Source organism: Copadichromis virginalis, linkage group LG5, assembly GCF_057382275.1.
Source record: "Copadichromis virginalis isolate Kocher_CV1m ecotype Utaka linkage group LG5, C_Virginalis_male_GT1.1, whole genome shotgun sequence".
In the NCBI taxonomy this organism is placed as follows: Eukaryota; Metazoa; Chordata; class Actinopteri; order Cichliformes; family Cichlidae; genus Copadichromis; species Copadichromis virginalis.
The window spans coordinates 36,158,274-36,219,221 of NC_140622.1; the positions used below are offsets into that span (position 1 = coordinate 36,158,274).

At 39.3% G+C, this 60,948-nt stretch overlaps 1 protein-coding gene and 2 long non-coding RNA genes across 3 annotated transcripts; all 3 read right to left on the bottom strand.

The window, feature by feature from the left end:
* Positions 1-30,632: 30,632 nt before the first annotated feature.
* Positions 30,633-31,183, bottom strand: LOC146710242 (uncharacterized). Its single transcript, XR_014920662.1, has 2 exons — positions 30,875-31,183; positions 30,633-30,787 (listed from the first exon to the last, which is right to left on the bottom strand). It is a non-coding gene; the product is annotated as an uncharacterized LOC146710242 (long non-coding RNA).
* A 7,074-nt stretch (positions 31,184-38,257) lies between these two features.
* On the bottom strand, positions 38,258-40,025 carry LOC146710243 (paraneoplastic antigen Ma3 homolog). Its single transcript, XM_085457985.1, has one exon. It carries the CDS (start codon positions 40,023-40,025, stop codon positions 38,442-38,444), a length of 1,584 nt encoding a protein of 527 aa, XP_085314111.1. The 3' UTR covers positions 38,258-38,441.
* A 213-nt stretch (positions 40,026-40,238) lies between these two features.
* LOC146710244 (uncharacterized) lies at positions 40,239-41,274 on the bottom strand. The gene is made up of 3 exons (XR_014920569.1): positions 41,076-41,274; positions 40,940-41,001; positions 40,239-40,671 (listed from the first exon to the last, which is right to left on the bottom strand). It is a non-coding gene; the product is annotated as an uncharacterized LOC146710244 (long non-coding RNA).
* Between the last annotated feature and the right edge of the window lie 19,674 nt (positions 41,275-60,948).

Genomic DNA, 60,948 nt, shown 5'->3' on the forward strand with positions numbered 1-60,948 from the left:
ATACCCCTGTGTCTTTTGATGTTAAGTGAAGAGGACCTAAAAGTTAATGGGATGAATTATATTTTTTTCACCTGCTGTCTACCAGCATATAACATCTAAGATTATTAATTAAAATGAACTTCTGAATAGATTCCGTAGATATTTTCCTGTTCCTGGTGAGAAATGATGTTATCAAAACACAAAAGCAAGAGTGCATCATTTACAAGTGAAAGATGTAAACATCTCACTTTCATCTCAGTCTGAATTATGCATTGGACCACACAGAAACTACTGCTGAGATGGGATTTCTTCCGTAGCAACAATATCACAAATTGAGCTCGTTTCAGTTGATTCAGGCAAGTTATTGAAGGTCATCACTTCTCATTTCCATTTTGATTCAAATGCAAGAAAAAAAAAGTAACACTCATCCTGCAATTGCGTTTGTCACGGTGAAATCCATTTCTAATAGCTTTTTGGTTCAAAAGATGTTGTTTTCGGCAATGACAATAAAAATCATTGTCTCCCAGGAGTTACTCCGGGAGTTACTTCAGCAGAGGTATAGAAGTGGCAATTCTAAGCCAGGACATATGAATTATAGCTGTTTACAATTTTGAAACAGTCATCATACAAAACACATGACTTGCTATTCCTTAGCCACTCACACTCAAATGTCGAGCTGTAGATTATGCAAAGCTATCATAAAGCTGCGATGCTGGCACCGTAGGTTGATAGGTGAGCTGAATGACAAATGAAAAATAGTTCCGTGTTCATGGAAAAGAATGCAAATTTGTTTGATCCAAAACACTACTAGAACTTCCTCCACAAGCCAGATACAGCACATTGTTCCAAATGGACATTTAGTCCATCAATCATGTTTGGAAACAAATTTATTTAGTCTCTGCATGAAGACAGCATTGTGCCTAGTAATGTTGTGGCTCGCTATGTCTCCAAGTCCTCCTATACACTGTCCATTGAGCATGGAAGTGGCATGGGGACAAAATGAATAAAAATAAGCATATAACCATAAGCAATAACCTACATTAAAGATTAACTTAATGTTTCAAAGGAACCACAAAGGTCTTTAAATAAGCTTTGAAGTTGAAATCCACCATTTCAGGAAAAGCAAGAATAAAATTAAGAATCAAATTTATCATTGTAAATTCTTCTGACTTTTACTTGCAAAACGTGTGACTAAATAAATAAATAAACATGGGAGAATATGCCATGTTGTGTGATATCCATATCCCTTTTCTTAAGATGTGGATACTGTCATATTAGCTTATTTATATTCTTCTCAGTCAGAGTTCTCTGATATGTCTAATTTGATGTCTTTGAATTAAACATTCATTTATCCACATGTATTGTGTTTGTAGTTAACAACAGAGTAACGTGCAATCTGAGATGTAAGTGATACTTTTGCTATCAAAAGAGTCTGTAAGGACCTGTGTAACAGTGGAAGTTTTTAACTCGGGTATGTGAGATGCAGTTTCGCTAGCAGCCACAGCCACTGTGATTAAATTAGAGTAATTAGTGATAAAGTACCTAGACATAGCTCAGTTTCAAAGTGGCAATGGTCCAGATGTTGTATATTTAGCGGTGCCTCTCTCCCCACCATTGCAGTTGTTACAAAAAGTCAAGATTACAAGCTCACGGCCAGGTTAAAGTAACAGCTGTATTTTTACTTTTACATGGCAAACTGCTTAAATGAGTGAGTGACATAGAGATGTGTCTGTTATTTAACATGAGGCCTGTGTACCTCATGTGAAATCCATAGGATGGTCTCCAGACAAAAGAGAAAAAAATACCTTTTGTATTTTGTATTTTATTGCTGAATATTTTTAGAGTAAGAATAATTCTGATTTGGGGTTCACCCTGCTAAGACTCCTCTTCTTTCATGTTATTAGATCTTAGCTTCCAATTTTGGGGGGTCGGTGTCAAGGAACAAATGCCATCATGCACATTTGTGATGCCAGTGTCTTTGAAAAGAAAAAAACTGCAGAATTTGACTCTGGGATAAGACTTTGAAACTTTATTCAGTCTCTTAGCATCAGATGAGGTGCATCTAGCACCCTGGTGAAAACAGACCTTACTAACATTTTTAATAACCACAAACCTTGTGTTTGCATACAGTTTCACCAAGCTTACCAAAACCTAGATCTACAATAAAATAAATCAAATCTTAGTGTATTCCTCTCTCTACTGCTCCCACTTTAATGTGGACTTTTCTTTTAATCTTTAAAAAAATATAAACCTTCTACCTGCATGGCTTGTGTTAGACAGTTACAACAAGTGACCAAAATGATGGATTAGTAAGAGAACTTGTTGGATGTGGGTGATCAGTTTGAATGGTGTAATACTATAGATCAAAGCCTTGTGCTAAACAGCTAAGTTTTCAGCTAGGCTGATTAAATAGGCACTTCATGCAAGCACATCAGTTCATAATATTTTATTTATTGACTGTTTAATGTTTTTGTTTTTTTTTATTTGCCATTCATATAGTTGTTTCCATGTTTATTCCTATATAATGTATTTAAAAAAAATGTTTTCATCACTCTGTATAGGTCTCTTTTGTTATGTATATGTGGATTTTTTTATGGTATGACAGTAGAGGGTGTTATATATTGTTGGTCCATTACAAAATTGCGTAGTTTATTATTATTCACTTATATTTAATTAGATATAATCCTACATGAAATGAAAGCAATCTCCATAAATTGCAAGTACACATATTATTTATACAGTTTGTACAACTTAGACAATGACAATTAAAAAAGTGAACATGCTTACAATTTCTCCTTTTGCTGTTTTTCTTCTGAGCCTTTGATCGACACACTCTATTAGAACTATTAGAACTATGAATTCATCAATACCACTTCAGCATTAAATTCTTTCAAACTGAGTATTAATGTAGAGTAATTGGCAATAGATGTTTCCATAACACTGCTAACTTAAACGGTTGACTCTGAATGTAATTCGTCTGAGACAACAATGAAAACGTTCTACAATGAAGCAAGAAAGTTGTGTACTTGTCAAGACTGTCCTACAGAAAGAATCAGTAATCATAAGCTCCTGGCTGATATGACATTTAGATGAAACAGAGTTAGTGTTTTTTAAAAGAAAAACAATTTGTTTTTATGTATCTACTGAGGAAAGGAAAAAGCACTCTCGGCAAGGACAGCATCATTGTTAGATTTCCATAACGCTCAAGACAGGCTTTGTGTAGTAACACAAAGGTTGATTGATTACCTCTAAATTTGTGTCGTCACGGCAGTACCAGTATTCCAGGCGATATCGCAGGTAACCTTCACTAGACAGGGAGCAACAATAAACAGTTGTCAAGCGAGACAAAAATAATGAAGTGCCCTTTGCAGCAAAAGTCTTCAAAAATCTAATTTGCGATTTGTTCAGACCTTATTTACACTCTTGAAACATTTGACTGTGAGTTCAAAATTTCTTCAGAAATCATCAAAGATTTCTGTCTTCTTTAACCTCCTAAGACCCGAACTCTTCCACAGCATGCATTTTTAATTTCTCTTTGATATTTGGGCATATTGGGACCCGATGAATGTAAAAACAAAGAATCACCAGATTTTCTTTTTTTACCTAATTTTTGTTTCTAAGAAAAATGAGAGCCACATATGAGGATAATCATTTAAAATTTCGATAGAACACTAGCAGTATAATGTCCTCGTAAGTGGATATCAGGCCCTTGTAGAGCAAAATTGAGTATTTTGGTCTAAATATCCCAAAATGTGATGTCCACATATGTGGACGCCAGGTCCTAGGAGGTTAAAGCATGTTTTATTTTCCTACATATACAATGACTATATATGATGTTTCTGGTTCTAACAGTTTTACTGTGACTGTGTAATGCATATTGTACTTGTGTGTGTACTGTTATATTCTGGGGCAACAGTATAATTTGTCATTTTTGTTATCGAAATGTTTCTAATTAGTAGTAGTAAAGGGCGGCCTCTCCATGGTCCCCGGTACTTGTAGCTGTCCTCATTGTCTGTAATGTTGCCTTCTGGTAGTACAACTTTCTGGCTGAGCTGCTGTCATTGCCAGTCGCTTCCACTTTGTTATAATGTCACTAATAGTTTAGCTTAGACTATTTAGTAGTGAAAAAAATTCATCACGGGACTTGTTGCACAGGTGGCATCCTATCACGGTACCATGCTGGTTTAGTGTGCTCCTAAGAGCAACCCATTCTTTCTTAAATGTTTGTAGAAGCCCCAAGAACAACTGGTACATTGAATGCTAGGGCAGTTAACCTAAAAGAGAAGAGAAAGCTAAGCTGGAAACCTGGAGTCATATAACAGTTAAAAGTATGAGAAATTATATTGCAGTCAACATGCAAACAACAGTTAATGTGAAAATCTTCAGTGAAAATCCATAAAAAAAACATGTCCAGATAACTCTGAAAAAGAAGAAAACAATAAATATAGATCTGTTTATTGTTTGATTTCTTTTATCCTCCTTGTATAACTATAACATGCAGAACGATTCTCCAGCTCTCAGCTGCTCCTTTTATTCTCTATTGCTTGTTTTAAAACCCACTTTAAAAAAAAAAAAAAAAAGATATGGCTAAAATGACCTTTACTTACATTCCTGCCAGAACACTCTAAGCAAACTGCTTTGCAGATGTGAAGAAAAAGCTTTCACTAAATCATTTAGGAATAGTAGGTCTCTCGTGGAAGAATCTTTCTTTTGCCAAGGGAGAACAACAGCAGTTATCAAAGTGCTCAAACAACTCGCCTTCCTATACACAAGTCAAAAATGGCTTTTTTTCCATTTGGGAAAGCTGCCAAGGCCTTTGGCACATTCAGTTGATGCTCCAGGGTCACATTTGTAGCGTACAACTAAAACAGATACATAGACCTCCATTTTCATGGGTCACATTTTAATCATTTTAGTTTAGCAAATTTACTTACATTTTTGTTATTGTAGTAGTTGTAGGGAGTTTGGGAGTTTGAAGCTTATGTGTCAGTTCAATAAGGAACATTTGCCTGTTTTCCAGGTGTTTGGTGGGTAACCTGTACTTTACATAACTTCCACTTTCCCACGTTGTAAAGCTCAATGCTGACATCACTGGTCTAGTCCAATCATCTTTCTTCTTGCTTTCTTCAGGCCAATTAATCTCCACTCCACGTATTTTAAATCTCGCTGCTCCTTTGTCATTCTCCCTTGCAGATGCCTTCGTGCAGCCCACCTGCTCCCCATCTCCACTTCTCATATGTTACTAAGGCTCCATCCAAGCCTACAGATTTATCTCCACCACCAGCATCAAAATTCTGAGGGGTCCTGTCCTAATTCCTATCACTGCTGGGAATCCATTCTACTCTGATGGGCCATCAGTCTAATTGCCAAATAGCTTAATTGAATTCTGTATATCAATAAATCATGTTCAATTTCTTCTCATGATCTCTCCTTATTGAACTATAATTAGGAGATGAGCTGATGACCCTAAACCACCTGTTCTTTATGCAATTAGAGACTGCTAAACAACCTCTCTTCTTCTCCCCAGCATTACAAACTAATAATTTTGTGATCCATCTATTGTGTAGTTTGTGCTTTGACCTTTGTGTTGTCTTTCTTTTTCCATTCACCCAAGCACATAGCAACCCATCCCTAAGCCTGGCTCTTGTTAATAGTTTGGGGTTTTTTGTCCACTTTTGCCACATGCTTCCTCATACGGGATTGTTAGATGAGTTTCTATTTTAATGTTGTAGCTTTTTTACTATTTAAAGCATCCTGTAAAATCAATTTTCACATTTAATTGAATTGAACAGAACTGAAGGCATCTAATCTTGAAAGTTGGCATGGAAGTGGTTATTGATCTAAACATATTTGCTTTGGTTCCTCATTTTTAACATGTCTTCTGCAATTTGTGCTATTGCTATGACAAAAGATAGTTTTATACATTGCTAAAGGTATTCTCAATCTTACTGTATTGGAAAAGTCAGAATCCTTCCCTCTGTTCACACTCTCAGCATGGCCTTAGTTCTTTTTTTCCAAAACCGCTAGTTTCCTTGGGCAACCTCTACATATAATGAAAGATGAAAGAATAGAGAAATTGCTTCTTTTTTTTTTTTTTTATAACTGCAGGGGTGTTGAAAGACTCTACTGTTTGTGTATGCAACTTGCAAAGTTATCAAAATCTGTCAGCTCGGGAGAAAGAGCAGAGAAGTCAGTCTACAAATCTTAGAACCTTTGTATGAACAATCTAAAGTTTGCAAAATGTATTGTACTTTTGTAAACAGAGCAATTAAGGCAAGCTGTCATCATCTCAGGGCGGAGATATTTCATTTCAGCACCAGTCTAACTGCAAAAGCAGTCAAGCACACCTTAATATCTATCCGCCCTCACAGCTAATCACACAAAACCACAAGGAAGGAGAGAGAGGAAGGGATGAGATGAACTGAGATAGTGAGAATGTGTCACCTCTCCATTTTTTCACACTTTTCTGAAATAGGGGTGACAAACAGGCGAGTGCCATTTGTGAGCAGGCGGATTGTGACAAGATTTCCGTCAGGGCTGGCAACTCTAATTAGAGGACTAGAGCAGGCAGGCTGCAAGAGCGCATCACTTAAGCTAGAAGGGTCAAAGGTTCAGTGACACATTCTCTAGCATACAATACAGTACAGTGCATATTATACACACACACACACACACACACACACACACACACACACACACACTAACTATATAACTCTAGATGACAGTACTAATGCAAGTGGAAAGGCTAAATACAGTTTATGACCTTCAAGAGACTTTTTTGGAGCTTTAGCTTCTGTGATAGTAGTTATCCTAAAAATAGAAATTGTTTCATGTCTGTTGATGTGAATTGCTGCTATATATAGAACTTGAGACACTTGTAATTTCTTTAAATGCTGCTAAAAATGTAATGTGCTAACAATCATCATATGTGAAATATCATCTTGTTAGTAAAGATGATGTTTGGGGTTTGATAATGTACTGAAGTAGTGTCACCATCTTTTTATTACATTACATGTGTTTACTGAAGCTGTTGCAAATCGGATTTTTCCAAATGGTATTGGATAGTTGATTAAAAATTTGAAATGTAACGCTACTTTTCTATGCTCATAATTCCATCAATTTTGACAAAATCTTCAACATCAATGTCTGAAATTTAGCCTTAAACAATCACGTTTTATCTCTCTCCTCACCTCCAAAATTTGATTCCAAAATTTCTAATTTGTCTAATTTCACCAGCTTAGTCTACCCCTTATATAATTACCCTTGAGAATGTGACAATCACCCTTACATTTTGCTGGCTTTGACGAACAGTAAATTGGTTAGCTGTTACAATTCACTTTGCATAATCCTTGTACTCCTCTGTGTGCAATTATACTCAGTTGTCTGTTCTTACCTGTCTGTTCTCAGCTACATTTTTCTATTTTTTTATGTTGAATAAGACTAATGGTGATGTTGTGATTGAAAGTTGCACTGGGTTGTTCCACATCCCAAGCAATACATCACAACACACACAAAACCCACTTCACATGTCCCCACCTACAGGAAAACAGCAAATGGAAACGATCCACACGAGTCAACTGGCACATATAACATTTGAACCTGGGGAATTTTGCTCAAACTGGAGAGCATAATATCCCTCCCCCCGCCCGGACACACACACGCGCACACACACACACACACACACAGAAAACTGCTTGCTCAGTTGGGGCTGCACACTGCAAGCCCGCAGTCTTCAACAAACTGATATCCTTTAAAGACTGCCACAGGCAAGGCCAGTTTACATATATACAACTCGACAGCCGAGCCAGGAGGAAACAAGACCAATGACCCGGATAGATCCATTCACATGCAAAGACTGAAGAAAGCGAGACATGAAAAGTCTCTTTCTCTCTTTGTCATTTTGTCTTTTATGAATAAATCTTTTACAATTACTTGTTTATTTAAAAAAACAAAAACGTCAATAGTATTAAATAAAATATATTTTTCTTCATAACCTTTATTTATTTTATTTTTTTTTATTTGTAATAAGTGTAGGATGGGACCCTTTTTTGTCACTTTGTCGTGGGGTATGCAAAAGAAAGTTTGAGAAACAAACCAAACTTAAAAAAAAAAAAAAAAAAAAAAGGTTAATACTTCAAATGTTCTGAAGTAGACCTTTTCATGTTTTGGCAAGGTTAGGTCAGTTTTTTCAAGAAATGGCCAACTGACATTTTAATAAAAAAAATCTGTTAAATAAATGTTAAATCTAATAATCCCACTTCGGCAAAGAAATAAGCCATGGTTTTGGTTAAATCAAAATTAAGATGTTGCATCTCAAGTCACTATTATTAAGAAGAATACAATTGTTCAGTAGCCTTAACAATGTGCTGTGAGTGGCTAACCAAAACATTAGAAAACATGTTATTATAATGCAGTCATTAGAAGTCTTTACTACGTTGTAAGGGTTAGGGTATTTTAGTTAAAAACACATCAAATTAAAACTGGGGGAATGTACTTTGGTCAGTTACATTTTCTTTTAATAATACTTGCATTTTCATAGGGTAAGAGGCTAATTTAGGGTAGGAAAGCTGGAGCATATATTTAGCAGTGGCACTAACCACTCAGTTGTCTGTAACAGTAGCACAGAATTTATAGCTCCAAAGCTGCAGTGGGAGGATAATGATACACTCTGAGACTCAGTTTTTGTGCTTGTTGAAGCCAGTAACAGAGTTCATAAAAGAAATAAAACAAATTCGCCAATACAAAATTTAATAATTTTTGAATAAAGACAGAAACAAAATCAAGCATATATTACAAGAGATAAACTAGCAATCATTCACATAAAAAACTCCACTGTTTTTATTCAACAAGTCATGCCATTCACACTTTCTTTATCAGAATTCAAGGTTTGTTATCTCACAGATGTTAAGTTAACTTTGCTAACCAGTATGAATGAGCATATTTGCAAATAAAATACTCCTCTTTTTTTTCCATTGTCAGGCTAAAAAGCCAGCAACCACAACTCTGAAAATGCAACGGTTACAGAAGAGTAAAAAATGGCTTCCTCATTAGAGGGTTACATCTGTTCTATAGTCTGTCTAGTGTACATTTCAGGCAGCAATTTCACCAGCTAACTGTTTTCACACAGTTAAAACAAAAGTGCAAACAGTATTTGGTGACCAGAAAATGTGTTACGTAAGGAAAGCTAGAAAAACTCCATCTGTAAACTTTTATTGTTATGAATATAATTTATTTTAATTGAATAGCACGGGACAAAGAAAGACTGCTAGGACCAACAAAGCAAATGTTTTTCTCAAAATCTCGTCGGTGGCAGTCTATTAAGCACTTCCATCTATCGAACATGGACCTTATTCCACCAGAACATGGTGATGTTTGTAAATGATAATCTAACAGTGTAACCCAGGGTTATGCTTCCAAGATGCTATCTTAATTACATAAGTTAAAGCTTTTTGCCACTATCAGGTAGACCAGGCTTCCTGACCATGAGTTGACTGGAGAGAGTTGATTTGATAGACAGTTTATCTTTTGCTTTAATTAAGGGCAGATATGGAGGGAGTCATTACAGGTTAATTACAGTCACATTAATTAAGATGCAGACATTCATAATAATTCTTGTTCATTGTTGTTATCTACACCAATATACAGTAATTAATTGCATTTCACCTTTGACTCTACCTGTCTACAAAAGATTTTACTTGAGTTTGCATCTCCAGACACTGCTGTCTGGTTGCAGTCGATTTCCTATTAATGCTTTTGCTTTGTCACTGTGATAATTGGCAATAGTCTACCTACAGCACACAAACACCTATCTAATTAGGAGAGCTACCCACAGCTTGGAGACACATCTGAGAGAATCTTAAATGTGATTCTGTACTCCTTTAAAGCTTAGAAAAATCATTAAACCTTATTCATTTAATATTAAAAAATGGTTGTCTTAATGTCAGATTTATAATCCAAACGGTGGCTGTATATTCATTTTAATTATGTTACCAGTCGAATGGTCTGTAGTTGAGGCTTACCTGCATGTGTGAATTGCTGCTCTACAGGTGATGCACAGCTATTAAACAAGTCCTTTAAACAAGTAAGATTTTTTTTTTTTTATCTCCATGTTGTTGATCATTTACTTTTTTGGTTTATGCTTTATACTTTTAAAGATCTTTCACAAATAACATTCCCAAAATGTTTTTTTACTCCAATCACATATTAGACATTTGTAATTATAGTATCAAATGTTTGTAGGCTTGTATCTAAGTAATTCTCACCGCTTGATCCTATACAAAGGATGACAAACGTTACAGCAAATTCCAGTAAGTTGTGTTCAAGATGAGGTTTAAAGAAGAGTGGAAAAGCTGAGAGATTAATTCATCACACTTCTCACTGTGTGTTTACACAGTTAGCTTTATTTTTCTAGGTGATAGTGAGTAGTGTGCATGTAAACGTGTAAAGTGAAATTTAATTTTTGTGGTGAAAAGAAAAATATGTATTGCTATATATGTATTATAGTTAACTGTATTGATTATTAAAAGTGAATTGCAATTATCTTGCCAATCAATGCATTAATCTTAAAAAAAAAACATAAAATAACAACTATAGACTAACAGAAGATATCCATCTGCCATTCAGTGCTGCATCATTGTTTTTCCTTCAACATCGGCAACACAGTATTAGCCTATAATTAAACGAATCTGTGTATTATATTAAACATTTTACCATGATGTACAATGCAATATGTGAGAGTCACATCTATTTTATTATTTATGTCTTAAGGTTTGCATTTGAAATCAGTGCTACTCAGTCAATTATATGTATAATACATGGCAAAGAACTGATGATGGCAAACAGGCCTGAACTAAAACTTTTTCAATTCAATTCAATTCAATTCAATTTTATTTATATAGCGCCAAATCACAACATAAGTCACCTCAAGGCGAAAGATAAAATGACTCAGTCTAAAGGCCTATAGTAAAGTGGGGATTTTTGAGATGTTGTCAGACATTATTAGTAATCTGGAGAGAAATCTATGTGCACATGAATACACAGATAACACTGACCTGTGTTAGTGCCTTGATACAAACTAAAATCCTTTCCATTAAAAGCAATGCAGAACTATTAGAAATAATATGAGTGATCTGAGTGAGGAAATGATATATTTGCAGCACAACCAGTTGAAAGCCAACTACAACTGCAAGTGAGACTCCCTGCACAGTTAACACTGTTATATTGTATATTATTCATGCAAACCATAGGTTACATAGACAGTTATGTAACCTTGATTAAACAAAAGAGACAAAACTCACATCAATAATTGATGAGTTTCTTTGTCGTTGCACAAACAGGGACGAGACTGGAGATTGCAGTTACACTTATCCTGCTTTTAATGATATGATATACCATGATATAGCCTAAAATTATATTTCATGTCTAAGTCATATTTAGAACTATAAGTAGAAAATAAATACTGAACAACATTTTATGTGTTAGTAGCTTGTAAGCAGCGGTTTTTTATTAGTGCAAACTAAATGAAGGGAATTATCTTTCCTTTCTAATGAGCTGCTGTCATTGATGACAGACTACCTAATTCAAAGTATGAATCTATTGCAAGAAGGTGCCAGCTGCAACAGCATTATAGTGCAATGGTAATGACTTGACATTAATCAAATTTAAGCCTTGTTAGTGTTTTCCTTGGAAAATTTTAAGTTAAAGTAACATGACTGCTTAACACTTCAGTTTAACAAAATAAGTAACTGCACACTATTCTCACAAAATAAAATTATGTTGTAACTTACCATGCATCTTTTGCTCTTCCTGTCAGTCCTGTAGGGAGTGTAACTAGTGAGTTGCTAGTTACAGTACGGAAGGAGTTGTTGAAGTAGCTCTCTTTTTAGGTAAATTGCTCTGAATTATGTCTGAACTTATTTTACTTTTGTGTGCACTAGGGAGGGTAAACACACGGTGTCACTATATCACTGATATTGTGATATGACATTTATATTACGCATAAATATCAGTATTTTCATGGATGGTATGGTATGGAACAGCCCTAGGGGCAACTTAGGATAATGAGCCCTGGCAAGATTTCTCTTTATGTGGGTTTAATGCAGTTAGTATTTGCTTATATATTTCAATGTTGAATGAGCCCATTGCTACAAATAATCCCAAATGATGCAGCTGAGGATAGGGACATCGTTGATAAAGGTTTTTATATGCCGAAAGGTATTCCTTACAAATAAAAATAACTACAACTGAAATGCTAACAATGTAATCATATTTTGTAGGGTCTTGTGTATGTAATCATTGAATTAATATGATTAACAAAAGTCCTTTGTACTGATTTGATCTCATCTTTTTATCCTTATCAGTGTTACGGGGGGAAAGGGGATCTGGAGCCTATCCCAGCTACCATAGGGCGAGAAGCGGTATACACTATGTACAGGTCACCAGCCTAATGCAGGGCTAACACAGAGAGACAGACAAACATTCGCACTCACATTCACACCTATAGGCAATTTAGAATTACTAATTAACCTAACCCCACTAACTACATGTCCTTGGACTTTAAGAGGAAGCCCAAGTACCCAGAGAGAACGCGTGTTATCCACGGGAATAACATACACCATTTTTTTCAATAACATAGTGAGTTTATTTACAAGTGAATAGCGCAACAATTGTCCAACACAATGATGATCCCACTTCCCTAGTGCCTGTGATTCTTCTTGCTCAGTCTCTCCATAGAAACTCTTGCAGGCTCAGCTTGCTCACAGCTTTTAGGGAGGGATTTCTCCACGGGTATGAGCAATCAGAAGAGAAGGGGAAATTCCAAACAGGTTACAAAGCAAGACAATATGCATGGAATGGGGAACAGGTATGTGATGTTCAGCAGGTGTGCAGAAACCTGAAAGTGCTAACTTGAGTCCTACCAAGACACAAAAACCAGCACAGAGGTATACACAAGCACCCACACATGAACACACAAACTGGGATAGAGGAAACATAAGCCAGAGCAAGAACAGGAGAGAAATGTCAGACAGCAAGGACAGAGAAACCATGACAAATAAACAGTATAAATACTATAAATTCATTCTCTCAAGTTATATATGTAACTGTGACTTCTTTACATTGACAAAAAATGAGTAAAGTAACTCTTGCAGTAAGCTGTATGTAGCATAGAAATTATTATTCTAGTTTTAGTTTTGATTTATAATTTTACGTGTAAAAAAGTATTGAAATCCTAAACATCTCTTTACTGTTATATTATGTAACATTAGGAGAAATATGAAAACAAAAAATGAAAACAAAAGGAGATCCCTGAATTGGATAAGGTGTTAACAAAATGGTTGGGTGTTTTAGTGGTTGCATTTCTACTCATCTCTGCCTATATTCAACCAAGGAATCTCTTCATATTTAGTGTGCAAATATCATCTACCTTTTGTCAAGAGCAGAAAATTCTGACCTTTGGACAAGGATGAGTGAATGAACGAAAGATGATGAGTCATCACACTCATGCTCTTTAATCATGAGTTGTGTGACGCGTGGAAATTTTAACTCGAGTTTTAGAGTAAAGTTTGATAAACTCACATTTCAAATCCTAAGAAGAAAGAAAGTAAAATATAAAACAAACTAATGTTAAGGGCTTAATCATTGCAAGATTGAAATTTACCCAAGGGGGCAGCCTGAAGCTCTCCTGCATCAAGAAAACAGCAAGGCAAGCCACTGATTTTCGTAAAATGGTTCTAATCCTTCTGCAAATCTGAAATATAAAGACTTTTAAGGCTGTTTCAAATGAAATACATAAAAGGCACTAATATATATAACCGTCAATCGGCTCGACAGATAGACAAAAAATGGTCAAGGATCTGTGTCAGTTGAATTAAACTGATTTGCATTTAGATAAAATGGACTTGTGATCTGCTTGATGGTGTTTATTCTATGTAGGAAAGGCAGAACATCCCTGCCTGTTACTGCTTATGCTCAGCAATATAACTGAACAGTCAAAAATCCATTATGCACACCAAAATAATGTGCAATTATGAAACAAGACTGGGATGTTAATCTGCCCCATATTATGACCTGTGCCACTAGGAAAAGTTGGGGAAATATTTCCTCATTTTAAGCTAAAAATCAAGAAATAATTACATAGCATAACATGCTTTTTACTTTTTCTTGCAAAACGGACTAATTACTTAAAATTGCAGTATAATTAATCCTTCTAACCTGTAAAAAAAAAAGAATTTTTACCCCATTAGATGGCCGTAATACAAAATACAGGAATATAAGATAAGATAAGATAAGATAACCTTTATTAGTCCCACACGTGGGAAATTTGTTTTGTCACAGCAGGAAGTGGATAGTGCAAAAGTTATGACGCAAAAATTAGAATACAATAAGAATAAATACAGTACACAGCTGTACAGAATAGAATAAAATAATATACTATATACAGTAGAATAAAATAGAATAAAAATATACAATATGGATTTTAATATATCTACTTGTAAGTTTTTGTAGGTAAATATAATTACATCATAATTTCAGTTAAATACACTGATATTCACTTAACTTTAAGGCAATTACACCCTTATTTGCAGGGTGTATTGTAAGTGGTATTATAAAATGCTACTCAAAAAGTAAAATATTGGTGACATAATGCACATGATGAAACAAAAAAAGTAACAGTCATATTTTAACATTGTTTCTTTAGCTATTGGATAAAATCTATACAGTCAACTATATGAGTGGAGTTGGTATAAAAAATCTAATGTTAATGACTAGCTGTTGCTAGAACCACACTCTTCTGGACAGAAATCTCTGATGTTGTTCTTGGGATCTGCTGGTGCCACTTGCCTAGCTTGAGAGTCTAGGTGCACTGCCTCCCAATAAATATATATAGTTTTTTGATACGGTAATCCCTAAACAGTTAAAGCTATATGTTTTTAAACTCTGTGATCAGAAGAAAGGGAGCTTCACCGACTCATATTAGACTGCTTTCACCAAATTTTACTGCCTCCTTCAGAGCAAATCTTACACACATATTGACAACTGTGGTTATCTGTGGATTGACAGCTTAAACTCACTAAGGTGCCCACAGTTATTTGTCCTACAGCAGCAATTATAGCTAAGATCATGCACTCAGATTGGGAAGAGTATATTGCCCACAATCCAGTAACGTAAAATATTTATTATAATTTTTTAAGTATAATTTTTCAATACACCTAGTGCTATTAGTGTAAGCAAACGAAGAAGCATTTTGATCAAAATCATCTGGTTTAACAAAAGTTGTAAAGATGGCATTTTTACAATTTCTTATAGCACTGCTATACGCTGTAAAGCAGCTGACATGCATCTCACCAGTGTAGAACAGATAAAGCTCCCGATCTTTGTACTACTGGCCTTTGATTGGGTGTGGTTACAAAAGATGAAAATTTCTAACAGTGTGGGTAGACAGACTTCAAAGCTTATGAAGACACGGTTACCACGGTTACCGTGAAAGTGAAAAGGTGACCAATTCTGAGTGCCTAAGGACACATCTCATCTACAGACAGACTTGATAACTTCTTCTTTAATGATCCTTTCAGAGTCATTTAAGTTAGAGACCCACAGGAAGGTAAATGAGAATGAATCGAGATATAATCCCCAAACACTACAGACCTCATCAGTATGAGGCCACAGATACAGTATATCTCTTAAAGGTTCTTTATGTGGAAAGGTGGAAGCTCTCCAATGACAAACCTATTATCTGTCACTGCTCAAGGTTAAAGTCACTAGATCCATAGAAATCAGAATTGGAAAATAGGTTACTTCTACATGAGCTTGGGTTTTTATCATATCTGAAACTGTTATAGATGATCAGTGTCATTATGAATGATGAGGTCTCACTCTCGTTATTTAAAATGCTAGTGAAAGGTGAAGATGACTTTCATTTCCTCTTAAGATACCATCTTTTCTGTAGCTTGCACATGTAAATGAGTAGAATAGAAAACCTTAGGTAGTAGGTGATACGCCTTCAGGTTCAGTATGTTTAGCTACAATGTTTCATCTAGGAACTCAGATTATTCATGCATTGACTGGAGAATGCTGGAGCTGACAGTGGTACTTAATTATTATTTTTTTAAATCAGTTTTTATGTCCATTTTATTTTGACTTAATGTATGACAGCATTTGAATTTGGTTATGGCTATGTTTTTAAATAAAAACAAATGTTGCCAAATAATACTAAGTTTGAAGAAACAGCAATGAAGACAAAATTGCATTTTTCAGTAGTATAGAATGAAATAGAGGATTACTTTTGTCAATTTACAAATTATGCAAGGCAATTAGAAATTTCTTCTATTTAGCACGCAGATTTTCAAAAGGGCAATTTATGATACTTGTATCCCAAAGACATTCTAATTATTATCCCATGTGATGTTACCAGATAAATTCTTTTGAAAAGAAAAAAAATCAGGTCCTTATTAGTTCAATGCAATCGTCTGAAATTTGAGAATCAAGGCTATCAGCCCAATGAATATCTGTCGTTAATTATCTTTAGTCTCACATGTATCACTGGTAGTAACCCTCCTTTACCTATTAGCAAAAATAACTGGATTATTATCATTCACTGTAATCAGTGATAGTAGAGAGCAATGCACATTTTTAATCCACATGCACTGGTTAAGTGAGTATGTTTATTTCTTGTTTTTGCCTAAACTTAAGCAAACACCATAAAATACAATTCAGTTCAATGTAATTTACATAGTGCCAAATCATAACAACAGTTATTTCAAGGTGTTTTATATTGCAAAGACCCTAGAATAATACAGCAAAGCCCCCAACAATATAAAAGTAAATAAGTGTAAAAGCCAAGGGTAAAATGAATAGTAATTAAGTTAGATAAAGAAAAGGAGTCTTAAATTCAACTGTCACCGCTGAATGCCAATTCATAGTGTCTCAAGCCAAGACTACTTGGATCATTTATTAATGGAAAAATAACAAAGATCTGATAAGAAACTATTCTGACCCGGTAGTATTATTTAAATCCCTGAAAATAGAGAAAGCTCCAGTTCGTTGACATCTACAGCACGTGTATCTTGTAGAGGAGTTTATCCCAAACTTTTGGAGCCCCGGCACATATTTTACATTAAAAAAAAAAAAAATCACACACCACCAAACAAAAATGTCACAAAAAGCGGAATGGGTTCGATTTGTCCCCAGCAGGGTTTTAATAGTTTTGCAATTTTCATTAGTTTTTATTTTTATTTAGTTTTGTCTTCAGATTTTCAATTTTATATCAGTTTTAATTAGTTTTTACCAATTGTTTGCTAGTTTAGTTTTTATTTTTTTGAAAATCCTTAGTTTCAGTTTAGTTTTGATTAGTTTCAGTTATAGTTTTAGTTGTGTTTGCAATAATTAAGTGTAGCAAAATCCCAGTTTCATCATATCAGTCATTCTCTTCTGCTTATCCTTGGGTATGTTCTTCTTGTGTGAGCTTTTCAAGTGCACTTTAAGGTTTGTGGGATTTTTTTCCCTTTAGAAATGTCCCTCATAATTTGTCTCTTTCCACTACAAGACACTTCCTTTATCCAAAACACAGTCATATTCAAAGTAATCCCAAATTGGACTCTGGCGCTTTCTCCCGACTTTTCCTGACATGATTCTGCGCGTGGACGGAGCAGCAACACAGACGACTCGACTAACGTACTGCCACCTGCTGGCAGAATGAGACAGCAAGAAATAAATCTGGAAACTAAACTTCATTTTCACCCTTGACTATTGTAGGACATGCACACATCAATGAAAACTAAACACATTTTTGCTATAAATTCAGTTCATTTTAGTTAGTTTTGTGAACACTCATTACAGTTTTAGTTAGTTTTCCTTTTTGTTTTTATTTTTATTTCCGTTAACGAAAATGTTTTTTCACTTCTAGTTTTCGTTATTTCGTTAGTTTTCGTTAACGATAATAACCCTGGTCCCCAGTATATCTTCTTTGCTGTCTACTCATCTGGGTCAGAATTTTCTCCAGGACCCAGGTATGATTGACTACTTTTTCTTATCAAATATTTATCTATTGCTATTATGTGCTGCCTATCTCACTCACAGCATGACGTTAACGTAATTTCTTCTTCGTCTTCTTCTGTTTTACTGGCAGTTGGCAACCCATATAATTAGCTCTAATTATATGACTTGCCAGCTGCCAGTAGTATTTGTAGTGTGTAGTAGGTAGTTGTAATGCCCTCTAGTGGAAGAGAATGTAATTGTTCTCACGCCAATTGCTTAGAGTACTAATCAGGTGGAACCAGTGATTGGGAAACACTGTTTCAAAGAATCCATCCCTTACACTGCTGCCAAGATGAAAGTATACATCTGTAGACAGCTACATCTATTTTTGCTGGATGGGTTAATAATGAGGTAGTGTCGGAGGTGAAGTGCAAAAAATTGTTTATTGTTAAAGCCGAGGTAAGCGTGACATAAATCTTACATTTTGTTGACTTGGATATTTACAACATTGGGCCAAAAAAGTTCAGGTAGTATGAATTTTACATAATGTTGTGTTATAACAGTAAAGTTGACCGAGTGTTTTCCCGGTATCAGATAAACCATTCCTACAGTTTAAATAAGCCACCACTGACAGCCTACGTTTCTGTGGAGAAGCAGATTGGTGTAATTTGGCTACTGAACCTGAAAGAAAAGGTTACATGTTGCTCACATGTTGGTGCCAAACTCTATCATCTCTGACAACTCTGTCTCTGACATCACATGAAAACTATGAATTGTATAACTCTTCAAACACTCCCTCAGCCTCCATATGTGGAATGTTGTTTTAACCTGGAAACATGCTGTCTATACAGAAGAATCAGTACTGAATGAGGCAGAGAAAGTCATAAACTAGAAATATGTATGGTAGTGATAAGACCCATTCTATGGACTGATAACATCAGAATCAGATACTGCAACACAGTCTGATGGCAGTTTGTGAGGTAATCACATTTTGTCTACTGATTTGACCCTATAAGCAAGAAAAAAGGCAAGAGGTTGCTGGTAGTGGTGACATACGTAATGGGATTTTTTAGAAACTGAAGGCAGTTCTGAGGCAGCCTAAACCTGCTTGTTTGAATGAAACGATCCCTGTAGGAACCTTGCATGGCCATTTCTGGGGGAAATATGCCCTCAGGAAAACAACAAAACAAAGGAAAAAACGAAACTTGTGAAAAACTGCTGGCAGTGTTTATTGCCAATTGGTTAAAGTCAAAACACAAGACATTGGTGAAAAAAATCGTGAAAAAAGAAAGAAGGAAAAGAAAACAAGCAAATGGTTAGGCAGCTGGGTGATTTTGCTGTTGCAAAATTATTACATCACCTCCAGTCTGACAGATCCTATGCCACAGCGGTAACAAAAAAGGCTGAACTAGTGAAGTGGCCATTTCTGAAAACTGGCTTGTATTCCTCACCCTTGTTCCAAAGGGTTGAACAGCAGCTTAAATAACCAACAGTTCAATTTCCCCACGGGGCCATATATTCTTCCACATTATTTTTACTTTAAGGTTTTGTTTTCACTTGATGTTTAATTTCATTTTCAATAAATGTTTGGTTATGTTTAGTCAACAAAACTGCTTGGTTAGGCTCAGGAAAGGTTCGTTTTCTAGGTTGCCTGGGTTACAAGCCTCCTTAGAAGCAGTCTATAAAAACATTTTGTCACTGACCTGAAAAAAATAAAAATCTAATAAATCTTGTCCATGAATGCAAGCAACAGACCACATTTTATCACAATTTCACACATTGCCATGTTGATCAATTTCATTATATATATTTATTTCTTTTGCAACACCTGCTTATTTCCGGCAGTGCAGTTGCACTAAGACATTTGAAAGACAGAGGAACTAGATAAAATCTAACGGTATGCCTTTTTGTAAATGGAAACAGAAAATGAACATTAAATCAAAACTAATAAGCAGTGAACAACAAAAAAAGGAAGCGAATTGAATTTGTAGAGGGTACTTGACCCCCCCCCCCGCCCCCCACCCCCTTTTTCTACTTTATTATCACAACATCTTAATGTTTTCAGGTGTGTACAAGTCCAACCAGTTTTACAAGTTTAACTAATTTTACAATCACATGAGAAAGTATTAAAAACCATACTTCAATGCATAATTTGCATGAGCTTTTTCACAGTTATTACATCATCTGTTTTACTTGTGTACATTTCTGCACATCTGGACACATGAAACTGAGCGCGACTGCTTATTCTTCCTGGCAGATCTTTTCTAGACACATCAAATTAGATGGGTAACATCTGTCAGCTGTCATTACAGATCTCTGTACAGATGTTCGTTGAGGTTTAAATGAATAAATATTAATGTATATTATGCATTACATAGTGTTTGAACACATAAAAAATTCCACTTTTCAGTAGAATTTTCAGGGATGTGTGGGGAGTGTTAATGTGTTTACTGGATACAGTTCTTTGTGTCCATGTTGGCTGAGTGCTGAGTATTTGTAAATGTATGCATGAGGGTTAGAAAGTTTGTCTTTGTGTGCCTGTTTGACTACGTCTATGTGTCAAGTCTGGTCTTAGACTCCACCTCTCTAGGAATATCTGCCTATTAATATATCATGCATTATTGTATCCTGCTTTTCAAGAGGTGATCAAGCAGATTTTCAGTGTCCTTTCTCTCTCTCTTCTCTCCTCTATTTTTCTTCCCCTCTTCTTCTTTCTCTTTCCCATCCCCCAGATGATCCTCCCTTGTTCTCACTAAGGGAGGTATGAGTATAGGCAATAAGTGTGGGCTGCTGTGGGATTCCCATGATGCACTGAGTGTTTGTTCTTCAGTCACCTTTTTCAATCACTATGTGTTTATACACCTCTCTGCATTTAATTATTTGTTATTATTAATCTCTGGTTCTCTTCCATAGCATTGTCTTTGTCCTGTCCCCCCCCAGACTGATGGCAGATGGCTGCCCTTTGCTGAGCCTGGTTCTGTTGGAGTTTTCTTCCTGTTAAAAGGGATTGTTTCCTTCCTGCTGTCACCAAACCATTTCTTTACCTACAAATTGGCGCTATATAAATAAAATTCAGATATTCTATTGAATATCTGAAGTTAATTAGTTAATTAGTGTGGATGACAACGCCTGGTTGCCTATCTCTTTGTGTAATAGACTGCGATGGACTGGTGGGATTGGCTCTCACTCTAACAGTTAAGAAAATGGACAGTTATATCAAATGGCAAGTCATAAACTGTATAAATTATTTTCTTTATATGTTCACAATTTTTATTATTAATACAATATGAGGGGAATTGTACAAACACAGTGGAATCTATGTGTTGTGTTCAAACATATTTATTAGACTGCATTTTGTGTTTACTTTGAAAGGAAAGTTTTAAATTGACATACAAAAAAGAAAACTGGGAGTGATGTTGTAGTTTTAAACAAGGTTGAAGAAACATATTGGCACAGCTCCCCATATAGAGCTCTAACCATAACAGTAATGGCAATGAACACCTTCAGCACATAGACGTTGCTGGTAATCAAGGACAAACAAGATGTTTGTCAGTGTTCTGTCTCACAGTGTCTTGTTTGTCCCAACAACAAATGATCTCATACACTAAACAATGGCCATGTTACATGCCGGTGAATGGTAATTGTCAATTATGCCAATCAAAATCCAATTGTCCAACCACAAATCTGGCATTATTGAATTTGTATCTAATGTTCTCACCCAGGCCTGCAAACCTATTATCAGATTACATTATCCTATGTCGCTACATTTCCTGCTCCCAGTGGAAAGCAGAAAATCACAATTACACAATTAAGACAGTTTCATTAATTAGATAAAATAACAAAACTGATTTAGAATTACAAGTCTCAGTTATGACACAGATGATCCTATCTGATAAGTGAGCATTTCTACAGAGGTCATTTCAAGCAGCTTGGTAAACACTTTTCAGGGATGCATGGCCATGCTTATGTGCGCTGTGTCCCAATAAAAACACTTTATTTTCCTTGGCCAACTGGAAAGAAAGTGTTTTGATGTCAGTGGCAATGTCAAATGCTTGGATGAAATTATATTTGCAAAAATCTTTATTTATAAACAAGACATTCAGCACCCAGAAGCTGACAAGGCACTAGGGCCAGCAGGTTGTGGCCTAATCAGCCAAGCAGAAAAGGCATTCTTCTCTCTTGCCTACAGATTAAGCTTCTGCCCAGGAGTCACATTTTCTAACATCATGGAAAGTTCCAGCAGCTTTATATCTATAGACTGCACATTATAACCTTAGCTCAGTGACTAGAAGGCCTTGAATTAGGCTATCTACCCAATTTACTTCGGGGTTAACCTTCAGGATCAATAAAGTTTTATTGAATTCAATTGAATTCAATTGAATTGAATCAAGGTTTATAACATTCTACATAACATAATGCTATCTTCAAATGTACTTGTCAGCTGTTTAAAACCAAGACTGTTGCACCCTGAAAACCTAACAGTGTATCCATTAATCTTCAGCAACAATATATTGACAAGTCAAGATGGACACACAAGACATTTCTGCAAATGCCACAAAACAATATAATCGTGTTTATGTATGACAAAGCCCTGCAGTAGGCAAAAGTGGAGCTCTTGAGCTTTGGAAGCAAAGGGGGAAGTTAGTGTATTATGTGTTGGTCTCAATTCTGACAGTGCAGCTTCAGCTGAATCCTTAAATGACCATTCTCTACATATACTTTGAAGAGTCCCCTCTATTACTTCAACTGTTCACTTCCAATTTAAGATTTGCCCGTCAGGGAATAACTGTGATTCTCATTTAAACTCTGTTGAGACTAGCAGCATAAAAAGATCAGCAGTATATCCAAGCTTATTACAACACCAATGTCACGCACGGCTTCTGTCACAAACATTCTTTTATTTATGGCAAACAGAAATATTTTAATAAAAAACAAAAACAAATGAATAAAAAAAAATCCACAGTGCATTTTTAACTAAGGCCTGGCCTGGTGCAAATAGGATGACATTGTTTATTATTTACAGTCAAGCATCAAACAAAAGCCCACCAACAGGGGTTCTGTGCTCATGCACTTGGCAGAGGAAGGGAAGATGGGGAAAGCGGGTAGTGAAAAGTGAAAAAATAACCCTGGTACCGAGCTCACATACAATACCTGCAGACATATTCCTCTTTAGAAGAAAGAGATAGAGGAGAAGCTCAAGTAGAAGAAGGGGTGTTTGGTCTGGTGTTAGAGCATTATTATTTATTATATGTACTTCTGCTATCACTTACTGTTTGGTTAGAACAAGACAACAACAATACTAGAATGGATTTAGGTTCCCTGACTTCACCAGGAAAGTGACACTGGTAATCACTTCTTTAAGAGGGCTTATTTTTACATACACAATGTGTTGCACTTCTATGCATAACTGCATACACAGCTTACAGTCTTTTGTTAGGGTGCAACACATATCCCTGGTTAAAAGGCCAACAAAAGAGAAGCTTGATGTTTTTCTTGGTGCCTGCATATAAATGTATAATCAAATGTCAGGCTTGTTTGTAGAAAGTTTTACTCTAAACATCCTGAGCTACACACACATACACACATTCAGTTCAATTCTCAGTAGAATTCAGTTTTATTATAAAAGAGTTGCCTCAAGGTGCTTTATATTGTAAGGTAAAGACCCTACAATAACTCAGAGAGAAAAGCAAAAAAAGCTTATCCATTTTTGTGATTGGTCAGATGCTGTTCCACTTTGGGTGAACTTAGCCAGTTCATAACCAGCTGTGATTGTTTATCCAGACTGCCAATGTTAGGGTAAATGAATCCAGATTGCAGAAAGAAAGCCAGGGCATGCTGAACTCCTGTACAAAAGCTTTTTAACAAGCCTATTCACAGTTTCAATTTTAAAGCGCTTACAGCAGTAGCACACATTAATTAACATGGTAATTTGCCCATCCACAACACTCTATATGTGCCAACAATGCAAGTGGGCTAATATTCTAACCCTCCATTAGGTCTATGCAGGTTCTCAGCCATCCAGGCCATTGTAGTCTACGAAGTTTCTTTCCTGGCTCCTTAGATAACCACCATTAGCATCTAAATGTTAACTGAATTGAAATGAAAACCTCCAAAAGAAATCACACAGATGCATTTACCTCCTGTGAACCTGTTAATGTCCTTTACCCATCAGCAGCTATAGATACATAATGATAAGAGGCATTCCAATTCCAATTTCCAATTATTTTGATGATGGTCAACAATGTATATTTTGTGCACAAGTTTTACATCAATCATATGTTTCACTTTCTCCTACTTTGCTGCTTTCAATGTGGTCAGCTCCACATGCTACCCCCACAATGTTTTCAGTAATCTAAAACTCAAAAACAACTAACACAAACAAATGCAATGACTAACAGTCATGCTGTATCTGTATTAAACTGCACACTGCAAAAAAATATTTTTTTAAATGTAACATGCATACCTTAAATTTTATTGGTTGCTGTTGTTTTGCTGTTTGTCATTTACATACTAATGGTAGTAAAGTACTGCAAATGAATTTGTAACTATTTAAAGATTTTACAATTATTCATGAATATTAGTATTCAACTATTTTTTGTTTCTCTTTCATGGCTAGGAAATTCAATACATGCCTTTTCAGTCATCTGAACAGGTTAGTTGAGAAACACAAATAAAATATTCTTTCTAGCTACTTTTCACCTCATGGTCATAGGCCCAGATTTTTTGGGGGAAGCAAACCATTTCACAAATGCTAGACTGCAAGCTGCCCTTTCCCTTTGACTCCTTAGCTACTGAGCTTTGCATAAAAGAACAGTGCTTTCTGCCAGCCGCTCCTTATAGGTTAACCTATTAAGCATGTTGCAACAAAGCAGTTTAAGTTTTCCACTGAAAGAGCTCATGAGGAACAGGAGGAAAAAACATCAGCATAATCTCAACCTCCGTTAGTCTCATCCCACATTGTTCTCTAGTGTCACAAGTAGTAATAACATGTACAAGGTTGCTCAGCTGCTAAATGAGCCCCTTATTTGCAACCATCCATTTAGAAACAAATAATAAGCAATAATAAGGCTCCAGGTCCAGACGGCTTCCCTGCAGAATTCTACAAAGAATTCTGGACAATTTTGGCACCAGTATTCCACAGCATGTTGCAGGAAATCGGGGAAAAGGGCAGACTACCACCAAATATGAATTCTGCCAACATTAGTCTCCTGCTAAAACCAGGCAAAGACCCTTTATTTCCCTCAAGCTATCGTCCAATTTCTCTTTTAAATGTAGACCTTAAAATAATCTGCAAAGCTCTCTCAAAGAGATTAGAGAAAATGACCCCCCTCTTAATTCATCCTGACCAAACTGGTTTCATAAAAGGTCGGCACTCCTCAACAAACACTCGTAGATTACTTAATTTAATAGACTACTCATACGATAAAAACATCGAAACCATAATATTATCTCTAGATGCAGAAAAAGCATTTGACAGAGTTAATTGGAAATTTTTATTCGCAACTTTACACAAATTTGGTTTTGGAAACTCTTTCATAAACTGGATAAGAATATTATACAATTCCCCAACGGCTCGTATCAGAACAAATGACCAGACATCCTCCAGCTTCTGTCTCCTGAGGGGCACCAGACAGGGATGCCCACTCTCCCCTTCACTTTTTGCAATTTTTATCGAACCTCTAGCAGCAGCATTTAGACAGGCTACAACAATTAAGGGCATAAAATGTAAGAACATAGAACATAAAATCAGTCTCTATGCGGATGATGTGTTGCTTTTTCTGCAAAACACACAAACCAACCTCTCTGAGGTAATTACTTTAATAAACTGGTTTTCAAGAGTTTCAGATTATTCAATTAACTGGCCAAAATCTACAGTTCTCCCCATTAACTGCTCCTTCCATAATTCTTCCTCTGCCCCACTGCAATCCGGAAATATTAAATATTTAGGTATTAATGTCTCTCCTAAGCTTTCAGACTTAACTAAACTAAACCACATCCCACTTCTAAAGAAAGTAGAAGGTGATCTGACTAGATGGAAATCTTTACCCATATCACTCATGGGAAGGGTCGCCACTATAAAAATGATGATCTTGCCAAAAATAAATTACTTATTTTTGATGATCCCTAACAAACCATCACAAGATTGGTTCAGATCTCTGGATTCATATATTTCCAAATTCCTTTGGAAAGATAAACCCCCGCGTATTAGCTTAAAAACGCTACAAAGAACCAAGGATAGAGGAGGATTAGATCTGCCTAATTTTCACCAATACTTCTTAGCCAACAGGCTTCAGTTCATCTCAGAATGGTTAAAACATACCTTCTTAGTTGAGCCCTGGCTAGATGTTGAACAGGCACTATGCAAGGATCTAGAGATTTCAGACCTACCATTTATTAGCTCAAACATCAAAAGACATGAATGCTTTAAAAGTATCAACATCAGCTTTTCTCTAACAGCATGGTGGGAGTTTCTAAAAATAACGGAGTCTTCATTAATCCCATGCAAACGTACACCTATCTGGAATAACCCTGACATATTACAAAACAATAATATGATTAATTTCCCAGAATGGAGTTGTAAAGGAATTAAATACTTAGAACATATATTAGAGGGAACAGAATTTATTCCATTTGACAGACTAGTTGAACAATATGGGATCAACAAGACAAGGTTTTTAGAATATCAACAAATTAAATCCATAGTAAAAAAGAAATTTAACCTCAGTCAAGTTGAATTACAAACACCACTAAGTGCGGCACATTTTCTTACTCTTAAATCCCCCAAATTATTATCTAAAATATACAGAACACTTTCTAAATTAGATGAATCAATATCCCTTCCTACTGCAAAGTGGGAAGCAGATTTATCAGTCAACCTAGACCAAAACTTCTGGTCTCAGATTTGCTTAAAAACTTTTAAATTAATTAAAAATCCCAGTCTGCAATTAATACAATACAAAATACTTCATAGAGTGCACTATACAGGTCATCGGATGTTCAAGATGGGCTTTACATCTTCCAACAACTGCTCACACTGTCAAGGCAATACACCAGACAATTACATCCACGCTCTTTGGTTCTGTCCACCAGTGCAAAAGTTTTGGCGCGAGATATGTGAAGACTTATCAAAGTGTCTGAAATGTAACATTCCAACTTCCCCCTTAGTGTGTCTACTGGGCAGCTTAGATAATGTCACTTCAGAAAAGAATATAGCCCATATGATCTTCACTGCCCTATGCATAGCCAAGAAAACAGTCCTCATGAACTGGAAAAATAAAAATAATCTTAATTCTAACCAATATAGAAATTATCTATTAGATTACATTAGTCTTGACACAGCCTCTGCCACCACATTAGATCAATTGCTCTGGGCCCCTTTTATCAGCTCCATCACCTAGTGGGGGTGGGGGGTCATAGTTTGGTCCCGCCTTCACTGTTGTGATTGGTGAGGGGGTAGGGACAGGCTTAGGGCGTCGGGGGGTTCCCCGGAGGCATCTTCCTTGGGGGGCTCAACCCGGGGTAGCGGTCACATCCGGTTGGGGGCTCTGTTGGCTCTCAGGTGACTGTTTCCTCGCGGCTGCGTGCAGCGGGGCTAGGGGAGGGTCTGTGCTGACGGACGTGGGTTACTGACCTGGCAACCTGGCTGCCCCTGGGTGGGTCCGGGATGGGCGTGAGGTTCTGGGGGCGCCTCGTCTCTGGGCTGGGGCCCGGGCCGGGCCTCGGGGGCTTGGGTCCTGGTTGGTGTGTTGCCGGGGTTGTGGGCGGGTGGGTGCATGGGGGCCCGGCCCTGGAGCAGGGTGCCGCCGGTGCGTCGAGCCGCCTGGGGGGCTCTTCAACTGGTGGGGGGGATGGTCACATCTTGCAGGAGCTTTCTTCTCTTCAGGAACTCTCTGCAGGAGGGGGAGATACAGGAGAGGTGGAGGAAGATCTCAGCCTGGGCGTTTACCGTCTTATGTAGTCTGGAAGATGTGTGGATGGTGGGGTGGGTGCAGTTTTCTCTGTGGTGGGGTTGGGTGGACTGTCCAGGGCTCTGTGGAGCCGGAGGGCGCTACTGCACTGGGCCCCGGTCTGATGGGCCTGGGCCCCCCTTCCCTGGCGGGTCGCGAAGGGTGGGAGTGCCTACTGGGGTCAGCGGGGGAGCTGGCCCCAGGGAGGGGTTACCTGCCCCTCCCTTCCTTCCCTCCCCATCTCCAGCTGCCTCCCTCTTCCCGCTCCTCCATAACCACCCACACATGCAGGGCCTTGGAGTGGGGGTATGTCACCAGGGTGCAGAGGAGGCTACCCCCCCCCCCCTGTCCCCTTCTGGCTGCCTCTGCCTCAATTTTATCCCACAACTTAGACATTCACATTATTCACACTCTCATTACACATACATATAGGATCTTGGGGGTGGACACAATCACGGAGTCCAAATTACCATCAGGGTGTACACCTCACCCCTGACGTCGTTGCCCACCTCTCAATTTTAAATACACTTAGTCATTGAGGGCTAGCAGGAGGGACTATGTGCTTACCTGCTGCTCCTTGGCAGGTAGCTCCATGCCCTCCTGGGTTTTAATTGCACCTTAGAACACATATGCATCAACACTACAATGTGGTGGAGGGAGGTTTGGAGTCTTCTCCCACCCCCATTCTCTGCGGCCTGCTGGAGCGGGAGGGCTAGTAGGAGGAGTTGGCCGTCCGACTGCGGTCTGGGGTGTGGGGCCTCCCTGCTGCTGCGGAGTCGGGGTGGTCTGCCTCTCCCCACCGCAGGGAAAAGGGTAACACCACCTGGGTCTGGGTGCAATTCCCCCCTCCAGGGGCAAGGGTACCTAGACCCGGTTTGTAGAGTACGCTTGGGGAGTGTGATTGTGTGTACAGCGTCTCTTTATGTCTGTCTCCACGTTGGTTGAGTGTGGAGTGAGTGCATATGAGAGCATGAGGGTGGGAATGGATGTTTGTGTCTGAGTGTGCCTGTATGTCTGTGTCTATATGTCAGGTTGGGTATCAGACGCCACCTCTCTGGGGACACCTCAGGCCCTCCAAGGTTTGGAGGCCTATCTCCACCCACCACCACTTCCCCTGCCGGTGGCGGACTCCCTCAGGTGTCGGTGTGTTGGTGGTTCTTTGTGTCTGGGGGTGGGCGTCCGGGTACACACCGGCTCACTCCTTGGCGGCCGCTTGTCGGGGCCTGGGGCCTGGGGCTCGCTCGGGCCCCTTTGGAGGTGGGGTGCCCCCGGCCTCTCGGCCTGGGGCTCGGTCACTCAGGCACAGCTGGGGGCCGGCGGAGCTCACGGGCGCGTCACTGCAACTCCCCCTGACTTCTGCTCCGCGGCTGCTGGGCGAGCCCTCATCTGGGACTCTCCTCAGCTCTTACTGGGACAGTGGCGTGGCTGCCCCTCTGTTGGTCTTCCATGGTCTCTTGTGTTCTGGGGGCCTCTGGATGTCTGGAGTTTTGATCTCCTCCATACCCACTTCACACCCTGGAGGACGGGGCTGTGGCCCCCCCACACTCCCTAGCAGATCATTACATGGAGAAACCTTTGGAATGCAAGCATGCTGATCCACACAGGTATGCACACATGGGTATTCACAGACGCGGACTAAAGCTTTCTTGGCTGCTGCCTCAAAGCACACTGTGCGCTGTCTATCTTGCGTGCTGCACAATATCGTTTATTATTTAGTAAATATTGATATCTATGACTAGCTAGTTTATTGTGATGGTGCTTTGTTTTCTCTATTATTATGTTGCTCTTTGTTGTTTGCTGTCTCCTCTGTTTGTTTTTTTGGTTTTTTTTTTGGTTTTTTTTTCTCCATACAGGTGACCCAGGAGTTCTTTTTTTTTTTTCTCTCTCTCTTCCCCCCCTTCTCACCGTCTCTTCTCCCCTTTGGTTTTCTTTCTTTCTCTCCCCCTCTTTCTCTCATTCATTCCCCCTGTCCTATTTATTTAAAAAAAAAAAAAAAAAAAAAATGACAAAGGATGAACTGAAGCTCTGCCATCACGTAATGTCGCATACTGCTGTTTCTGATGTCATTTAAAAAAAAAAAAAAAAAAAGAAACAAATAATAATATTACAAAAAAAGTTGTTAGTCAGGGATTGCAGGTTTGTGAGAGTTATTGGTTGCTTGAACACTTTTAGTTACAGGACCTACCAACCTGGTAGCAGTATACATTTCCCTTACTGTGGATGATGCAGGACATAACAATGTACAACAATTGTACAGCAGCTCATGAGAGGTGACAGCAGACAGGATCCTTCCATCACTTGTTGAGGTGCACCACACAAGATCCAGTGACATGTTTCTCAGAAATGAAAATTGCCCCTTCAGAAACCCTCTCGCAATTGGGATCCGTCTTGGATAGCCTGATTTTTGCGGTACCATCCATATTTTGAGTTCTGTATGATTCTCAGGGATGGCACCACTTTAGCTCTTGAAACAGGATGAACTAGATGCTTGAGGCCACCACTTCTTAGTTATGTTACTCTATAAATGATATTATCTAGGCTATAAACAGTTAAATTCAACTGTCAAGAATCGTCTTTCTGAAAATCCCTAGCTCCCCTTAAAATCCTGACCCACGCTGCTGTTTTAAGTTGTTTGATGGCCCTTTGGCTGTGTGTGCACAAAACTACTTCTGTCATGGTCTGGCATGGCACACCGTGGAAGGAGTGGGGAAGGAGGACCCAGGCGCGGTGCTCTACGTATAGACAGTGTTTATTTACAGAGGGTGATATCAAACAACAATAAATCCCCGTGTTTCTCCCCAGACTCCCGTGTCGTGTCCTCCAAGTGCTCTCTGCTCCCGTGTCTGCACTCCCGGTGCTCGCTGCTCCTTAAGCCCTCCACGCTCCTCCTGCGGGAAACAATAGCGGCAGCAGTCAGGACACTGAACAATGGCAGGCATACACTACACGACCAAAACCTAAACTGGGTAACTAACGTGGAGTCCCAAGCAATGATCCCGCGTCGGTGGGAGCTCCAAGACTCTCCTAAGTAGCTCCCCCGACGAGCCCTGATCAGCGGCAGGTGTGTGGCTTCGGGTGTGGCCAGTCCTTCCGCAGGGCCACACCCCTCAGGCCTGCAGGTGGCTGAGCTCCATCCTCCAAGCATCCCCACAGACATAAACACACACACTCACATCTACAATCATGGAGGAGAGCAGCAGCAATACCAAAATACATATAATAATAATAATAATAATAATAATATAATACATAACTGCTCAGGGATCCTGGGTCGCCCAGTCCCAGGACCCTGACAACTTCATAGTAAAAGACTTTTATATCTAAGGTTTTTATGTTTAGCCTTACACTTTGCCTTGGCGTGTTCTCTTCTAAAATAAAGTGATAATCAGGATGGATTCAGAACTTTTCCACTTTGAAGATTTAAAAAAAGTGATAAAACTGCATGAGCTGCAAGACACGCTTGCTAAGGAAGACCATTAGCAGGGTAAAATGTAGACTTAAAAATCTGCCAAATCAAACATCCGGAGCTACCCACTGTGGCTGTGGTAAATAAGGGTGCAGCCAAAGGCAACTTCTTCATGCTAGCTATCCAAAAAGAGAGTTAGAAAGAGTCAAACTGGGACTCATGAGTAAGAGAGACACAAAGATGAAAAATACTCTTCTTGAAACACATGCCTCAGCTAATAATCCATAGCCACCTGTGCAAATCTGGGATATGGAGAAGGTGGTGATATAGTGTATCTGCAACAGTCAGCTGTCCATGTATGTGGAACAAACTGTTGTACATTACTGAACAAGAAGGGCAACTTGCGTTTGCAGTAACTAAAGTACAAGAAAAGCTGAAAATCACAGACAGCCTTCCACTCTGTTCATAGTGAGAAACAAGAATTAGGGGCCCTTAATAATTCCAATTCTAGTATGAAAACATTTTCAGATACATACATAAAAAATACAAATAAAATTACTGATAAAACAGTTTTATTTTAATTCGGCGTATAAGGCACCAATTCATTAAATAAAGCTTCTAGAGGATGTTACAAAGTAGGAGAGAAGACTTACACTGTTCCACGCAGATAATCAGCAGTTCACTATGAGGAAGCATAACAAGAGCGGGGAGAAAAACTCCCATTTACAGGAAGAAATCTCAGGCAGAACCAGAAGAAAACAGCGAGAGAAAGTAAACACTAAGTATGTAACACAATATCACAGGGAAACATGTAATAGACGCGCCGATCCACCATGTCCATTTCACGCTTTGCCTCTCCAAAACATGAAATGGACACACATGCAGATTATCAGCAGTTCACATTTTAGAAAGGAAAAGCGTGAAATGCACATGGTGGGCCAGCGTGTCTATTACACGCTTTGTTCTGATATCGGGTTGAAGTATGTCCATAAATAGTCACAGGTTAGAAACATGCAGCTCTAGATTTTGGAATACCTTCAGAAATGTACATAAAGAGAGAAAACAGAGAGGAAATGCACAAAGGGAGCGTAAGAAAAACACAAAATTAAGGACATGCAATCACAGTACATGAGTAATGGATGACTAATGGTAAAATGCATTGCAAATACTCAAACATCCACATGATAGGAAGAAGGTAGAACAACTGAGATGCAGTAATACTTCAAGAACACAGGCCAGTATTTGACTACCTTAAAGAACTTGGAAAAAAGTTCACAGGACAAGTATACTCATGTTGAAACTGTAAATGAGGTAACACCATAGGAAAGCTGAAGAGATGCCGACAGTGGAGTGTAGCAAGTACATAAGCTAAAATAATTTAAGTTGGTTATGAATAGTTGGGCTAATTCAGAAGATATCAGATTCGGCTCTAGGAGGTGAGTGAAGTACAATAAACGTACAACCACAGATATTGTGATTACAATTGTTATTTATAGTGAAAATAAAGTGCAATTACCAAACACCAATATTTACAAAATCTGCAGACAAGGAAAAAATAAAACAATTCAAGCTTGTAAAATATCCGCTGCACGGCAGTGCAGGAACCTCGTCCAACCTCTGGCAACAATGTCCATAAAGTTTATTTCATGAGTGATATAAGTCCAACGCGTATGACAGTCTAGACAGGTTGAAATTTGAAGTAGGATGATCAGCACTAAGATTCCAAAGCTGAAATCTCAGAAGTGAGATTTAGGGGACTAAACCAAGAGGGGAGAGTGTAGGCCGCAGCAGCCTCCTACCAGACCGCAGGAAGTTGTAGCTGGGGTTCTGGCTCGTTGGGCCTAGCTCGCCATCCAAAGTAGTGGTGTCGCTGTGGTCTCTCCAGGGCACCACTAGCCTGCACTATAATCACAAAACCACTATTAGCAAAATTCATCTAACCTTCCCAAGCTAGCTTTAGTTCCAGTGTACACATAAAATCCATGAGAAAATACAAATACATATCCAACCATTGTAATGAATTAAAACAAATGACAATCTCAAATAACAAAACTACAGCCACATAAAGTGAGAGCAGTAGTAATACAGTAAGCCTCAGCCATCCCATCAGCTAATAGCACTGGCATACTGATACAGGTTACAAATACAAACAACATTCAGACTCACTCACCATTCACTACGTGCGATGTCACATACGAGCCCCACGCATCTACCCACGGCGGTATCAAAATACTGTTGAACGCAATCCACAATTAATTCAAAACAAGTCAAGATAGTAAACAGCGAAAAGCGCTCGGCCCACGTACCTGTTGCTTCCATCCGCTAACGCCTCTCCCCCGCGTCGTTTCGAGGCGACAACCCGGAAGGCATATATCGGTGCCTCGCGAATGTGATTGGTCACAACAGGCATGTGCAGCCTCGCGGCGTGGCGTGCGTCATGACGCACGATGCCTTCACGGACACGCTCCGGTTGGAATTTAAGATTCCAATTTAGTTATAGACACAGTTCTTATTTTTATGTGGGTTACATCCTCCCCGCCTTAACCATGCACGTCCCGTCGCATGTTAAACGCTAGACAACGTGAACAGACGAAGGACGGCTAGCATTATGGCCCAATGCATCGGAAAGACTATGCAACATCGTTTGGACAACGGAAACCAGAGGATTACCACGAGTGAAATAGTGAAGTCGATCAGGTGGTGCTCTTTGTCGTTGTGAACGTCTTAGCCCGTCACCTATGTCGGTGTCCTGTTCAATAACACTAGACTCTTCAGGAGAATCTTCAACAGCAACGACAGGAATGTTGACAAGTATGTCTCCACTTCCAGGTAAGTTTTCAGGTAAGCTATTTCTATCTTCAGGGTGACTTTCAATAAGTTCAAGCAAAATGTCTTCCACATCAGAGTCAGATTGCCCACCACCAGACTCCACTGCTGGAGGAAGAACACTGGACACAGAGGCTGGTTCCCCTTGCACTTCCACTTCAACTGAAGGATCCAAAATCAGTGGTCCTAGGCTCCCACTGTCAGATGAATCTGGAAATTGATTCTGTTTTTCCACAGTGAAGTGCAACGTTGGAGGATTAACATACAATGAAACCAAGCTTCCTGCATCCTCATCCTCAACCAGAGGTTCTGTGAAGGAATTTAAATCCGGGTTCTGCTGCCGAGTTCTTGGCCTGTGAGGAAGCGATTGCGCTGGTGATTCCAAGTTAACCTCACTGCCCGTGAGGAGGCCGCATGGAAGGAGGAGGTCGCGGTGAAGGGTCCGCATAGGTCCATCGCTGTTCTCAGGTTTTACCTTGTAGACCGGGAGGTCCCCAGCCCGATGGACAACCACATAAACTTCTTCCTCCCATTTATCTGAAAGTTTATGCTTCCCTCGAAGGCGGACATTCCTCACAAGCACACGATCACCTGGTTCCAATGCTGATGGTATCACACGATTGTCAAAGCGTTTCTTATTTCGGTCGGCAGCCTTTGTAGCGTTACTGGAGGCAATACTGAAACTTTCCTCCAATCTCGATTTGAGTGACTTAATGTACTGTGAGTGACTCTTTTGCTGGGATTCCCGCAGTGGCAGATTGAACGCCAGGTCCACAGGTAGACGAGGTGTTCTACCGAACATGAGTTCGTAAGGAGTAAACCCTGTAACCTCGTTCCTGGTACAATTATAGGCGTGAACCAGCGGTTTCACATGCTCTTTCCACCTTGTTTTTTGTTTTGTCTCCAAGGTCCCCAACATTGCCAGCAACGTCCTGTTGAATCGCTCCACTGGATTTCCCCTCGGATGGTAAGGGGTTGTACGGCTCTTCTGAATGCCTGCAAACTCACACAATTCTTTTATTAGTCTTGACTCAAAATCTTGCCCTTGGTCGGTATGAATTCGCTCAGGAATGCCATAATAAATGATATAATTCTCCCATAAACACTTCGCCACAGTTCTTGCCTTTTGATTGGGTGTTGGAATGGCAACAGCGAATTTAGTGAAATGGTCAGTCAGGACTAAGATATCACGAGTGCCACTAGTGTCAGGCTCAAGAGCAAGAAAATCCATACACAAAAGCTCAAGGGGTCGAGATGTTTTTATGCTGACAAGTGGAGCAGCTTTTTCCGGCAGGGCTTTTCGGCGCACACAGCGGCCACAAGTCTTAATCTTCTGCTCCACATCCTTTGCCATTTTAGGCCAGTAGAATCTCGTACGGACAAGGTCAAGTGTACGTTCAATCCCCATATGGCCCATATCCTCATGGAGGCTTTTCAGGACTGATGGCCGCAACTCCTCTGGAAGGACAAGCTGATATAAAAGGTCTCCATTGTCCCGTCTCCTCCTGTACAGGACTCCATCCACCAGCTCCAACCTGGACCATTCTCTGAGCAGGAACGGAAGTTCAGGGAGCTCAGCTCTAGCTGTTGGTGGAACCCTGTTCCCCGTCTCAAGCTGGTGAATAAGCTCTCGAATGCAGGGATCTGAGTGTTGTTTCTCTTTGATGTTAAGAGTAGAAACGACAGGCAGCTGATGACAGTCCTCGGAACAGTAACTGTCAGGGATGGTATCCATTTGAACTGACAAAGACTCGACAAGTGTGAAGCCAACCTCACCGCAGTCACCCGGCCGTGTGGCTCTGACCAAATGACTTTGGCAGATTGCTCTCACAGTCTCTTCTGGAAGGACATCAGAATCAGCTGTGTGTTGAGAAATGAACTGACGAATGAGTTCATGGTCATTAGAAACTTCATCACTGGAGCAGGAGTAAGGTCGCCGCGAAAGCGCATCAGCGTCACAATTCTGTTTGCCAGCTCTGTACAGAAGTTTAAAGGAGTACGTTGACAATGCAGCCAACCAACGGTGTCCAGTAGCGTCCAGTTTAGCTGTTGTCAAAACGTAGGTCAGTGGATTACTGTCCGTCACCACTGTAAAATCTGCCCCGTACAGGTAATCTTGGAATTTCTCGGTCACACTCCACTTAAGGGCGAGAAATTCCAGCTTGTGGGCTGCATAACGGCTCTCACTCTGCGACAATCCGCGGCTAGCATAAGCTATGACCCGGAGTTTCTCCTCTTGCTCTTGATACAACACTGCTCCAAGTCCGGTCACACTCGCATCGGTGTGCAGAATGTATGAACGAGACGGGTCTGCAAACCCAAGAACCGGAGCAGTTGTAAGCTTCTCAATCAAGGTTTCAAATGCAACTTGACATTTGGTATCCCACCTCTCCCCGAAGGGTTGGTTTGGCCTGTAGGTGGGTATCTTGTGAGCTTTCAGGGTCTTTGATCTTTGAACTGGAGAATATCCACGAGTCAGGTCATTGAGAGGTTTGGCAATGACGGAATAGTCTTTTATAAACCGGCGGTAATAACCAGCGAAACCCAGAAAAGATCTTAATTGTTTCAGAGTCTGGGGAACCGGCCATGTCTTGATGGTCTCTATCTTCTCAGGATCTGTTTGAACTCCTTCCTCAGAGACAATATGACCCAAGTACTTTACAGACTTTTGGAAGAATCGACATTTCTCCGGTGCCAGTTTCAGCCCATATTCCTTCAACCGGTTCAGGACTCTCAGCAGCCTTCGTTCATGTTCCTCAAGAGTGTCCGAATAGATGATTAAGTCATCCAGGAAAACGAGCACTTCCTTTAGGTGAAGGTCCCCCATGCATCGCTCCATCAAGCGCTGAAAGGTGCTTGGGGCGTTGGGTTAAACTCCCAGAACCCAAGAGGAGTCACAAAAGCAGTCTTTGCCTTGTCTTCCTCCTCCATCTGGATCTGGTAGTAACCGGACTTCAGGTCGAGCACTGAAAACCACTTAGAACCAGTGAGTGCTGAAAAGGATTCCTCCAAATTAGGTAAGGGGTATGCATCCTTGATGGTTTGAAGGTTTAGTTTCCGGTAGTCTATGCACAGCCGGACCTCACCATTCTTCTTCCTGACCACCACGATAGGCGAAGCAAAAGGAGACGATGATTCCCTTATAATGCCGGCTTCCAGGAGCTCACGCAGGTGACGGCGGACAGCTTCGAAATCTTGTGGATGGATTGGCCGGGCACGTTGCTTGAATGGTGTATTGTCATGGAGTGGAATATGATGTTTGACAGCTGATGTACATCCAAAATCCAAGTCATGATGCGAAAAGACCTCCGAGATGTCATTCAGCTTGCCTATGACTCGCGTCCTCCATTCAGGTGACAGTGGAGAATCACCAAAATCAAAGTTCAGGCTGGTGGTAGTGTTCCTGACTGGAAGATGGGTCACGCGATGTTCAGACAAGATGCAGTGGTAGGTTTCCAAATCCGCAATGACACTGTGAGGTGGAATGAAGGTATCTTGCTCCGACTCATTTGTAATAACCACAGGAACCTTGTATGGAGAAAGAGCTGGGAAGTTGATGAGACAACTGCTGACACACAACCCCCCAGGTAAGGTGGAAGCAGGATGCTGTAGGAGAACACTCTGGCTAAACAACGGGGTGGAAACTTTGGCAGAGCCCTGGATGACAATAGTGCGGCCGGCCGGAACACGCACTGGAGCTTTGCTTAGTAGCCTCACATTCCCAATGCTGCCATTCTCCTTCTGCTTGTGTGACAGCTGTAGTGTTTTCAACACCGCTCTGTACCCATGAGTGCTAGGCTGATAACTCGGATGCTGGTTAAGATGCTGTTCATACAGGGGTTCCAGGGTGTTCATCCCAATTAGCACAGTAGCGGGGACGTCAGGGTGTACGTCCGGAACAACTAGAGCCAATGTTGTTACTTCATATTCTTCACCAACAAAATCTCTGGGGAACTTGACGGAAACCTCAATGTATCCAAGATATGGAATGGTTTGACCCGCAGCACCTTCCACCTGGAGAAGATCATGGAGTGGTTGAATTTGTTGGTCATGAAGATGATTGTTGTAAAAGGATACAGGTATTGTAGTAACCTGTGATCCTGTATCAAGCAGGCATTTCTGTGGGTGGCCTGCTAGGGTCACCTCTGTTGTGCATCTTGACCCAACTAACCCATGAGGTAACATTGTAGTTGCCTTCGGACAAGTGTGTAGGTCTACACAGTGAACAATTTCCTCCTTGTTCCTTTCCTCCTTTGCGGGACAATGTGGGTCCTGCACAGTTCCTGTACGTCCCATTACAGGAACTGTATCTAGTTTAAATGGCCAGTTGATGAATTCCGCTTCTGCCATTTTGGTTTCTTTTCACTGAACTGTTTGCGTTTTGCATTGACCAGTGCAGGATTAGGTCTGTTCTCACACTGTGGTCTAATGTGTCCATCTTCCCCACACCTGAAACAGAAACCAGGCTTGGGGTTAGGTGATATATTCCCCTGTGTATCCGTCCTTTGCTTCGGGTGCTGCTTTGGAACAGGAGTACAGGACTGGTGAGACTGGGAGGCAGTTAAGGCGGCAAGTTGCTTTTGTATCTCCGCCATCTGCTGGGTGAGAGTGGACAACGCAGCACAGACCCCCTTTTCTTCTTCTACTGCGAACTGAGCTTGAGCTGCAACTCTGTGTCTTGGTGTTCCCAAATGTTGCTTCATCCTCAGAGTTTTGCTAGCTTCTCTGTCTTCTTCAGTTCTTAATAGGAGTAACAGTTCTGCAAAAGAGGGTGGGTTGGATTTTCTCTGCTTCAGCTGGAGCTCAGAGATAAGGTTACTATCCCAACATCCCCTACAGAATTGGCTGAGCAGGTGCCTGTTCACTTCACTCTGCTTGACTCCTCCCCGCTTGACAGCTAAACTCAGGGCCACCTGAAGTCGCTGTAAGTAGCCGGATGGTTTCTCACCCGAGTTCTGCAGCGTGTCCATGAACTTCGCATAAAGTTCTTCCCCGTCCTGTACAATTCCATAAGCAGAATCAAGATGTTGAATATAAGTCTCTGCTGGTAGGTCGGGGTTAAGGTGCTTGATTATGTCCGCTGCAGGTGGTAAAAGACTATCAAGGATGTGTCTGGATCTTCGCAGTTCTGAAATGGCTGGATCCTTTAAGATGAGATCCACTCCAGAGCGCCATGTATCATAGTCCACCTCATGCTGTGGGTGTGGTAGTCTCCCAGAAAACATGCGCAGCTTATGGGATGAGCGTATGTTTACATCTTCGCTCTTTACTATATGCTCCACAACATACCTCTGTACTTCAGGTGGATTCAACTCAGCCGCAGACATACTGATAGAATGTCCTTCTGTTGTTGTAGGATGTAGGGTAGCTGAAGAAGTGACAGGGCTAGCCATGTTGTGGGTTTGTCGATCCGGAGTGGCAGCCATTTTGTGTTCAGATGCGGCAGTGCATTCCTGCTTGAGCCCTTCTGGTTTTCCTGGGCGCAGTTCTGAAACAGCTCCATTTATTTGGGTCATTAGTTCTTGGAGAACTTCAGCAAAATCCTGACCAGACAGTTTTGCTACTTGTTTTAAGTCAGCTAAATAAGTCTTAGTCTTTGTGCACCCGACAGTAGACGCATAGATTTTAGACAAGCTTTTTATATGATATTCATTATTTAAGGGCTTAAATGTATACGGCAGAATCGGACCCAATAAATCAAAAGCAGACCCCGTTTTAAACTCAACAACGAGCATATTATTAAACTCAGAACCGGGTGAGTTTATTGGCACGGAGCGTTCAATAGCACCATACTGGAGAAGAAAATCTTCAACCTCCTCAACCTCATATGCGGGGACGCCACTGACCAACACCGCGTTTGGTATTTTAACACCTAATGACTCCAACAAGTCCATGTTCATAGTAATATGGTGAGATAGTGAGACTGAATGTACACAACAATATTATACTTGACACAACCTCCTGGCTGGCTCGCCACTAATTTGTCTTATGTAGCAAGTACATAAGCTAAAATAATTTAAGTTGGTTATGAATAGTTGGGCTAATTCAGAAGATATCAGATTCGGCTCTAGGAGGTGAGTGAAGTACAATAAACGTACAACCACAGATATTGTGATTACAATTGTTATTTATAGTGAAAATAAAGTGCAATTACCAAACACCAATATTTACAAAATCTGCAGACAAGGAAAAAATAAAACAATTCAAGCTTGTAAAATATCCGCTGCACGGCAGTGCAGGAACCTCGTCCAACCTCTGGCAACAATGTCCATAAAGTTTATTTCATGAGTGATATAAGTCCAACGCGTATGACAGTCTAGACAGGTTGAAATTTGAAGTAGGATGATCAGCACTAAGATTCCAAAGCTGAAATCTCAGAAGTGAGATTTAGGGGACTAAACCAAGAGGGGAGAGTGTAGGCCGCAGCAGCCTCCTACCAGACCGCAGGAAGTTGTAGCTGGGGTTCTGGCTCGTTGGGCCTAGCTCGCCATCCAAAGTAGTGGTGTCGCTGTGGTCTCTCCAGGGCACCACTAGCCTGCACTATAATCACAAAACCACTATTAGCAAAATTCATCTAACCTTCCCAAGCTAGCTTTAGTTCCAGTGTACACATAAAATCCATGAGAAAATACAAATACATATCCAACCATTGTAATGAATTAAAACAAATGACAATCTCAAATAACAAAACTACAGCCACATAAAGTGAGAGCAGTAGTAATACAGTAAGCCTCAGCCATCCCATCAGCTAATAGCACTGGCATACTGATACAGGTTACAAATACAAACAACATTCAGACTCACTCACCATTCACTACGTGCGATGTCACATACGAGCCCCACGCATCTACCCACGGCGGTATCAAAATACTGTTGAACGCAATCCACAATTAATTCAAAACAAGTCAAGATAGTAAACAGCGAAAAGCGCTCGGCCCACGTACCTGTTGCTTCCATCCGCTAACGCCTCTCCCCCGCGTCGTTTCGAGGCGACAACCCGGAAGGCATATATCGGTGCCTCGCGAATGTGATTGGTCACAACAGGCATGTGCAGCCTCGCGGCGTGGCGTGCGTCATGACGCACGATGCCTTCACGGACACGCTCCGGTTGGAATTTAAGATTCCAATTTAGTTATAGACGCAGTTCTTATTATTTTTATGTGGGTTACAGGAGCAGCAGTAGTGACCCATTTCCCCACAGAGGAAGATAACATCCCTACTGAACTTATCCATACGCTTTATCATCAGTCTGTAACACGGAGTGCTGGGATAAGGGCAAGGGCAAGAGCCAGGCAGCAGAAAAATATTATATATAACACTTGGTTAGTTTTTCCAGGTAGAGAAACACTTCCCATTTTTAGATTTACAAGATGTAACCAAAAAAGTTTTTATAATTAGTCTATAATATTGAAAACCCCTATATGATTTAAATTCTCCCTTTCAAGATATTCTTGCCATGCTACCACATGGACTAATTTCAGTGTGGCTGACATTATTAAATCACTCTATAAAAGTCTGTTCCATACAAATGCGATCCTATAACATGATTTAAATTTTTGGGAATTGATGGCAAATCTAGTGAATGGTCCAGGTGGTTTGCTTCTCATAGTCTTCTAGGTAGCAATCTAATTTCTAGCAAAAATGGCATTGGATATTTGGTATTCTTCAGCTTCAAATGCACTGGAAGCTGAAGAATACCAAAGAAGAGGCTCTTGGGAGAAGATGAATAAGGTAAAGTGTATATATAATATGGAAATTTGCTGAACGTTTAAATCACACCTCTTGATGGTATACAAGGGAAAGGAAAGGGTAGGTATAGTATGAACTACTATGGAGTGGTTCATGATTGATTCATGACTGTTGGCTTGTTAGTATTTGTGTTATCCTGCTGAGGAATGGTTATGCAAATAAATTACAAATTCCAGTGAAAACATATCTGTTCCAAGGGGAAAAGGCCGGTCAAACTCCAAATGGCAATACGTGTCAAATGCACAATAATTACTGCAACTGCACTGTGATTTTGACATTTATATTATGGTTAATGATTTGAAAACCTAAATCAATGTGTGCCATTTCTCATAGTTGTTTTGTTTTTTTATATTAAAGTGAAATTTTATAGATCCTATTTCCAACTAGTCTGATTATTCATCTCATAATGTATTATGGAAAAGTCACCTCAAATCTGTAATTAATGATCCAGTCATGTCTTGGCTGACACCATCCCCTCCCTCCTATAAGCATTATCCTTGATATAGCCGTGTGTGATACTGTGTTTTTACTGAATATTTATGGGGCAGCATGAGGATAATTAGTCCAAACAATGGTCCAATTAGCTTCATGTTTTTATCATTCATATTTACCTACTTGCTCACAAAAGATGATTCCTGAGTTATTAGGCATTGCTGTTAAATATCGATCTGGTCGATCTAGCTCTTGACATAGCTGTAAAGTTATCTCCACATAAGTCTTTTAAGAGATTACCTATACTTAGTTCCTCGTCAGCTAAAAGTGAGATTTGTGGCATGGCTAATTCCCTGTATTGCTAGGGGGAAAAACAGTCGTTGCAAATTGCACTGCATTGCCTCACATGATCAAAAGAACAAACAAGGACAGCTCTGTGGTGCCTGTTCCAATCTGTTCAAAACTGAACCATAATAAAACTGATTAACCCTAAAAAGCCTTTCTTTCTTCTAAAAAGTCCAACACTGACAAATCCCCCTCTGATGAGTTCCTTTCACTTTGTTGTTGGTTATCATTGTCATGTCAGTAAAAGGTAATTGGATGAAGTGGATTGTAATGAATGTAACTGAACAAAACTGCTTCCTGGCATGCAGGTGACATTTTTCTAGATTAATACTATTATTACATTTGAGACACTCTGCAGTAGCAACAGCATATTAATTATTTGTTTTTCCTTGCTTGCAGAATTGGTAGCTATATTTCCAAATCCTTATAAGGCAGGGATAGCTCAGTAGGTAGAGGGATAGCTCAGTAGGTAGAGTGGTGGCCCCATGATCGGAAGGTCGGGGGTTCGACTCCACTGAACGGCTACCCTGAGGTACCCCTGAGCAAGGTACCGTCCCTACACACTGCTCCCCGGGCGCTACATTGGCGGCTGCCCACTGCTTCACTGGGTGAATGGGTTAAATGCAGAGGAACTATTTCCCTATGGGGACTAACACACACATACACATTATAAAGTACTGTATTTAAAATTTAAATATATATGTGTTTACTCCCCTCCTTTATTTTTGTGTTTTTTCTCTGCTGTCAGCTTTTACACACAGTATTGTAGAGGAACAAAGCTGAAGTGAAACCTTTAGTGCTAAAAAATAAATAAAAGACAACTATCAAGACATTTTAATATATATCTTTGACTAAAGCAACATTAAACTGAAAAGGAAAACATGAGTTATTTATTGTACTTGTTGTAAACAAGGCAAATGTCCAACTCTATGAGAAGTTTGTATTCAGTTTCTTATTCAAACCTACAAAAGACTGTGACACACACTGTGCTATGATGCTTGGTTACCACAGCTCAGCTATTTCTTGGACACTGTTTTCCATCTGATTCAGTGGTAAGAGGCATGTTTCTAAATCCCAACTCAGTCCACTAGTCACACTGATCAGACAAAAAACAGTAGTATTTCTTGCCTTGCTTAGGCTTTTGCCAGTTAGCAGCTGGAATGAAGATGACTGACCTGCTGAGTGTCAGTAGTTATGTTACTTCCTGTGCTCCAGTTTCCCACCTGCACCTATGTTGCTGATAGTTCATTTTTATTGGGTTTGCCACAGAAGAAGAATGTGACAACAAGCATTTTTCTTTAGAAACAAATAAAGCAGTGCTTTTCACTTTTAAGAAGACAGGAGTTCGCTAATGTCTTGGTGTTTTTGTAACCTACATTAGTATCCTGTGTTTCTGTATCATAGTGCTGTTTGCCTATGATACAGAAAAAAAACTTTGTCTCCACAAGCTTATTCACCTATATCATATATAAAGGTTAAAGGCATTTCACTGGTACAAGTTGTGTGAGTCAAAGTTGTGTGAGTTGTGGCATATTTTAATAGTCTTTTTTAAATAATGCAACTTTATTTTAAAGCATTTGGGCCTTGTTTGCCACAACTTGGAGACTAAAATGTATTTTTAGTCATTTCAGGTTTCAGTTTGGATTTTTTGGTTTTAGAAGTTACCTAGTAGCATTAACCATGAAAACTAAGACACAGACACAACCATCAATTTTAAGCACCATTTATCTTTTTAGGTACCCAAAAGTAATATCTAATTATCATTATTCTGAAAACATTTTGGTTATAGACCAAAGTATTTAGAGGAAATTTTACTTAACTGTCTACCTATATATTAGGGCTAAAGATCATGTGATGTGACCACTGTGCCAGAATGAATTACTACCACATGTTACAGAAATACACCAAAACTAATGAGCCATGGTTGTTCTTCACACTGACCATGTTCAGTAAACACCCAGCTGTAGCCATTGCTTCTACCACTGCTGGAGAGGAGGGCTAGATTATAATTTGCCATTTAAATACTGTGGGAAGAAGGAGGAAGTCCTAATTGCTTTGTGAGATTACCCTTCTGAAGCAGACCAGAAGAAGACAGATCGCTGGGCTGATAGGGACCAAAGGTGTAATGACAGGTGCTGTTGACTGAGTTAGGCAAGTTCCCCCTTCCATTCACATTATCAGCCCATCAAGATAGGAAAGCAATTTCCCAGCCTTTCATTTCATAAGCTATGCATATCAATGCCCCATTAATCAAATGATAAAATTCCCCAAATCCTTCCCTGAAACCTATCCTTCTTCTGTCCCAATAGGTACTGTATGCTATCAAGAATATCTTAAGTAACTAACCTCTACTGGACTAAACTGATAATGTATATGTAACATGATTTACCTTAATTGATAAAAATCTAATTGGGAGGGTTTTTTTTCTTGATAAATTACTTCTTGATGTGGTAATGAATATAATTTTCTTCATCTTCATTTCACATGTCAGTGAACACTGATTTGGTTTGATCTGCATATGTATGTTTAGTAACAAAAGCTTGAGTAATCTGTAATTTTCAGCTCATTTTGAATGATCAATTACTTAAAAGTGCACAGTGAAGAAGCACAAAATAAAGACTGACAGATTATAAAATCACAATTTAAAAAAAAAAAAATCTTCATTGACCATACAAAAAATAGCTGAAAGAGGAGAAAAGGTGTTCTAGCTGAAAGAGAAAATGGAATGGTGTCCCTGGTTTATTTCACGGCTGGATAGTATGACAGATAACTAGTGAGTGGTATGATTGATTGCCACTTTGTTAAACAAAGCAATTAGGTAGGAGAGTTGAGGAGTTGCTGTTGTGGAACACAGAATGACTTAAATAAAAGCATCAACTAGAAAGACCTAAAACAGACACTAATTAATATGGATGAACTTATGATTTTGACACAGTTTAATATGCATATAAAAATCATACATAATATATCCATATAGTATTTGTTAATATTAAAAGATTTTCAGATGTTTCAAGATTTCTAGAAAGTAAGGAAAGATTTCTTTCTTTAGTAATTATGCGTTTATAGCAAAGAATATATATTTATGGAACAAAAGATTCCATTTATTTTACCTTCAGTGCCTCTTTATTTCCAACATTGTGCATTTTTGAGTGCCCTCTGTAATTGTAGGAGCCACATGAGTTGTTCCTTCTGACTAAGTGGGTTGGTTTAAATGGACTCACTGTATTGGTGCACGGGTGTGGGGCGTGTCTCATGGGTGTGGTAGATGATAAATGTGGTTGCACTCACCTGTTCACAGCACCTGATGTTGATGAGCAGAAAGGTAGGGTGAGCATGAGGCAAAACTTTCTGTTGACTGCAGCTTGAGCGCAGCTTGAATGATTTGATGTATTTTAACTGTAACTTGATGGTTTTGTATATTTGTGCACTAATTGATACCATAGACCTAGTTGTAATTTGATTTAGTAGTTAGTGCAGTTATTATTGAGTTGCAGTTATTTGTTTGTGCAGTCTGTGCATTTGTTAATCCCATGTCCTCGATTTGTATAGTGGACAGTTGCATGTGGAATAAAAGGAGCAAATGATACAGAAGTGTATTTTATGCGTTTATTGTTGCGCGTCATCTGTGTCCTCATGTTTAGCCTGCCGCGGCCATTGGTTGGTTGAGCTGCAACAGTAATTTTCACTCTTTTCAACTTAAGAAATAGAAATGATGCCAAATAATTGGGCCATGGCACACGAGGGGTACACAAAAGAAAGAAAGTGAAAGAAAGCTTATAGAAGATTGGTGAGCATCAACAGTAAGAAAGCGATAAGTGGTTTTTCCGAAGAGTACAAACATCACATTGTTTTATTGTTTCAACAACAAACACCGAAGTGGCCCGAGCGAGCCCCAGGCTCCAGGCCCCGATAAGCAGCCACCAAGGAGTGAGCCGGTGTGTACCTGGGCGCCCATCCCCGGACACAAAGGACCACCAACGCACCAATGTCTGAGGGCATCTGCCACCGGCAGGGGAAGTGGTGGTAGGGGGAGATAGGCCTCCATACCTTAGAGGGCCTGAGATGTCCCCAGAGAGGTGGCTTCTGATACCCAACCTGACATATAGACACAGACATACAGGCACACAAAGATACAAACATCCATTCCCACCCTCATGCTCTCATATGCAATTTCTCAACACTCAACCAACGTGGAGACAGACATAGAGAGACACTGTACACACAATCACACTCCCCAGCTCTACCCTGAGGCAGTCCTGAAGGAGCTCCTCAAGCTATCTCCCAGGGAGATATCACTAACAGAGGTGTGATTCTACCAAATTTGAAACATTGTATTACTTATAGCTTGAAATTCTGTCTATTGCTTGTATTGATATAATTATAAACAGAATCAGTGACAAAGGTTAACAGTGGAAGAGTTTAATTTCAACTTAGAACAAGTGTGATTTACTGCTGACAATGGAAACCAACCTCTCACTGCAGGTGGGAAGCACCTCCCAACTTTGACAGTACACATGTTTTGTGGACTTTGACAAAGTCCTTTGGTACAAGAACTTCTCCAAGTCCTCATTGGGCAAACTCACATAGCCTTGCACAACCTCGAGAAGATAAAGATGGTCCAGTGTTGAGTGACCAGGATGAAAACCTAGATTCAAGGTTGGTGTCATGGCTGCGTGCGGGCAGGCTGGAAAAGGGACCCAATATGCAGACTCATGGTCGCAGAATTTAAAGTCCTCTGCTTTATTGCAGGCATAAGTCAAGAAACTGAACAAAACTAGGAGGGCTGGAGACTGAACTGGAAACAAAAACACACAGGCCAGAATGAGGGTATGATATGATGCTGAACCAAAGAAAACACAGACAAGAAATACCAGAGGAAAACGAGGGAATGAGGAACACAGCTCATACAAATTAACAGGCAGATGAAAACTAGAAATATTTACATAAGACACAGACTTTCAAAATAAAACAGGAAATTCATAGACCAAAACTCAAAGGCACTGAACTAAACTTATGTTAAACACTAGAAATAACAAATTATAAAAACAATACACAAAACACTGGGTCACTGACCCAGGACTGTGACGGTGGGCTAATGGAATTCTCCTCTCCAGCAAACTGGTAATAGACCTTCATGGAGAAGCTGAGGAGTGTGATTTCCCCTATAGATGGAGGACACCCCCCATTCCCTTTATGAAAAGGGGGACCACCACAGTCTTCAGTCCAGAAGTATGGTCTCCAACTTGCTGTACATGCATGTCAACCAGGACATCCCTATCACATTAAATAACTTGTTTAATCTATTTTTCTTTTTTTTTAAATTGCAGGGTTATTGTTGTTTGTCTATGGCCCGTGGTCTAGCAAAAGAGCCATTTAAAAAAAAAAATCCTATTTAAGCCTTAAAATGAAGGTGAAACATCCTTTTAAATTAGCCTATTAACATCATGAACTGGTGTATTAAAAATGATGACAAATTATCATGCTGCAATAGGTTACTTTAAAATATCATTTTCATTACATTAATATCTCTAGTTTTTTTGTTTTTGTGGGTTTACAGAAGTTAAAAAGGGGGTGGGGGGGGATTTGTCATTTAATTACAATTACCAACAAAATCAAGCAACTGTGAAGTGTTTGATTAAAATTTTTTAATATACGCCAGTTTAAGTACATTTTGTCTAAAATTAAACACTGGCAGTAAACTGTCACACAAATCTGTTTTTACTCTGTTAATTCTCTGCTTTTCTCATTGACTTTCTTTAAATACATTTGGGCTCCATAGCACGGAAGATTCAGAACTAACCATTTATGTGATTACATTTATACTGGCTATCGCTACTAAGGTTCAGCAAAATTAAGAGAATAATGCACCGGGTAATAGATGTGAACTATGATGCACAAATTAAAACTTGTATAGGCTATAAGCCACAGACAGAATGAGATCAGCAATTCATAGGACATTCTTTTTTTTGTTTTGTTTTGTTTTTTAAATCAATGCTTGTGAAAAACATGCTTTGCTCCATAACTGACACCTTCAGTTTTACCATGAAAGATTAAGTGCAAAGGCAGTTTGGTTTGTGATCCATGTCTGTTTTAAAAGTGTATTACTGTCCAACTCCAAGAAAGACTTATCTTCCATAAAGCGCACCATCATCTATTTTAATTGTCACTGATGATTAAACTACTTAACAAAATTGAATAGCTTCAAGAGTTTTTTTTTTTTTAACTGTGGGAAGTTTTAAGCAGATTAAGTCTTCACTTTACACTCCAGAATAACTTACAGAGAAAAGGAAAGTACTACTCTATTAGACATGTGATAGGGTAACTGTTAGAACCTCCACGGTTGTCCCCTGACATTACTTAGAAGCAGAGCACAACCCTAGATAGACCTTGTTAGCTCCCACTGCCTGGAAGTATTGATTAGATTTTACCTCTGGGGCCCTACCCCTCGACTGAACACAACCTGGTGGAGAAAGCAACCAGCTACCCTAATGCTGAAGGAGCCCTTGTAGTAAGTGATTTGGAAATTGCATAATGGAGAGTTTAATGAAGGCTCCCAGTTGGGTTCTAAGGCTAACGTTACTTAATTAAACAGACAGTGTTAGGGTGTCCACTGAGACAAATGAAATGCAGGCAGATAAAAATGACACTGAACGAGCTTCATAGGAAGGTGATTTGGTTGGATTTTGACAGATCTTTTTAAGGTGTGGCTATTAAGATTGCACTTCAGTATAACTTTGCCATGTTGTATTCCATTCTGTTGGCAATACACGACAGGAAGCATCGTTTTTGAGAACAAATTTGATGCAGAAATAGTTTGGATTTTTTGGAAATTCCCATGTCCTTCTCAGTCACACATACATTTTTTCTTTCTTTTTTAATAGTATGTACCAGACAGGTAAGTGTTGTTTATAGTTTATAGTTGTAATTGGTCTTTTATATTGACTTTTGTGAAGTTGTGGGAGGCAGAGATTACAGGCTTAGCAAGGTCTCAAACCTTTCCAGGAGAGCAGGGATTATGTAGCAAAGATTCTGTGTTGTCTGAAATTTAAAAAAAACACACACACATCCTTTCGTCCTATTTTTACATCAGCAGGATAGACTTGGCTGACTTTTTAGAACAGCTTTGCTGCATTTAATGAATGCATGTACCACTGACTGCATGAAATGTGAAAATTCCTTTTGAAAACATAACTCAAGTGTCAAAATAAATTGCAATGTGTCAAAAAATAATTTTACCTCAAGAGTATGTATTAAATATAAATATATATAAATATGACCGATACGTCAAAATTTTATAGTACACCACTATCTTATTTGAGCTTCTGTTTTGTGCAACAGTACGCACGTTTAGTTTTAAATCCTTATTCATTTGCAAACAAATAACTCTGTGTACAAAATACAGACACAGTCCTCAGTTTAATGTATTGCATTATTATTTTTAGACATATTTAACACTTTTAAAACATTATAGAGATTTGACTTTTTAGAAAGGCTTTTTCTACTATATGGCCTTTCCAAGTCAGTGCAACAAAGGGTGAACCACTGACTAAAATGTAGGACCCAAGGGAAGTTGTTGTTGTATTCACATAAAATAACCTTGGGCCTACTGATAAACAGGTTATGCTACCACCAGGAAATGTTGCTGTGAAATTTTTTGGAATGCTTTGGATCAGATATTGTTACGTAGCTATGCAAGTAGCACTCTGTAAATCTTTGGCAATACTGGAGGGACAGATTTAGTGAGCCTTATTTCTTTTTTTGTCTGTCAACTCAAACTCCAGCTTTTTAAGTTTTTTTTTTCCCCTGTGTGTTTCTACTGCTACATTGCTAATCTCCTTTGACCTATGAAAGCCAGTGGACTACAATAGGAGGAGAAGTGAAAGTTGTATTAATCCCAAACGTTTGTGAAGTTTCCACAGAAGGTGCTTCTTCATCCCTAAATGGTACAATAGACTTCAATTGGTAATCAGGTGAAAATTAATGGTACACTAGACATAATGAAAGACCCCTCAGCCACCAGGAGAGCACCGCTTTTAAACCGGGTTTCATTTTTTCCCATGTCATCAGAAATGTAATGTTAAGGACAATAAATCATCTTCTTAAAAAATTCAACTCCTCCCAAGAAGGTATAGTTCAAAATGTACTAAGTTGCCATTTTCACAACTGCTGGCAGACCCACCAAACAATCACCAAACTGAAGATCTTCAGAAATTTGCCATTTAGTGGTGAAGAAAAATCGGCTAAGCCTTAAATTAAGCTACATCCCCCAGGCTAATCCACCATTATACAATCCCCTTTAACTTTAGACTACCCTGAGGAGAGTGAAAGAGGGGGAACTGGGATGATATGGTAAAAATTTCTAGAATTTGAACTTAATCAGTTTAATTATGTCACCATCATGTCATCTGTGCAGGTCAGACATTAATGCTTCAGTGATTTCATCTGTGGACTATAAAGCTACAAAACAATATAATACTCAGTGCTGCACATTTCAACACAAACTATGTCAGTGCACAAATAATATGCTCTGGGGGGGGGGGAATACACTGCTCTGAGAAATCCAGTCATTTTCAATAAAAAATGAGAACATAGTAAGGGCTAGTCACTTTAAATCAAAATATGAAACTCATTAAATGTAGTTGCTTATAGTTTTGCAGAGCCAAGTGAGGGGAGCAAATGTCAAGAAGAGATTCATGTTAAAAAGAAAGCCTTTTGTAGAATATATCTCTAACATAACCTTCTACTGCTCACCACCCACAGCCTGAAGCCCAAAGCAAGTGATTCAGACTTGGCTATTTCATCAGTCACCATGTCCAAAAGCAACATTGTAAGGGGGCCCACACTGTCACAGGAAATATTGTGTGAAAGGAGAACATAAGGAGAGGGCAGGAATACCATTGTGCCCTTAATGCTTTTCTTTGATAAGAACAAAAAAGCATACAAGAGAAGAAGGGGAAAAAAAACCTCCACAATCGCATCTTTGTCCCTGTAGGAAATGCTTAAAAAATCTAAAAAAGAGAAGGAAAATAAGTTTAAAAAAGGGTGAGTATGAAGAAAATGTATAACCCAGGGTCACAGACAGAAAACAAAGGTTTGTCCTCAAAGTCATTAATTGCCTGTGTGAAAGGCTGCAGCCTTCAAACACACACCTCCCTTTCTTTCTCTACTTATCTCTCTTGTTCTCACCCCTACTTCCCTGATCACAGTTAGCCAAAGGTTTAGCTGGAATCTAAAACCATTACAGCTGTGCAGCCTTAGTGAGTAGCCAGACTAAAGAGAAGTGACAACACTGTCTCAGGGGAAGGTTGACAACAAAGGACAAACGGAGTTAGAGAGCCCAGTGAAAAAAAGGGAGGGAAAGAGGAGAGCAAGAATGCAGATGGAATATAATAAAAGGAAAAGGGAATTATATATATATATATATTTTTTTTTTTTTTTTTTTTTTTTAACAGTCATTTATACATAGACCTTGAGTGAGAAATGAGCATTATCACATTTTTAGAAGAGTATTGAAGGCTAATCTTTTATAATCCCCAGATTCATAAATATACACATTTAAGGTTAATACTTTTTAGATTAATTTTTCTTTTGAAAAAAACTGAACACGGGTCTCACAGACCCGAACACCATACAAGGGTTAAGGAGCAATGCATATGCAGTACTAGAAAACTCTTGACGTAGTCTAGACACTAATGGTAGGGGTGAAGAGGGGAAGTGCAATGCTTAAAGATGCTGATGGATATTATTTGGGGCAGGACTTATGATGTGCTTAGTGGAAGAACTGATGGATGCTGATTCAGGGAAAAACTAGAGGTGAATAAAGGTTACATTAATCTCACAGTGAAAGTGACAATAAATAGCAGCAGATAAAGCAACTGACTTAAATTTTGAAGTAATCGTGGAATGAATGACAAAGTCTAAATTTTTTAACTGAGTCACACCAGAGATAGGGAAAAGGCAAAATTGTGAAAATGTACATAAAATAAATTTACCAGAATCATTCCATTCCACTGGCATCTTCCAGAGGAAAATAAATAAATATGTAATATGTCTACTATCAGTCTTGGTAGCCGGCGATCAGTCTGCCAGGGTCTCCACTCCAGGCCGCCGCCCGGCACACAATGAACCCGGCCCCTACGGCGTCCCCTGTGGGTGGTGGGCCTGCAGGAGGATGGGCCCAAGTCCCCTTTTTGGGCTGTGCCCAGCCGGGCCCCATGGACCAAGGCCCGGCCACCAGATGCTCGCCCTCAGGCACCCTGCCCGGGTCTGGCTCCAGGGCGGAGCCCCATTAACCCTATCCCGTGCAGGATGAACTGTTCCCTCGATGGTTTTCTCATAAGGGTACTCTGAATCGCTCTTTGTCTGGTCCCTCACCCAGGACCAATTTGCCATGGGAGACCCTACCAGGGGGCAGAAGCCCCCGGACAACATAGCCCCTGGGACACACACACCCCTCCACCATAAGGTAGCGATTCAGGGGGTGGTTGAGGACGAGTTCCTGCCCCAAGTGGAAGAGTTTAAGTATCTCATGGGTCTTGTTCACAGGTGACAGGAGAAGGGAGCTTGATAGGGGATTGACAGACGGATTGGTGCTGCGGCTGCAGTGATGTGGATGCTGTACCGGTCCGTCATGCGTAAAAGCGAAGCTCTCAATATACCAGTCGATCTACATCCTTACCTTCACCTATGGTCACAAGCTCTGGGTAGTGACTGAAAGAACGAGATTGCAGATACAAGTGGCGGAAATGAGCTTCCTCATAAGGGTGGCTAGACTCTTCCTTAGAGATAGGGTGAGACGTTCAGCTAGCAGGGAGGGGCTCAGAGTAGAGCCACTGCGCCTCCACATAGAAAGGAACCAGTTGAGGTGGCCTGACAAAGATGCCTCCTGGGTGAGGTGTTCCGGGCATGTCCCACCGGGAGGAGAAGCTGGAGGAGGTGGCTGGAGAGAGGGAGGTTTAGGCTTCTCTGCTTAGGTTGCTGCCCCGGTGACTCCGCCCAGGATAAGCGGAAGAAGATGGATGGATGGATGAATGGATGGATGTCTTCTATCAAAGAAGAGTTTATGATATCCCCTTTTTAGTTCTGATTTATTTGAGCTAAGGTTTCAATATAAAAATGTTTTATTTTTCTCTGAACCAGTAATAATTGCCTTAAATACATGTCATGTTGGGTGTGTTCAAAACTGGAAGAGCTTGATTACTTGCTGGAATACTTACAGAATGTACAACTCAGGATTCATATTATGGTATATGCTACTGCTACTACTGACAGTAATAATAATGATAATAATAATACTGAAATATTAGTGCATTTTCTAATTGTTTTTTGCATGCACCATTACAGGCATTCAACACCCTGCTTTAAAAGCTAAATGCCCAAATGAGTAGTAAGTTAGAGTAGTTATTAGGTCACAATAAAAGAAGCACACAACAATTTTTTTTAGCCGATGGGGTATTGTCATCACCCTGCTGAGCGGGCAGCAGTTGGCTTGGACACCCAAAGTTCTACATGGATACCATAGGTAAACTTACTAAAAAACCCTCTAGAGCAGTGCTCTTGGAATATGATTGGGCTTAGTTTAGTGGTTTGGAAAACTAGGCCCAAGATTCTGTTAATGTTAGAGGTTGGAGTAACCTTTAAGAGCTATTTGTACTAATGTTGCTTTGCTTTTAGCAGGACCAAAGCATAAGCAGAATGAATAACAAATAAAAAAAAAAGATAAAAATACTTGAATTATACACATAATAATTAACCCTGAGCTTATTCTGATTTTGTTCTGATCTTCTAAAGGAAAGAGATTAGAGAGAATGAGTGCACCTTGGTCGCTGACAAGCTTACCTCTTCCGTTTAGGCATAACCCAATAGAATAGAAACCAAGTCCAGTAGGAAACAATGAAAATTCTAATCCTTTTGAATTTATACTGTATGTGATAACTCAAGAACAAAGGGAAGTAGGAGTTTCAAATGTATACCACTTGTTGTGTATCTACTAAAACTCTCCAATGAGCTCAAATCTCGGTGACCTCACCCTCAAAGTCAAAGTCAGAGGTCAAGTTTTCTGATCTTGTGAATGTGATAGCCTGAGAAGGAAGTCACCTAGGATTTTAGGTTTTGAAATTGATACCACGGGTGCTTCAACTAAAACTCTTGGATGAGTTCGAATCTCACTGACATTCACCTCAAGATCAGGGGTCAGAGGTCAAGTTTTCTGAAAATCTTGTGAATGTGTGAACTAGAACAAGTTGACGTAGGATTTTCAAATTGATACCATAGGTGTATCTACTAGGAGGCTGAGGGGTACCACTGGCCGCTGTCAGTATTTTTTTTTTTTTACCATCTCTAGTTACTCTCTGAATAAATAGTAACTTATTCTTAACAAGCCCTCCATTATATCTTAGCTATTCCTACGACTCTCCTCTTCTAGACAGAGATCTCAGATGTTGTTCCTGGAATCCGCCACTTGCTCCAGTCACTGGGTCACTGCCTGAAAAATCCCTAATACCATAGGGATGACTGCTGGTTTCACCTTGCACATCTTCTTTAGCTCTTCTCTCAGCCCTTGGTATTTCTTGAGCTTCTGGTATTCCTTCTTACTGATCTTACTATCGCTTGATATTGCTACATCTCTGATTGTCCACCACTATTATGTTGGTTAGCCATCACCAGTCTCTTTGCCGGTGTCTAGAAGTCCAAGAGTATCTTAGTTTGGTCATTCTCAACCACCTTTGGGGGCAAATAGCATTTTGACCATATGACTTTCAGGCCACAGACGTTTTTATATACTATGCCAGTCAATTTGTTATGGTGTTCTCTCTGGTGTACACTATATTATCGATAGTATTTACTCATCTTCACATGCATATGAACGTGAGTGACATCCCATTCCTCTGGGTTTAATATGATGTTGTTGGCCCACCCTTGGCAGCTGTAACAGCTCCAACTCTGTCTTCTGGGAAGACTTTCCACAAGGTTTAGGAGTGTGTTTTATATCTATCTGTTTATATATATACGTGTGTGTGTGTGTGTGTGTGTGTGTGTGTGTGTGTGTGTGTGTGTGTGTGTGTGTGTGTGTGTGTGTGTGTGTGTGTGTGTGTGTGTGTGTCACACATACTACTGTCAGAGAATTGTACTTGTACTGCTAACACTTCCACAGTTAGCGTAGCTCTGTTGGGCACTATAGCAAGAATTCATGCTGATATCTTCTTAAGACCAACAGCATAGCCCATCAACAATGCAAAATTGTTTCCTCATCAGTTATGAGGCATTGACACATTTACAGATAAAGCTGTACTCATTGTCCAATACACATATTCTGTCTACCAAATGCATTGCCATTACCACTTGTATCATAGTCTATGATGGACAGAACTCTGACAAAAACTTGTAATTTTAATATGTACATGTATGTTCTGCTAAATTTTCACAACCTTGCAATGTGAGCAGTAATTGCTAGAAAGATTAATGTAGCCCACAAAAAGATATATAGTTTAGGATGGATGACTTGAATCCTATCAATCACTCTTGAAAGCTGCATGAAGGAGGAAGAGGTGTGAGACTGGCAGACGGTTAACCATGAAATTCAGTTTCACTGACGTTTAGTAGGTTACAATTTTCCAAAGGGATTGGTTTCAATCTTTTTGCACTTACATGTCATACAGTATTTTTACTGTGTGTGCACATGTGCACGGCAAGAAAGAGGGCACAGAGTTTTTTCTAGTAATGCAAGTTTACAGTAGACGTATTAATCAGGCACTGACATGGGCTCAAAGTAAGATCAATTTTTACAAAAATTACATTTTCTGTAATTTAAATCTGATTGCATTATAGAGGAACCTGACCAAAGTCACATAAAAATAGTTTCACATGTGAAGTTGACCAGTTTATGATTCTTAAAAGAAAACTTCTTGCCCAAAGCAGATTAAACTTCTGCACAACTACTGAGAGACAGAAATAAACTGTAGGTACTTATATACCTATCCAGCCAATGAGGCAACTGTCTCACTGGTCCCCAACAAAGCTCAAGACAGTAAAAACCCAGTATGTTGTCTTATTAACTTGTGAAAATCTTTAACATGATACTTGCTTTAACATATTCCTAATTAGGATATGTTTGTTAAAGCATCTTAATGATCTGACAACCTGCACTTAATTAAAGACCTTTTTGACTTTGCCAAGCAGTCAGGACAATTGCTGGTGAAATATGCTCATGTGTTTGATGCATTTATATGGATTTTTGTGGATGTTGACTGTCACGGCTCATTGTGTTCTAGTTCGTCAGACCAGTCAGTGGTCATACAGAAGGGTTACAGTCAATCACGATGTGCAAGTTAACAGGAAATTAAAACAAGGTGAAGGAATGTAAACTACCACGACAGGAGTGTATGCAGTCAGTTATGGAGATGGAGAGAGACAGGGAAAAAAGAGGGAAGAAGAAGGAGCGATGATGGCAATACTGTTCTCTCGCCCAATTGTGAATTCCCTGCAGCATGGATTAACATTTTATATTCAGAGCAGAAAGTGATTCGCTCTGGCTCTGCTGAGGGCTCACTGAACTCTCATAAACTTGGCAAGGTCTGTAGGCTTGGGCATTTATAATTAGCCATCCACATCCACATAATGCCTATGGGAGATCATGTAATAATAATAATAATAATAATACAGTACATATACATGCATCCATACATAAATAAATACAACATAGACATCCCAATAAGTGGAAGTTATATTATTCAAATATTATAAGATGAGGTCATGTTATTCAGAATGATTTTGATGTAGGTGTTTATAGTGCAATTTCTGTTAACATGACTGTGTTTTGTTATTACAGTACTTGTTCTAACACCTACTTACTAATGCACATGCATCATATAAATATATATCACCTAAAATAAAATGTAACCAGTAAGTGTTTTCATAGAGCTAATTAGCTTAGTCAAATTTGTATTTTTTTAGGCTATACTAGAATAAAACTTATAATTTAAACACAGTTGAAAAGTCATTTCTTATGTTTCATTTCTTTTGGTTTTTAAATTCATATTGTGGTTTAATTCCTCTCATTTCATACTGAAGGAAACCACATTTATAGAGAGACTGCCTTTTATACGGGTTTCTAGACTTCAGTGCCTTCCTCTGTTTGTTGAAGTGAATAAAGTTGAGTTTGCAAAGGTTTTATTCTGTTGTGGGCCAAAGAGTACTTAGAGCAGAAAGATACAGAAGTGATGAAAGGGTGGTCACCCTGATAACATCCTTGCAGGGAAAGACTTAATGACATACTCAGTACCTCAAACAATGTCGTTAGGGACAAACAAGTCCTGCATCATTGATGGGGAAGATAATTGTTGCCTAATTTGCATAAGAAATGTTGTCAAACCAATTGGGGTCTTGAGCAAATAAGCATGTACATAATACCACTGATGCGTAATTAAAGGTGAAGTGTTACTGATAATTAACCAATGACCTTCATAAATGTCAATCAAAATGTTATCTGCTGATCAGAGGCCACTGAAGTCAGTGGGAACAGAGCAATGAGTGGAAAGGCATCTAACACTCTCCCTGTTCTTTCTAACTATCTTTAAACTATTCCCATATTTAATGATTTGTATTATAATTTCTGAGCAAGGAAATATATCAGGGTCTTTTCAGGGTCCAGTGACTTTTGAGTAATGGATGGGAAATTTATAATGAGTAGAAATGGCAACCTTTGGAATGCATATTTATGTGTCAACACAAAGTAATGCAATTGCCATCCATTATCGCCCCATTAGGTCTTGGGGTTTAAGAGTGAACACAAGTTTGATCAAATTACCCGTAAAAAAAGATCCCCCCCTCCAGGTTTTAACTCTGTTCAATTTCATGAACTCACCTTAATTGATTCAGGACTGCCTCTCTCCAGCTGGCGTCAATCCATCACCAGCGTTGCCTGGGTGGAATGCAATACAGCCACCAGTTAAGCAGACTGCATACCTGCTCCTGTTTGCTCTCTTCCACTCTCCTCCCTTTGTCATTTCCTGTTTGAAAGACAGATTATATTGGCCCCCTCTCAACACACAAAGCCCACAAGTCTCAGCCATACCACGATAAGCTGTAAATGAAGTCAAATGCTGCATCAACCTAAGACCAAACTGGCAATGGGTGTGAGCATGATACCGTTCTCCTATTCTGTTTCTTTTTTTCCCTCAGCCGTGGGCGAGTTGCTAGATTTACCGTTTTAATAAAACTACTATAACTCTTGCTCTTCTATATTCACCAGTCACATATTTATGGTATCATGAATTATTCAACCAAACATTGTGTCAGTAAGGCTGGAGTTATGCGAACATCATCTCCCATCAGCAAAGATTTATCAGGGTGATGAAAAATGTTCACACCAAGTTTTGCCACTTGGATAAACTGTTAAACAGAGATCAGAAAGCTCCTTTTGCGTATTGCTGCACATATTACAGTAGACTCAGGCATCAGTCATGGCTACAGATTTTCCCTCCTCAGCAACCAGAGACAGTTACGGGTCTTTGATTACAACAAATGTCTGTAGTAGATATTTTCACAATACCTCTCTTCAAAAGTCAAATGTACGCTGCTTCTCATTATACCAAAGAGGCCACTTAAATCGAAGCAAGTCAGGTAGAATAGAACTTTTTCTGATTAAGTTATTTTCTAGATACTAGGTATCCATTTAAAAAGGCATACCTCTATATAAAGGGAAATTGCAGAGCAATATGTGTTGTCTCTGTTATAGTAAAATCCCAGGCATGCAGATTTTTTTCTGAAATGAAGAAAAGTGAGGGATCAGTGTGTTTATTTTAAACACAGTCAAAAAATGTGAAAACTTTTTTTTTTTGCAGTTATTCAGGTATTGTATTATTGTTAATGTATTGTTGTACAGGTGGATGAGAAATCAAAGGAAAATCAAGACAAAATTAATTAGTCATTTGTCAGGCCCATATCTGCACCGAACAACTTCATTGTCCCCTGGTACACTATGCTGGCCTTTTTGTATATATGTATATTTTTATATATATGCAATAATAAAAATGTTATAGCAAGATGTTTCCTCAACATGTGCAACAAAATCAGTTGAAAGTCACCTCAGCTTTGATCTCTGGAACTTGAGAATATTCTTTAAAACAAATGAGAAGTGTGTAGAGCACTGTCTGACATGTGGTCCAAGAGCTTCCAAAGATTTTTAATTGGGCTGAGATCTGGTGAGTGTGAAGGACATAGCATTTATTTTATTTGCATAACAAATCAACCATTCAGTGACCCCTAGCACCACTCCCTGAAATTCAAATTCAAATTATTTATCCGAAAATAAAGGTGATTACCTCTTTTTGCTAGGCCTCTCTATTTTAATAGGTATTTAGAAGTAAATACTCATGATGGATTGAGATTTATGTTTTTTCTTCTTTTTAGTCCTGATCCTTTTCTTTAATTAGAAATTATACTTTTTTTAATGTAAGAGACCATATGAAACACTCATGATTCAACTCATTTAGTTTCCCTACCCAGTTTAATAGCTGTGCTCTACTGTAGGATGGTGCTTAGTGCTGTCTCTTGACCTGTATACTGAGCATTTACCCCATTTTGGCTGTTTGTACACCACTTCAGCTGCTGAATGCTGAAGTGGCGTGGTTTTGAGAGATTTGCTCGGGTACTGAAAGCACTTACTGCTCGTCTCATGACAGCCTGTAGAAACTGCGCCCACATTGCTGTTTTTGTATTTTTCCAAACGTCTTTGTGTTTTATGATTTTTAAAATAACTCTAGAGTTATAAATTTGACTTACTGAAAAGACAAGTAGGTTGAAAGTGACTAAACTCTTACATTGTTTTTTTTGTTTTGGATACGCTTTGTAATTTTAGTATTTTACAAATTAGGGGTGTTTTTTTGTTTTTATTACTTATAATTATCACACTGATGGATGATGAGGGAAATTCTCTATTTCATAAAGTACTGCCATGAATATAATCAAGTGGTGTGTTGCAGATAACACTATATGAACTGTGCACAATGTCCCGAATCTCCTCTTAAGTTGTTTGACATACAGATAATCTGTAGCTACATGACCAACAGTATGACCAGACAGCTGACGGATCACCATTCACCCTGTGTACCATTTCAGCCTCATCTTTCTTGGCTGTGGCATTTCCTCCAAGCTTTTGCTCCTAACCCACTCTATCATAATGCTAGACATGTCAATCAGAGTTCTGAGACAGAACACTCATCTCCCGAGGAGATTATGTTTCATCAGAGGATGGAGGAACTTGCAAATCCCCCTTTCTTTTCACTGCTCCTG

Bases quoted from the DNA above. Each gene is read 5' to 3' on its own strand.
- LOC146710243 (XM_085457985.1), bottom strand. From the start codon at position 40,025: ATGGACTTGTTGGAGTCATTAGGTGTTAAAATACCAAACGCGGTGTTG.